At 33.8% G+C, this 72,089-nt stretch overlaps 1 protein-coding gene and 1 pseudogene across 1 annotated transcript; both read right to left on the bottom strand.

The window, feature by feature from the left end:
• Positions 1-27,291: 27,291 nt before the first annotated feature.
• On the bottom strand, positions 27,292-40,837 carry LOC120129759 (60S ribosomal protein L5-like). Its single transcript, XM_039147184.1, has 10 exons — positions 40,833-40,837; positions 30,182-30,200; positions 29,563-29,632; positions 29,386-29,477; positions 28,985-29,111; positions 28,822-28,901; positions 28,597-28,713; positions 28,105-28,239; positions 27,775-27,944; positions 27,292-27,607 (listed from the first exon to the last, which is right to left on the bottom strand). Exons 2-10 carry the CDS (start codon positions 30,182-30,184, stop codon positions 27,496-27,498), a joined length of 906 nt encoding a protein of 301 aa, XP_039003115.1. The 5' UTR covers positions 30,185-30,200; positions 40,833-40,837; the 3' UTR covers positions 27,292-27,495.
• A 13,514-nt stretch (positions 40,838-54,351) lies between these two features.
• On the bottom strand, positions 54,352-62,751 carry LOC120129696 (annotated as a pseudogene).
• Positions 62,752-72,089: the final 9,338 nt, after the last annotated feature.

The raw sequence follows: 72,089 nt of genomic DNA, 5'->3' as shown, positions 1-72,089 counted from the left end.
TCCAAAAAACCCCAATTTTCAAAATAAAAGGCATAACTATTTTTTAAAATAATATTTAATTATTTTACGCAAAAATGGTTATGACAGCTTGGCGACTCCACTAGGGACCTTTTTTTTAGAGAGTCAGGCTGTAGGTCGCTTACACATGGTCGTTTGGTGGAAATTATGAGTTCGAGTCTTTAGTTAACTTATGATTCATTTATTGAATTTTTTAATTACTTACTTTTTAATTGTCATACTAACATTTGAATTTTTGCTTTCAAATATATGTCCAAGTTTTTGTCAAGGTTTTTTCTTTTCCATTTTAAGTCAAAGGTAGGTACGTTTCTCCTCACACACATCACGTGCATTTGCATAATATTAGCTCTAGACACGAGCTTCGATCCAAATTTGTCGGGGTGAATGCTTTACTCTCGTAAGAATTTATTCTTCGTATGAGTTTTAGCAAATAACCCATGGGATACATACCTTATACCTTCGTAGGGATTTATTCCTCGTATGGGTATAAGGTAGTGAATCCCCTTGAATTGAACTCTTTCCGTTCAAAACCTGTAATTGGTGAGGATCGAGGGTTTGGAAACCCAAGGGAACACCGACATCAAAGACAATTCGAGTACCCTTTGCTGTTAGAGTTGAAACCATGCATATAGTGAATCGTAGAACAGTAACCCTAGGTATAGACATACCGAACACCTGTCTGTTAATAGGTACCTAAAATAGGCATACACAAAGGAGGAGCATATCTGAACCTTTCTTTTTTGCTTTAAATGTTGTTGAATAACAGCATGCGAACTAGATACCATACAGTTAGGGTTAATTTCGTGAAAAGTCATTTTAGGTAGATAGGATGTCCGGGTAGGAATGTTATTTAATTAAAGCAGGTTCGGGTAGATATCATGATGGGGGTAGGTGTTATATTCATCTTTGAATAGCATTTTATCTGTATCGATTGTCTTACCTGTACTAACTAATTTCTTTTCTTTTGTTTGTGTCATTTTTTCATCTTTTTTTACATTGCATTGTATCATCATGACACAATACAAAAGTGTTTATCCATAAGAGGATATTCGAGAGAAAGTTTTTACAAGAACAGATAAAAGTTTTCAACCGAGCAGTCACATACAGAGATATGCACCGAAGGTTCAAAGAAGTACAAAGTACCAGAATGAGACTTGCTCGAAGATCGTGCAGTATTCAAGACTGATATGATGATCCACTAATCTGAGGAGTAATCCAGCGATAGATTCTCATCTACAAACATTCCATCACTAATCATCAAGGTGCTACGCACTGACTTCAGCACCGCCGGGGCATTAACAGAGTCAGATTACAAAAAGCCTGAGGGGCATCATTTTCGAGGACGAAGATCCTAGACGAAGCAGCGATCCATTTTAGATTGAGCATCTAAGCTAAGGCATGTCTTTAAAGTGGATTGTCTTGTAATGTGAAGGCTTTTATCTCTGGTGGAAATTGTTCTACGATATTCATCGTTGGGATCAATATTTTTGTATCTGCATTTGCATCTTTGCATCTACATTTTATTTTTAAGCATTTTCACATAAACATTAAATTAATTCATGGAGGATTCGATGAAGTAGTCCTAAGCATGTTGAGAATAGAAGCAAGATTCGAATAAATCAATACAATGAAAGATTATTCTGTTGGTTATAGGGTTGAGCCTTCCAGGATGATCTAAGAAAGGAGTCCCCGATCCCTGAGGTTTTTGATGTTGAATCCGTGTGCAATTACCAAATAGGAAACTCTAGACATGCCGTTGAGAACTATAAGGAACTGAAGCGTAAAATCCAGAACTTGATGAATTCAGGCGCATGGACAATCGAAGAAGGATGAGGGTATTGCATCTACTATTTGCATCCATAGAGATTGTTTTGTTTGAACTCATATATGTTTTGTCTTTAATATGTGCTTAAATATTTTTGATCTTAATGATTGAATTTATGCTACCTTCTAAGGTTGAATAATTTAACGAGTTCTAATATTGAGTTCTTCGAATATCAAATGAATTACAGATTCTTTTAATTCTTCAAGAATTATGGATTTTTTTACATATGGCAAGATTAGACATTTCTTATCCTGTCTAAAACCCCAAAATAAAATCTCTCAATTCTTTATCTGAAATAATTCATGGTCATTACAAAAAAACCAAATTTTGACATTATCTCTTTGAGACCTTGAAACATTGCATTTATTTTTTTCGAGACACAAAGCCATACCTTTGTTTGAACCAATAAAGTCATACCATAGTCTTCTTAGACGTAAAACCGACATTTCTACCAATAAAACCTAAAGCATTGAATACAAGATGTTCACTTGAACATGAACTTCCTACAATAACAAAACTTGGGGCGTCTCATATCAACTTCCTGAAGATGATCTTGAATATAGAGACATGCTAAGAGCAAGAAGCAGAAAAAGGAGAGTTAATTCAAAATAATTCTATCATGCATTAATTATATTGTTTTCATGTGAAAAAAATTAATCCTGAAAATCTATCCCCCTAGGGATACCTCTTCTGTAATGACTTCTGTGTATGAATTGATGAACGAAATTCTTTCATTATCCCTTCACAAAAGGATCACCCTAACCAAGGATTACCCTCCACACTGGGGGTTAAGATGGAGGAAATCTACTCGCATGAGTGAAGACTATCAATCCTAATGAGATACTGAAAGGTGAACCAAACACAGAGTGCAAAGATCCAATCAAAACAAAAAAAAAAAGAAGAAAGGAAAAAAACAAAGAGCAAAAAGAAAAAAAGTAAAGAAAAAGAAACAAAGAGAAAAAAGCAAAGAATAAAAAGAAAAAGCAAAGAAGAAAAAGAAAACAAAGAAAAAACAAAGAAAAGAGCAAAGAGTCATTTACTCAAATGGCACATCAAGCTTCAAACTATGAGATTGATCAAGCATCAGTTCACTAGAAGTTCATAAAGCATCCAGAGAAAATAAAAGACAAATACGAGCATATCCAAATTTAGTAAGACAAGATTGAAAGGCATCAGAATGAATTGGTTCAATTACCCTTAAACACTTGTTTGGGCCTTTTATCCTTTCTTTCATAACCATGAACCATGGCTTACATTACATGCCTTAAAAGTTTCTTCTAATCATAAAAGGGTTTCTAAACAGAAGAGACTATCTTCAGATCTCATCCCGCCCATCAGGATTAATCTTTTATTTACAAAAAAGGTTTTCTAAAATCTTTAATGCATGATAGAGAAAAAAATAACAAAGGGGGTTTAAGACATAAATTCTAAATATCGTCTTGAAACCAAAGGAGGATTTGAGTTGAAAACCTAAAAAGGCGACTCAAATATGAAGATTGTACAACTATTGCATAAGAGGCGATCGCATAAATCTCTTGATAAGGCATCGCACAACATGGATGAGAACATGAAAGATGGGAGTCGAAGAATACTTCCAATAAATGAGTACAGAAGCTACTCTATCAGATCAATGAACAACAAATAAACGAGAATACCAAACCATTGACCAAAAATAACAACTTGAGACTTTTTTATCCTTTCCTTACTTAGCCATACCTCAATGATAGCATTAATCTTGACACTTTTCAAATAACTATAATTTATTGAAGGATTAAAAGTGTAATTAATTCTTTGATATCCAATGATCTCTTGTTTTATGATTTTTCTCAATTGTAAAACCTAAAAGGGGCAATATTTTCAAAATCTTTGATTAAACATTTTTCAGAACTGTTTTAACTGATATTTTTCAGACTCTTGAAAATAAAAGAAGAAGAAAAACAAACAAGACAATCTCTCTAGAGTGGATCTTGGTAGTTGACATGTGGCTCTCTTACACAAAGCTTATGCTTAGAATCAATGTTAAAGAAAGAAATAACGAATGTTGGGGCATCTTTGGAGATTCAACATCGAACGTTGAGGCATCATTGGGGATTCAACATCTTTATACGAACGATCAGATCTTCTGAAGGCCTTTCCTCCACCAGCATGAACAAGAAAATCTTTGAGTCTGTTTCTTTTGAAAAAAATCTTTGAGTATGTTTCTTTGGAAACAAAGTTTTGTCTCTCTTGAGATAATTTCTCTTAAAACGAACCTTTGAGATCGATTCAATTGAAACAAATTTTGTCTTCCTTGAGGCAGTTTCTCTGGAAACACAAAATCTTTAATCTGTTTCTCTAGAAACAAAACCATCTTTGAGTCGTTTCCTTGAAACAAATTTTGTCTCTCTTAAGACAGATTCTCTTAAAGCATCATCTGTGAGTTGTTTTCTCCTGAAACTATTATCCCTAAATAAGGCATGTCGTCCTCATCACGTAGGAACTGTGTCATCCCTTGACCATACCTCCTCATCACGTAAGAGATGTGTCACCCCTGATAACCAGTCGCCCTTATCGCGTAGGAATCATGTTATCACCCTCCCTAAAGATGGCCTGCCGTCCTCATCACATAGAAACCGTGTCATCCACCGACCAGACCTCCTCATCACGTAGGAGCAGTGTCACCCCTATATAATCAGCCGTCCATATCGCATAGGAACCGTGTTATCACCCTCCCTAAAGATGGCCAGAACTCTTCACCACGTACGAGCCGTGTCATCCATTGACCAGATCTCCTAATCACGTAGGAGTCGTGTCACCCTTAGACGACCAGACCTCTTCATCACGTATGAGCCATGACGTCCCCAATCCAAACACATCAAATTTAAAACCAAAAAAAGAGAACCGAACAAAAATTTGTTGTCGTTTTCGTCTTTGCCCTATTCTTGTTAACATAAGAATGTGCAAAGAGGGGCAGCTGTAGACACCCGTTTTCGTCTGGGTCTTCAAAAATATTAATTTTTTTTATTATTATGTTTATTATTTTTATTTAATTTACATTTTACATGTTTTTGCAGGCCTTCACCTAGAGCCCAATTCATCGAAGCCCATTACAGATCCAACCCAGTTACAAGCTTCCAAACCAGTTGACCCAATACAATGACCTGAAGCCCAAACAAATTGGCCCAATCCAACACCCAGATATAATAACCCACCCCAACAACCGATCCAACAGACTCGACTCAGATATGACCCGACCCCCTAGGGTTTCTAAAACCCTAACCCTAACAGTGACCCTAAATCATATCAAACAACCAAAATATATAAAAATGATGGAAATCAAGTACAAATATTATCCTGATGCAATTTCATCGGTAGCAGTCTCAAGATAAGTCAACAAAAGCTATCACACCGAAGCAAAGAGGGGGAAAAGATCTCCATAAAAAAATCCAGAGGAGAAGGGATATATTCGGGATTGGGGGGAGAGAAAAAAATATAGAGAGAAGGGGAAAACAATTCGAACAAAAAACAACAAAACGAAGAGAAAAATAAGAAAGAAAAAACAAAGAGAGAAAATAGAGAGAGCAACCCTTACCTTTGATTGGAAGAAGGGTGAAAGTTCAAAGGACGTCGTTTCCTCGGTGTTTCGAAAGGAAACAACCTAGATCTAGGGGTTTAGTTTTAGATTTAGGCTAAGTAGGTTTTGGTTTCAAGTTGAAGAGAACGGAAAGAACATTTCGGAGCCTTTTGGTCTCCTCCGACCATCATGAACACCGTCGCGGGCGCCTCTGGCAGCGGTCATCTCTGTCTTCCCCGGCGAAGGAAAGTTGAGAGAATTTCAAGTTCTCTCTCTCTCTATCTTCCTTGGAATAGAAACGAAGAAATGAGGGGAGTGGGGAAATTTCATATTGGGTTTGAGCTTAAATACCCAGGGGGAGACGACGTAGTTTTGTCATCCCTCATTCCCGTGTTTTTTTATTTTGTGAACTAATAGCAATCTTAGTCCTCCTAACTTTGTAATCTAGCATGTGTGTCTTAATGTTTAGGGGACAATAGCTTATTTAGTCCCTTACTTTTTTGTAAATCTCATCCATGCTTTTATTTTATGTGGATATATTTACAGTTTAAATCCCTCTATCTTTGTAATGGGATGTAATTAGGTCAGTTAATGAAGTTACATTCTTTCATTTTGAGCCTCTTATTGTTTTCTGTTTCATTTTAGTCCTGTATTATATCTGTTCAAATATTAAGATATCTATCTATTATTTTTTCTTAGTTTTCATTTTGGTCATCAGTTAATGATTTATGTTTATTTCATTTTGGACTTAATATTTGTTTATTTTTCATTTTGATCCCTATTTGTTCACTAGCGTGTTTTAGGTAAATACTTTGTTTTGAGCTCTGATATGTGATTTAGTTCATTTTAGTCATTGTTTGACATATTTTTTTAATTGTTGTTTGGTCCTTTATGTTTCTTTCATTTTATTTTGGTCCCTAATATTATTTTTGTGATATTTGCATTTAGCTTACATGTATTGTTTAATATTTTGTTCTTAGCTCTGGATTATTTTTATTTGTTGTATAGTCCTTTAACTTTCTGTTTTAGCTATTTTGGTCCCTTACTTTTTCTATTTACTATTCAGTCCTTTAAATTTTTGTTAATCATATTTTAGTCCCTTAAGTGCTTATTTTTTGGTATTTTATTTTGGTTTGTAATGTTTACTTTTTTTATTTTAGTCATTTATGTATGAATGTATTTTACATATTAGGTGGTTATTTGTATTATGTAAATTTTGTAGGGATTACTCCCCATTACAGACGCGCATATGAAGACTGCATAAGAAGACTGTTCAAATATGTATTTATATATTTATTTATACATGCATTGTATTGTATATTTATTTTAAATTTTTTGACTGCCGGAGGTCTTCCACGGAAGCTGCTCTCAACCTGGCGTTGGGGGCAACCTACTAAACTACCTCCCCTTACCCCATCACATACGGAATAATGTTTTTAGTTCCATTTAATGTAAATATTTTATTTTGTATTTTTAATTACATTTATTTCCATTGCATTATATACATGGATGAAATATTCAATTTTTATTTTAAAAAACACGTATTTGTAGAATGGGCGTGGAAAGCACCGCTTGATCAAAGTGGTGTAATCCGATACGACATTTGAACAAAATGTGAACTTCAAATAAATATATTTTATTTAAACTAATTAATTCATTTTATTTTACGTTGACAATGTAATGCATGTTCATAAATGGCAATTTATATTATTTTACGTAAACGTCAATTTTCAATTTTTATTCGATACGTGTTTTATCGAGGAGGGAATACTCTTTACGGATAAAAAATAGACGAGATAACTTTTCCAATAGATGATTGCTAATCTCGAGGTTTCTTTCCAAGTTAAAGAATTTTTCCTAATTAAATAATTCGAGGCAAATTACTTAAATCTCAATAAACGGATCATAGGTTAACTTTATATTCGATTAATCATTTTCACCATTTACGACGATGTGTAAGCGATACAGTACCAATTTCGGGTGCTGTGGGTGTGCTTACCCTTCCCCACGTGTAACCGACTCTCGAACCCGTTTTAATAGAATATTTGTAAACGCATATCAATTTTTTGTCTAAAAAACGATTTTTCTTAAAATTGTTTTTAAAAAACATTTTAGGTATTCGACATATCTAATCTAAAAGTTGATGAGACTCTATTCAATTTATTTCAAATTAATCCAAAAGCCTCAATTTTCAAAATAAAAATCATAATTGTTTTTTAAAAATAATATTGTTTTACGATACGACAGTCTAGATACACTCTATACAAGTAATATTGGTCCTACAATGATGGCACTTGATACCATATTAAATTTAAACTAAAAACACATTATAAGATACCGACGAAAGAATAAATTTGAATTAAAATATATGGTTAAATTTGTGATGTATCGACAGGAAGTATCATTTTTAATTATAATTAATATTCAACACATTTGAATCGAATAATTTTAGTGATTAAAGGGATAGTTTGATTTGGTTTAATATCAAAACAAGTGTCCAAATTATACCTTTTTCACGAATAGGTGCCTAAAATATTTTTTTAACTCATCCCAGTGCCTAACGTTATAAATGTTATCATTTTAGGTGTTTGGGCTGTCAACGACGTTAATTTCTTCTGTTAAGTGACATGTGTCACAATATGGTACTTTTGAAATTATTTTTTAAAAAATATTAAAAATTGTATTCATAAAAACACTAATTTCTCTTAAATTATAAAAAAAACCTCCAAAATCCCTAAAATATTCAAATCCTAACCTTAACCAGCTAACGCTACCCTTTTCGGCCACTATCACCGTCTACAATATAATCCCTTCTATCCTCCTAGTCAAACATCTTCGTAGTTGCCGCCCATTGGCCGTTAGAATCGTGTGGCACCATGATTTTTCATCATAGGGTTTGTGGGTATAAAACATCAATTCACCATCGATCAATCACGATTTCATTGGGGTTTTGGTCACTAGGGGAGTTGAGGTCGGGTGGAGCGTTGTCGATGGTAAAGGATGACGAACGATGTGGTTTAGAGGTTGAAATGAAGGTTTTCAAAGTTTTGGGATTATTTCAAAGTGTTTATGTTTTTTATAAATATATATAAATAATTTTAAATTTTAAATTTTTTTAACATGTGTTACTTAACGGGGGAAATTAACACCGTTGACGGTCCATATACGTAAAGTGATAACGTTTGTAATGTTAGGCACTGGAATGAGTCAAAAAAATATTTTAGGCACCTATTTGTGAAAAGCAGTATAATTTGGACACTTATTTTTATATTAAACCTTATTATTTCTAGTGTTAGAGATATTTAAGTGTTTATTATTAAATGGTTGAGTCTTTCAAATATATATTATCTTATAATTGTCCAGACTAATTAAAAAAAATAGATCAAATATAGACCAAAAAAAGAGAAAAATCCTTACCGGCAGACAAAGCCTGGAAAGAGTCACCCTGGGAATCCCTGAAATGAAGAACAACCCTAAGTTTGCAAGTTTTCTGCAAATAGAAATCAGAGAGGGCCGTTGCGACGCCGTTTTGGATTACTTTTCCCTGCCATGATTCCATATCAACAATCACCCCAACGTGAACCGCTGAACCGACGTCGTTTACTTCACCTTCACACCAGCATATATTTGCAAAGCTAATTAAGCAGGTCATCTTTATAAACAACACTAAGCTTCGGTTCTTCATCTAATTCAATGGATCAAAACAAATTCTCAAAATAATTTGAACAACTCGAATGGATTACTCCGTTATATATATATATATATATAACTGAAAGCAACATGTTAATGTACCTCACTATAAAAAAATTAAAATCAAACAGAAGGAATTCATGAAAGTTCAGAAAGTAATAAAGTTGGGAATTTATCTTAAATAAATTTTAGGTTTTAACAACTGCCTTATTTGTAAGGGGTGTTCGCCTTATAAATTATCTTATTATTAAAAAGGACAAACGACACTTTCAGTATCTCAACTATCACTTTTGTTCCATTTTGGTCACTTAACTATCCTTTGTTACCTAATGTTATGTTTTAGTTTTAGTTTTGTTTTGATCTCCGATCATTAAAAAATTAACAGAACTACTGATAATATTTTTTTTAAATTTCAATGGTGACATGGAGTTATCTTATGGTGACACGTTAGATTCACTATTAATTTTTTAACGGTGGGTGACCAAAGCATAACCTTAGGTCTAATTTTAAAATAAAAAATAAAACATAAATGGTAGTTAGAATACTAAATGTGTAGTTTACCGTTAACCAAATTGGCGTTGAAAAGGGAAACTTGATCACAATATTCTCTATTTATAAGTGTAAGAAGGCTTCGAAAGAATAAGCAAAAGGAAACTTCATCGTAATAATCTCTCTATATATAAAAGGCAGAAGTAAAATGTCAACCATTAATAATGTTAAATAAATACAAACTAATAAACTTTAAATTGATAAAAAAAAATGATGAAGAATTGCCAAGAATGTACCTGGAACCAGTGACGATGCATTTCAATTATATATACTTGTGTGTGTAGATTAAAGAAATCTGGAGATTAGTTCATTGCTTTCTTTTTCATTTTTTTATATTTTAGTTGAATTGTTCAGTTAATTTTAATTTAAATCGTATATATTTCTACTAAAAAGAAGATTAATGGAGTCTTGTTTTATTTAATAAGGTTAAGGTCTTAGAATTTAAGTGTTTATGTTTTATGCATAATTGTATAAATACTATGCAAGATAGTTTATATTTATTCTGATTTAAGTTATATTAGAGATGAATCAAAGAAGTATTGGAGTTTAACTAATATAATTTTGTATTCCCTAAATTTTTATAATTTTGTACTCTCTAAATGCCTAATATAACTTCTTAAAATTTGTATATGTAACATAAAATGTTACGTTTGTCCATGAGTCAGTATTTTCACTTTTATCTAAAGTTATTTTACTTTATATTCCGATTATGTTAATTATCAATACTTCTATCTAGAGCTATTAATTTATATTTGAATATATTTCCATTATCAAATTTTTATATTTATGCTTTACAATTTTTTATTTTAAATTTCGAATGTGCCAGTTTATCTAGTTTTAAAATTGAACATCTTATAATTATATTAAAATAGTACCCAAAAAACTTGCAAATTAAAAAAATTATTTAAAATAAAGAGATTAAATCCACAAATGTATATAGATAAATAGCATAATTCCAACTAGTTGTTAACTCCTTTGCATATAGGAAGCGGAGGGATAACGAGAGATCCCAAAGTTCATACGGAGATATGCACAATTTTGTTAAAACAAATATGTGTATATGTCGGAACCGTCTTTCGGTTGGGCCCCAAATTGAGCTTTGACTTGGAAAAATGGATTACGAGTTGCCACCGATAATTTATTTTAAGGCAAATGGGTTGATCGGATACCTTATTTCTTACCTGATTTGCGTCTTACCAAAGATATGTCGGACTCGGGAGTCGGTTACAGCCAAGGAAGGGTTAGTACCCTTGAACTGGCCTTTCGGTACTACATAATTTCCAGTTGTCTTTAATTAAGAAAGTTGTAATTTTAAATTGAAAGGTAAAATTTCATCCTAATTGCTTACCTTAGATCGGTTTGAAATCATCCTTAAAGAAACCAAGAATGGGTTAGATAGAAAGGTAATAAAAACAATAAAAAAACCCAGAAGGTAAAATAAATGAATGAATAAAGCTAAAAAGGAATGATAATAATAAAATGAAGATAAGAAAGTAAATAAAATAAGCAAAATGAAAATAATGAAACATAAATAAATAAATAAATAAATAAATAAATAAATAAATAAAGTGTTGGAAAATGTAGAAAAATAATATTCATGATAAAAATAAATAAAAGTAAGGAAAATAAAATAAATAAATAGTATAGGTATAAAAGGGGAAGAAAATACAGTATATAAGTAAGAGAAAACAAAAAAAATGAAAATACTATAATATAATAATAACAAATAAATAAAAAAATAAAATATATATATATATATATATATATATATATGTATAAAATTATAAGATGTAGTAGTTAAATAAAGAAATAACCAAAAAATAAATAAAAAATATGTATTAATAATAGGTATATAAATAAAATATATAGAAAATACGTATATATATAACAAATTAAATAATATGAAATAAATAAAAATAATAGTATAAGTATTAAATTGAATAAAAAATAAGTTGGGTGGCTAAATTGAAAGAAAATCAGAGTTAAAGATCGATTTAAAGCAAAATTGGGGTCAAAATAGGAGTTGTTTAAAAATAGGGGGTCAAAACGCAGTTACCCCATTTTAGAAGCAAAACACGCGGGTCCAGATGCAGGTATGGGTCGGGTTAGGTTGTCTGATGGGCCAATATAAAAGCCAAAAAAACATTTTAACTCTCATTTCTCTCATTCCACGCCCGAGAGCCCCCCTATTTCTCTGATTTCACTCGTCTGTTCATCCAAGGATGAACAAGGGATGGATTTTTCAGAAATCGACCACTGTGCCGTCTCGCCGGTCACCGTTCATCAGCAGCAAAAGTTTTAAAAAAAATTCCTTTTCCCGAAAGCTCTCTTCCTCCACTTCTCAAAAATCAAAGTTTTTTTTTTAAAAAAAAACCAAGCTTTAGGGAATAGTAGATCTGACAAAATATTTTTCAAAAATAAGAGCCTCACTCTGTTCATCAGTCAATTTTTTTTGTTTTTTTCTAGCAAATATAACAAGGCAACCACGCATGCAAGGAAGAATCAGTCGAACTAAAGGTAAAAAGGTATTACCTTTCTTTATTTCTTTCTTTTCGAACGTTTACAAGCCTTGGATCCTGCGTATTTTGAGTATTTCACGTGCAATCTCTAGGTATTTCATGTGTAATCCGTGGTGTGTGAGTGTTCTAGTTACATGTAATTTATAGCCTCAGATTTGGCTATTTTTAGATTACATTTTGAGTCATAGATAGACTAAAACACTGCCTTATTTGTTAGTGATGGTACTTGCACCGGAGGATTCGGGAGTTGGTGCCGAGAGAACCGGGGATGAGCGCCGGTGAGACGTGGGACATGAGGACTCTCGTATGGGGACAGTTGCGGCGCTGGCTTAGGGAAGTTGTTATAGTTTCATACAAACCCTAATCTAGTTGGGTTGCGTTTGGGCCACTGCTTGGCCATGTCATTTTGTAACTTGTTCATTGGGCCTGTATTATAAATAAATAAATGAATGAATATGTATATTATATAATATAATAATAATAAGAAACATATTATATAAAATAATACCCACGGTCGAAATTTGATGTCTTCAGTTGCCCCTATTTGCTCATTATCGTGTAACGATAATAAAACAAAGATTAAAGACAAAAATTTCGTCAAATGTAATGGTTGATATGTTAATTCGAATTTAATCAAAAAATGACTCCCTTGTCATGAGGTTGAGTTGGACTGGAAGTTTCTGAGCACGATATCCCTCGTTGTGAAGTTGAAATCGAACTCAAAGCTCTTAGTGAGTGGCCTCTGAATCGTCTTCTGGCTCAAGATACTTCGTCGTGAAGGTGAAACTTGGCCTGAAGACTTTGATGTTGATGTGTTACAGATGACTCCTTCGTCGCGAAGTTAGGTCAATCTGTTTGTGAAGTTAGAATCGTATAGAGCCCCTTCTTCGTGAAGTTGAGCCTTGAAATTGGATATCCTTCGTTGTGAAGTTGAAATCCAATGATGGTTGCGTTGTTTCGAGGCCAATATCCTTCGCTGTGAAGTTGAAATTGACTCTGAAACTGGAAAGTTTATTAACAGACACTCCTTTTAGTTGGATATCCTTTGTCGTGAAGTTGAAATCCAATCTAGAGACGGATGCTGCTTGTGTGCAAGATTCCCTTCGTCGTGAAGTTGAAACCGCGGATGGCCCATTCGTCGTGAAGTTGACCCTGGTAATTAGATATCCTTCATCGTGAAGTTGATATCCAAGTAAGGTGTATTGTTCCGAGTCCAATATCTTCCGTCGTGAAGTTGAAATTGGCTCTGGAACTGGGGAATTGTTTGTTGACAGCCGCCCCTTCTCTGTGAAGTTGAGCTTGTACTGTCTTGAGTCCAATATCCTTCGTTGTGAAGTTGAAATTGGCTCTGAAATTGGGAAGCCCCTTCGTCGTGAAGTTGAGCCCCGAATGACACGATATCCTCTGTCGTGGAGTTGAAATCATGGATGTGTGCGTACGATATCCTCCGTTGTGGAGTTGAAATCGCGGATGGCCCCTTCATCGTGAAGTTGAAACTTGACTTGAATATCCTTCGTCGTGAAGTTGAAATCCAAGTATTGTATGTTGCGGGTGGACACGATTCCCTTCGTCGTGAAGTTGAAACCGTGGATGACTCATTTATTGTGAAGTTTGGCTTCGAGCTAGATATTCTTCATCGTGAATTTGAAATCTACTCTCGAGCAAATTGTGTAGTTTTTTAGTCCAATATCCTTCGTTGCGAAGTTGAAATTGACTCTAGATAAAACCTGCAAAGATATGCATATATTTGATGTTATGGATGCAATGCTCTTAGGTATGCCTAAAATGCATATGCAACATATGTTATTCTGGGCTCTGGAGAGAAATCTCGATCTCCGGTGGCCTATCGTTGTTGACTCTTGATTTTGGAATCTTGAAGTTCTGATCCCTTATCTTTAATTCTTCAAATCTGATGTGCACATTATATTTGTTTCTTGATTTGGGAAAGGCTTTTCGACCATCTCAAGTATGTGCATGAGCCTTGATCGGCTTTCAGGTACCTGTACTTTTCAATGAATCTTTGTACAGTAATATGCGATTATCTTTTGCATAAGTAAACAAATCATTAGGTTTATGTTCAATTTAAGATGCTCAAAAGGAGCTGATTTAGAGAAAATATTGTCTTTATTTATAAGGGAAAAAAGAACAAATAATACATGACAAACATTTTGGAAAATGAATACATGATGAAGTGTGAATAAATGTCTCAGATCTCGATAATGTGGGCACTTTTGAGCTGAAAAGCTGTTAGGTGACCTTGAATGCAGCCTTTGCCATGGGATCTTCGAAAATGTGACAACGTTCTGGAGAGTGCAACCTTTCTCCGCCTCGTTGAGTTTGTAAAAGATTCAGATGCCAGGATGTTTCCACTGTCTGGATTTTCTTGATCGATGTCCAAATTGCCCTTTCAGGTTTTCAACTTGGACCCATCATCGGTTGCAAGACGCCCTTTGCGGATTTTCATCTTGAACCCACCTTATTTTTCTTTTTGTTTTTTCTTTTGTTCTTTTGTTCTTTTTCTTTTTTTTTTAAATTTAGGGTGTCCTTTTGGGTTTTCACCCTAAACGTTTTTTCTCTTTTTTGTTATTTTCTTTTTCTTTCTTTGACTTAAGACGCCCTTTTGGGTTTTTATCCTAAGCAAATTACTTTTTGACTGCATCCGAGTTGATGGGATGTGGCAGTTCAGGTCCGTCCATTTCAGCCAGGACAAGGGCTTCTCCGGAGAATGCCTTTTTCATAACATAAGGTCCTTCCCAATTTGGTGTCCATTTTCCTCGAAAATCTTTCTGGACTGGCCAAATTCTTTTCAGCACCAGATCTCCTTCGCGAAATATTCTCAGGCGCACCTTTTTGTCATGTGCTCGGATAATTCGTTTCTGCTAGATTTGACCATGATGAATGGCTTTCAGTCTCTTTTCATCTATCAGATTAAGTTGATCATATCTGGATTGTACCCATTCTGCATCATCCAGTTTGACTTCTGTCAAGACCCGGAGTGACGGAATCTCTACTTCAATGGGTAGCACTGCTTCCATTCCATAAGCTAGTGAAAATGGAGTTGCCCCAGTCGAGGTTCGTACCGAGGTTCGATAAGCGAACAATGCAAAAGGCAACTTCTCATGCCAGTCTTTGTAAGTTTCAGTCATTTTCTCCACTATCTTCTTAATGTTTTTGTTTGCTGCTTCTATTGCTCCGTTCATCTTTGGTCTATAAGCAGTGGAATTGTGATATTTTATGTTGAACTGTTCACAAGAAGCATTCATCATCTTGTTGTTCAAGTTTGTAGCATTATCAGTAATGATCCTTTCAGGTAGATCATACCGACATATGATCTCTTTCTTCAGAAACTTGTAAATAGTGGATTGAGTGACACTGGCATATGATGCAGTCTCTACCCATTTGGTGAAGTAATTAATTGCCACAAGGATGAACCGGTGACCATTTGAAGCCTTCGGATGGATTTTCCCGATAACATCCATGCCCCACACAAAGAAAGGCGATGGTGACGTCATTACATGAAGTGGATGAGGTGGAACATTGATTTTGTCTTCGTAAAGTTGACATTTATGACATCTTCTAGCATAGTTGATGCAATCACTTTCCAGTGTGGACCAAAAATAATCGCATCTCATTATTTGTCTCGACATCATATGTCCATTTGTATGTGTTCTGCAAACCCCATCATGTACTTCTTCCACTATCATCTTTTCTTCCTCAGCATCGACGCACCTTAATAGGACTTGATTATGGCTTTTCTTGTACAAGACCTCCCAGTCAAGGACATATCCAGTTACCATCCTTCTAATGGTTCTTTTATCGGTCTCGGTGGCTTTCTCTGGATAACTTCGATGTTTGATATATTGCAGAATGTCGTAGTACCAAGGCTTAGTGTATTTCACTTCTTCAATTTGGTAGTAATGAGCCGGGTACTCATAAGACTGCATGTCAATTGGCATCATCTCAGATTCCCCGCCAGCCTTGAATGCGGCTGCCAAGGTAGCTAAAGCATCAACCATTTGATTGTCTTCTCTTACCACATAGTGGAAGGTGACTTCATTAAACTCTTCGAGCAGATCCAGTATTAGCTTCCGGTATTCCATCAGCTTTGCATCCTTGGTTTCCCATTCTCCAGTATTAGCTTCCGGTATTCCATCCGTAAGGTCTTTATGTTTTTCCCAGTGCAGCTCTAATTCCCAAGACACAGGCTTTATACTCTACCATGTTATTGGTGCAATCGAAGTTTTGTCTACTGGTAAATGGATAGTGATTCCCTTCTAGAGAGATTAGGATTGCCCCGATACCATATCCTAATGCATTTGATGCACCATCGAAATGCATTCTCCAATAACTGTCTGTCGAAGTACTTGCTTCTTCTAAGGATATAGCCATCAAGTCTTCGTCTAGAAAATCAAAGTCCAATGGCTCATAATTCTCATCGGTTCTACTCACCAACAACTCCAATATGGCACTTCCTTTGATTGCCTTCTGGCTCACGTACTCGATGTCAAATTCAGACAAGAGCATCTGCCATCGGGTTAACCTTCCAGATAGAGCAGGTACACTCATCATGTACTTCAAGGGATCTAACTTGGAAATCAACCAAGTGGTGTGATACAACATATATTGAGTCTTTTTTTAGCCCAGACTAAAGCACAACAGACCTTCTCGATAGGAGGATATCTGACCTCGCCATCGGTGAACTTCTTGCTTAAATAGTAGATAGCTCTTTCCTTTTTCCCGGATTCATCATGTTGACCCAAGAAACTCCCCATGGAGTTCTCAAATATGGAGAGATACAAGAAAAAAGGTTTACCCGGGATAGGGGACATCAGGACAAGAGTGTGAGACAAATACTCCTTTACTTTCTCGAATGCAATCTGGCAGTTTTTGTCCCAGCCTCCAGGGTTGTTCTTTCAGACAAGATGGAAGATTGGGTCATATTTGTCGGTTAACTGAGATATAAATCGTGCTATGTAGTTCAATCTGCCCAGAAAACCTCGGACCTCTTTTTGCGTTCGTGGTGGAGATAGACTCTGGATAGCCTTAACCTTATTGGGTCGACCTCGATGCCTTATCTACTAACCATAAAGCCCAATAGTTTCCCAGATATTACCCTGAAGGTGCACTTGCTAGGGTTCAATCTCAGTTGGAATTTCCTCAATCTCTGGAAGAGCTTCCTCAGATTCTCGACATGTTCATTCTCGGTTTGCGCCTTGACAATCATATCATCGATATAAACTTTGATTTCTTTGTGCATCATGTCGTGGAACAAGGTCACCATAGCTCTCTGATATGTTACCCCGGCATTCTTCAATCTGAAGGGCATGACCTTGTAGCAGAATGTTCCCCACATTGTGATGAACGTGGTCTTCTCTATGTCTTCAGAATGCATCTTGATCTGGTTATATCCCGAAAATCCATCCATGAATGAAAAGAAAGCATTCCCAGCTGTATTATCTACCAACGTATCAATGTGAGGCAGAGGAAAGTTGTATTTAGGGCTCGCCTTGTTAAGGTCATGATAATCGACGCACATGCGAACCTTCCCGTCTTTCTTCGGAACTGGCACTATATTGGCCACCCACTCTGGATACTTCGCCACTTGAATTAAACCGGCATCGAATTGCTTCTTGACTTATTCTTTGATTTTAAGGAGCATTTCAGGTCGCATCCTTCTCAGTTTCTGTTGCACAGGTTTGCACTCTGGCTTAATTGGCAGTTTATGAAATACCATATCTATGTCTAGTCCTGGCATGTCTTGATACGACCAGGCGAACACATCTCTGTACTCCTGAAGTAAAACTATCAGGTTTTGTCTTGCTTCAGCCGAGAGAGTTGTACCGATTTTAACCTCTTTTTTGTCATCTTCAGTGCCCAGATTCAAGATTTCGATCGCCTCCTCATGTGGTAGTATTTTCTTTTCTTCTCTTTATACCATTCTCAACAATTCGGTAGGCATGTTGCACTCATCTTCATTGTCGTATTCTTCAAATTCCCCTAGATAAATGGTTGATTCAAAATCCATCTTCGGATCAGGATCATCAGTGCCTGCATTATTGTTATATGGGGTCCTGAAGAAACAAAGAAGATATGTATGTGAGAGAGGAAATATCCCACACAAAACAGTCAAAGAATTAAATTTGAAAGAAAATGGAAACGAAGTGCTGGAATGAAGAAAATAGACAATGAATTCAAAAAGAAATGAAAGAAAATTTGTTTGCCATGGACATAGAAAAATGCATCCTTTATTGAAATTAAAGCAAATGTTTATTCACCCTTAAAAAGATCAGTTATTGCCCCGGGTATATGCAAATAGGGATAGTTCAAATATTACTCTAAAAGATTCTTGTAAACCACAGGTAGTTCTTCCACCGACCAACTGCTAGGCACGAACCTAGGTGGAAGAGGGCATATCCCAGATCTATCTTCATTTTCAACATCTTCTGTGGTCACGTCATTAATGTTCAGATCTTCCAGAGCCGTTTCTATATCGGATGATGTGGTATCGAACACATAACCACCTGACTTGAATGTATGGTAAAGAGGCAGGGATGTCATAGGCTTCCATTGAAGTTCATTTCCAGTCAACTTGGCTATCCTTCTATCCCGGTTCTTCTGGACTTCCTTCCTATTTTCATGATAATTGGGCTGAAAACTGAGTCTAAACTGGTTTAGTTTTGAAATAGGAAGGACTGGACTAATCATTCCTTGCAAATATTTCCCAAAACCTCTCCCGGTCCTGGCGCCTCTTCCCAAAGTCTGCATGATCTCCATTCTGGTGTATTTGGAAAGTCGGGGTTTAGGGATTCTTCTTTCTTCTACCATGAATGTGGCATTCACAAACTCTAGGGAGCAGAAGGAGCACTCCACCGCTTCCTCATCTAGTTTGATATACGGGGCCTCTATGGTCACACTTGCCACGATGTCTTCCTCAGTATTGATGATTACTAAGGCCTCGTCAATAAAAAATTTAACTTTTTGGTGCAGCGTGGACGGTATTGCACCTTCTTGATAAATCCATGGTCTTTCTAAAAGACAGTTGTAAGAAGGCATGATATCCATCACTAGGAACTCGACATCATAGGTGGCAGGTCTGATTGTCAACGGCACCTCGATCTTGTCAATTACCTCTTTTTTGGTCCCATCAAATGCTTGGACCACGTTCTAGCAGGTTCTCATATGTGAGGTATCTATTGGAAGCCTTTTCAATATAACCAAAGGTATCACGTTTAGGGCCAAGCCATTATCGATTAAGACACTTGGTAAAGCATGCCCCTTATAGTAGGTAGTAATGTGTAACGCCTTTGTTTGGCCTCTTCCTCCAGATGGAATCCCATTATCTGAAAATGAGATGAGATTATCAGCTTGAATACTATTTACCAGTCGATCCATCTTGTTGACTGGTATGTTCTGCGGCATGAACGTTTGATTCAGGACTTTCAGCAATGCCTACCGATGTGCCTCTATGTTTAACAAAAGTTCCAATATTGAAGTGTACGTTGGAAAACTGTGGAGCTGTTCTACAATGTTGTACTCACTATGCTTCAATATCTTGAGGAACTCTTTAGCTTCTTTATCTTTTATAGGTTCGTTGACGGCTAGCACATCTTCTTTGAAGGGCTCAAGTAGTCTTTGCCCCACTTTGTTATCACATTCTTTGGAAGTACTCACCTGGCATTCATACTTCCACGGCACTTGCCGATTGTCCTTGTATTGAAATGATCGAGCTACTGTGATCACCACCTTGGCTGGTGTTATCGATGTCATCTTTTCTTTAGGAGTAATTATTAAAGGACTACCCCGTCCAAATCCTCTTTCAGATGATTCTCCAATAGCGCAAATGTTTGCTTCCGGGGAATCCTAAATCTCTTCGTAAAAATCCAGCTCTTTCATGTCTATCATGAGTTGGACTAATGATCTGAATTTGGGGTACTCTTGGACTCAATGCCCCTCTTCGTTGTGGTAACAACAATGGTTACCATCTTCAATCCTTGTTGTATATGACTGGGGTGCAAGAATCCTTGCCTTTACCATTTGGCTCCACACCCAAGTCAATGAAGCCTTAACTTCCGAAACACTAGTTTCGATTCCCTTGCCATTCTCGGTGGTGATCGTGTTGATTCATGTCTCCTGATGCTTAGGCAAGGGATTCTGGGCGACGTTCGGTGTTCCAGAGTTGAAATGGATCCAGTTCTTGTTCTGCATTCATTTTACAAGGCTCTTGAATGCGAGACAATTTTCGATTGAATGCCCCTGCACACTGCCATGATATTCACAGTGGGTGTTCTCGTCAAACCATTTTGGATATGGGGGCTTTATCGGATCCATAGGGTAGGGTGACACCGCGTGAGTGTCAAAGAGCTACTGGTACAACTCCTTGTACGTCATGGGAATGTGATCGAACTGCTCCATTTCCTTCCTTAGTTCTCTCTGAGTTTGGTTAGAAGTACCGGATGGTACAACTGCAGTGGTTTTTAAACTTGAGATCGTAACACCTTTGTTAGCGTTGTAGGTGTTGACATTGTTGATCTCTCAGAATTTTTCTTCATGGGAGACTTCTTACTGGAGTATCCTCCCTCAATTTTTCCTTGTTTTATAGCTAGCTCGACCATCTCACCATCTATAACTAGGTCTGAGAAAGTTCCCGATGTAATTGCCACCAAGTGCCCAAAGTAAGGCGACTTCAAGGTCTGAACAAACAATTTTCTAGTTTCCTTTTCATCCAAAGGTGGATGAACTTGCACAGACAAATCCCTCCATCGCTGTGCATATTGTCAGAAACATTTATTGTGCTTCTTTTCCAGGCTCTGCAGCATAACTCGGTCCGGTCTCATATCATTGATATGCTTGTACTACTCTAGAAAAGATTTGGCTAAGTCTTTCCACGTCTTGATATGAGTTCAGCTGAGCTAGTTGTACCACCGAATAGCTGAACCGAACAGGCTCTCTTGAAAGCAATGGATCAATAGTTGGTTGTTTCCTCCATATCTCGTCATCTTCCGACAGAACATAGTGATGTAGGCTGAGGGGAAGCTATTCCCATTGAACTTCTCGAACTCAGGGACCTTAAACTTTGGTGGAAGCACCAAATCTAGAACTAGGCTCAGCTCCATTGCGTTCACTCCATAATAATCATGGTCTCCTTGGACCATCTTCATCTGATCTTCCAACATCTTAATCTTTTCTTTCATCTTTTTTGATTTGTCATCTTCATCGAAATCCGGGATATTGTAATCATCCGGATGGTTGTCAGAATAGGTTGTGGAAGTTTGCACCTTCGTAACAGATGATGCTTTCCCTTTCATCGCAGATGAGTTCTTTTGTAGTCCGGGTAAGATCCCGGGTGAAATAACCACCTGTGGGGTCGGTGATATGGTTATCCCCTCAGGCGCACCTACTCCGGGTGCACTTGCTTGTTGTTGTAAACCAGACAACTTAGCCACGATTTGGTCGACTAAGGATTCTTGTCTTTTCTTGATGGACTCCAGGTACTTTGACTATTCTGAGCCATTTTGTCCTTCAATTCTTTCTGCAGCTTTGCCATGTTCTCCTCAGTCTTCTCCATTCTGGCTTCCATTTGTCTCTTCTTTGCTCGAGTATTGTGAGGGTGATGTGTGTCTTGAGCTTGTGGAGGTAAGCTTGGTGTCTGAGACATGTTCTGTTAGTTAATACGAATGTAAAAACATGGAAAATATAAAAATAAACATGAAATATAAAATGTAAAGTATGCAATGTATGATGTATGCAATTTGGAGGTATTGATCCAGAAAAGTGTCCATTATTATAAATAATCCTTATTCAGACAAAAATGTTTTATCTTTTAAGAGACATAAAAACAAATTAAAGGTACATCCAGACTAAATCCTCTAGACCCCGAACAGCTTCTAGTAGGTTGACAAGTCTTCTGCCTTTATATGTCACTGGTTGAATGCCTTGTCAAACCACTCCAGCTTCCCTTGCCAGGCCGTGAAGATGACGGGCTACTTTCTGCACTTGATCCAGGAAATCTCGGATGGTTGTGTCTTTGGCTTTCACCCTTTGTTGTGCCTGCTCCAAACGGAAACGCCACTGTAAACCTCCATCGAAGGGCACTATCTGAAGCTCGTTCGCTTGCTTATTGAACCCATCTACAATAACTTCTAACTCAGCTATTGTCTTGCTATTCTTTTCATGTTGCTCCTCTAGATCAGCCACCCGGATTCTCAAGCGTTGGTTCTGATGTTGATTGTCTGCTAAGCGCCTTTGAGCAATCTTCAGTTATTCCTTCCAAGCTCTTTCATCAGGCCCCTCGAACTTCCTTTTCAGACTATGAGCTTCGTCTTTCAAGTATTCAGAGGTTACTTAAAACTTGGAGTTAACCTTTACTTTATCTTGATACCCCTTTCTCAAATCTTCAAGCTCAAAACGGACTCTTTTATGTTCTCTTTCCAGTTTGTCTGATTTATCTTTCTGAGAGTCAGCATCTAGCTTCTACTGATAACATTCAGCTTCAAGTTCCTTAACTCTCTGCCTCATTTCGTTATTCACAGCTTCAAACTCTGCCTTGGCTATCTCAAGTTCAGAAGGGACAGGCATGAGATGTTCCTCTATAATTCGGGTGTCTTCACAGTCTGGCACTAGAACGTTATCATTCTTTCTCAATCTTCGCCACTCCACATAATCCGTAATAAACATGTCTTTGGCAGCTATAACATCCATCCGGAATACTTTCTTCCATGAATCATCCGCTTCCTTGATCATCTTCTTGTAGTTGTCACCATGATACACAAACTCTGATCTAGCTAGTCCACTTGTCGCTAGGACAAACTGACGTGCCCCATACTGTCTAAGTGTTAACAACGGAGCATACCCAACTGTACCCCAAAGTCCAAGTAAGGTCATAGTGTAAGAATCCCCACATCGAAAAAAAACGTCACCGATGAACAACCATGGCGCTCTCCAGGTAATATCCCGATCCTGAAGATGTGTAAAGACTTTCATCCACTTTTCCTTTGAAATACCTTCATGCCATTTTCTAGTTATGAATTCTCCTAAAGGTTAATAGGTAGTGCTGAATCGGCGGTAGGCAACCCCATTAGTCTTCCAAAAGTGGTTATGAATCCAGACTTGAAAGAGCTAAACACACCCGATAAACCTTCCTCAGTCAGTTCTTCGATAATGGTTGAGAGATCGAAAGGTCTCAACTAAGATGGTCGATGTTGGGTTGACTCGTTTTGGAAGCTATTCAAACAGCTCCACCACGAGTGCGTCAATGCACCCCAAAGCCTTCGGAAAGATAATTAAACTGTACAGACCCAATGCAAACAAATCTATAGTCTTCCAGTCATCAGGGTGGTTCTTCATTAATTGCTTTATGTGGATCCATTCAATTCCTTCCCCGTTGCCTCTGCGCTAAGTCCGGTCAATTACTCATTTCTCGTCTACGCCTGTAACTTTAGCCAATGCATTCTTGAAAGGCTGACTTTTAATGTGTTTAATGTAGGCTCACTCTAGTTTGATATTTTCATAATGCAGTAGTGTAGTGTACTCCTCGATAGTGGGCACCATGTCCTCCTGGTTAAAAGTGAAGCAATTGTTTCCCGAGTTCCATAATTGAACCAAGGCTCTGATTAAGGGCTCATCAGTCTTAACATAAAGTAAAAGTGCAATGTCACCGTATCGTTGGCTGAACTTCTGTTTCCGATCATTCTTCCAACTGTCCCAGATGTCTCGAAGCTCTTACACATTGTTCTGTTTTAGGCTGATAGAGGCGTAGTTAACTAGCTCTGACACATAACTTCCTTGAAGACTGTCTCCCTTTTCCTTTTGAGTCTCCTCAGACCATAGTTGTACCTCGGGGTTTTTAATCTCTTGTATTACAACACCTTTGTCCATTAATTCAGATTATTTTGTGTGTAACAAACATTTTTTAAGGATCAATAGTCTCTTGTAATGATGCAAATGCTGAAAAAACAAACACAAAGGCAAACAAGTTAGTAAAATAAAAAAATAAATAAATAATGACGAAAGAAAAATAAGAAGAGTAAGAAGGAAAAAAACATGGTTAGGGTAAAAATGTCCTAGGGTTTGAAATGGGGTTTCGGGGTAGGCTCTATTTCTCCATAGTCTCCCAGTTTAGGTTCTAAAAAATGGTACCCGAGTTCTCCTTACCGGTGCCCCCTTGGGCTTGCCAGACCCTTAGTCCTAAACCCGTCACAGGCTTGTGTGGACTAAGTTAAACTCGAGAGGACATATTCCCTTATGCCCATACGGAGAATAAATTCACACGAAGGCATAAGGTATATGAATCTCGAAGGCTACTTGTTAGGCCCATACGGTGAATAAATTCACACGAAGGCGTCACTTTCACCCCCACTTAAAACGGGTTCGGAGCTTGGTTTAGAGCCTTAAGTGAAAAAATCTTTGAAGGCTGAAATCATTAGAAAATGATTAGTACAACTATTTACTCGAAAATAATCAAAAGTAAGTAAAAAGGATCGAAATGTTACCTTAAAATTTAAACTTACCCTTTTCGTTAAAAAGATAACTGGAAATTACCTTAGCCTGACTCACTTACCTGTGTCCCCAGCGGAGTCGCCAAACTGTCGAAATCGTCTTTCGGTTGGGCCCCGAATTGGGTTTTGACTTGGAAAATGGATTAGGAGTTGCCACCGATCATTTATTTTAATGCGAATGGGTTGATCAGATACATTATTTCTTACATGATCTGCGTCTTACCAAAGATATGTCGGACTCGGGAGTCGGTTACAGCCAAGGAAGGGTTAGCACCCTTGAACTGCCCTTTCGGTACTACATAATTTCCAGTTTTCTTTAATTAAGAAAGTTTTAATTTTAAATTGAAAAGTAAAATTTGATCCTAATTGCTTACCTTAGATCGGTTTGAAATCATCCTTAAAGAAACCAAGAATGGGTTAGATAGAAAGGTTAAAAAAACAATAAAAAAAACCCAGAAGGTAAAATAAATGAATGAATAAAGCTAAAAAGGAATGATAATAATAAAATGAAGATAAGAAAGTAAATAAAATAAGCAAAATGAAAATAATGAAACATAAATAAATAAATAAATAAATAAATAAATAAAGTGTTGGAAAATGTAGAAAAAATAATATTCATGATAAAAATAAATAAAAGTAAGGAAAAGAAAATAAATAAATAGTATAGGTATAAAAGGGGAAGAAAATACAGTATATAAGAGAAAACAAAAAAATAAATGAATGAAAATACTATAATATAATAATAAAAATAAATAAAAAGCAAAAATAAAAAAAATATATATATGTATAAAATTATAAGATGTAGTAGTTAAATAAAGAAATAACCAAAAAATTAAAAAATATGTATTAATAATAGGTATATAAATAAAATATATAGAAAATACGTATATATATAACAAATTAAATAATATGAAATAAATAAAAATAATAGTATAAGTATTAAATTGAATAAAAAACAAGCTGGGTGGCTAAATTGAAAGAAAATCAGAGTTAAAGATCGATTTAAAGCAAAATTGGGGTCAAAATAGGAGTTGTTTAAAAATAGGGGGTCAAAACGCAGTTACCCCATTTTAGAAGCAAAACACGCGAGTCCAGATGCAGGTATGGGTCGGATTAGGCGGTCTGATGGGCCAATATAAAAGCCAAAAAAACATTTTTAACTCTCATTTCTCTTCTTCCACGCCCGAGAACCCCCTTCCCCATTTCTCTGATTTCTCTCATCTGTCATCCAAGGATGAACAAGGGTTGGGTTTTTCAGAAACCGGCCACCGTGCCGCCTCGCCGGTCGCCGTTCATTGGCGGAAAAAGTTTAAAAAATTTCTTTTTCCGAAAGCTCTCTTCCTCTACTTCTCAAAAATCAAAGTTTTTTTAAAAAACCAAGCTTTAGGGAAGAGTAGATCTAAGAAATATTTTTTGAAAATAAGGGCCTCACTCTCTAATTTTTTTTGCTTTTTTCGAGCAAACAAGGCAACCACGCATGCAAGGAAGAATCGGTCGAACTAAAGGTAAAAAGGTATTACCTTTCTTTATTTCTTTCTTTTCGAACGTTTACAAGCCTTGGATCCTGCGTATTTTGAGTATTTCACGTGCAATCTCTAGGTATTTTCGTGTGTAATCCGTGGTGTGTGAGTGTTCTAGTTACATGTAATTTATAGCCTCAGATTTGGCTATTTTTAGATTACATTTTGAGTCCTAGATAGACTAAAACACTGCTTTATTTGTTGGTGATGGTACTTGCACCGGAGGATTCGGGAGCTGGTGCCGAGAGAACTGGGGATGAGCGCCGATGAGACGTGGTACACAAGGACTCTCGCATGGGGACAGTTGCGGCGCTGGCTTGGGGAAGCTGCTAGAGTTTAATAAAAACCCTAATCTAGTTGGGTTGCATTTGGGCCACTGCTGGGCCATGTCATTTTGTAACTTGTTCATTGGGCCTGTATTATAAATAAATAAATGAATGGATATGTATATTATATAATATAATAATAATAAGAAATATATTATATAAAATAATATCCACGGTCGAAATTTGATGTCTTCAGTATATATATATGTGTGTTATTTTTAGTATAAAATTTGTAAATTTTTATAGAATTGATATTTTAACTATTCAATTATTAAATTTATTAATATTATTGTATTTTATATAAAAATAAATTAATCACTGATATTTAATCTATTGATCAACTAATTTAAATCAAATACTATAGAGGAAGGAGCAACCCTCCCAAACCAATTTATTTCATTCAAGAGTTCTTTTCTTGTGGGGTAAAAGCTTCTCTCATGTATACCAAGGGTTGTTATGAAGTGATATCTCCCGGTCACAAGAACTTCCAAACAAAAAATCTTTGAGCAGGAGACATGCAGAAAAGAGAGTAAGTTATTGTATTATTTAATACTGATATACATAATTTTCTATGACCATATAGAATATGTGCATATTTTTTTTATATTTTCTATAACCTTATACGATATGTATATATTTCTTCAAATGTAACATCAAATTTATATTTATTTTCTCAAAACATTAGAACTTGTTAAGAAAAACTATCATTCAATTTGATTTAATGTTTCTTTCATATGAATAAGTTTGAAGTTCCAATTCGGCTATTCATTCCTTTATCCATTAGAAAACAGTGCCTTTCATAATTAAACTATTAAATAACACCGATGAAGAAAATCCAAAACAACATGATCCGCAGGCAAAAAAGACAACTTCTCACAACCCTAAAAGTCTTTTTTCCCCTTAATTCTAGAAGGAAAACAAAAGAAAAATAAACAGAAAAGATGTGCCCAAAATTCCAATGCTGAATTCACTCGGCATATTCCTCCTTTCCCTTGGCATAATCAATCCTCCTCATCAGAATCATTATCTGCTCCGGCAGCCGAATTCAGAGCTTTCAGCCTGTCAATCAGCTTCGCCTTCCTTTCCTCGTATGACAGCTTCTTGGGGTTGTACCTATAGTGCAGAACAATGTTGAAATGGATTCTCTTGAAAACCATTTTTATGATGTAAAGTTCTCTTTTGATCTATAACTAGCTAGTTTGTTCAGCCATGCCTGGTTTAATTGGCTGCCTGAACTATGTTAATAAATAAATTGCTGAAAGTGATAAATAAGCTAATACCTCTTGTGTTCCTTGGGAGGAGCCTTATCCAATTTCTTTGCTTCCGGATTTGCACGAATAGCTGCGTGAACCTTCTGGTACATTCCCTCAACGTTGTCAGGCTCAATGCCTCTCTTAATGAACTCACTGAAGTGAGACTGGTACTTCTCAGGCTCATCTTCCATCAAAGTCTGTAAACTTGACAAAGTGAGACTTACAAAAAAAACTAAAAAGACTTATAACCAAGCTCCGACCCCTTTATCACCCCACCCCACAAAAAACCCCAGAGATAGGGCTTCAACACCATCATCACTCCCCTGTAACTATCATATCTTTAAGTCTAGATCATACCCTCATGTATGCAGCAACATGACCACCGTATATGTATTTGCGGTGAACTTCGGGATCAAGTTGTTTACTGTCCTTGTTAAATCCAGCAAATCTCTTCTCGCTGTGAGGAATGTCAATTCCACCATCCAAAGCACCCTAAAATGAAGCAGAAAGACAAACCTTTTTAAAACCATAAGAATAGAAAATATAAGTGGAAGATTGACAAGCTAGAATATGATATATTCAAGAATAGTTTTCTTCATAACAAATAGGCAGGAAAGCATGAGCTAGCTGCTAATTTAACAGAAAAACTTAACTACTCATTGCAGAATTTTTTATCATATAAAATAATTGCCCCATTATGCACCATACGTTTTCTTTCATTTCCGGAAATTAGAACACTGACTTCAACAAAAGACCATTCTCATATATAGAAGCATGTGGATGAATGAATGATGACAAGTATGTTAATGCAGCGAAAACTCAAATATATAGGAATGGGTTCCACTGTACCTTGAGAACACCAAAAACACGGTTTCCAGTAGTTGTTTTGACAAGACCAACATCAAGGAGAGCACGGAAAGGCCTCCTGGTCTCTGCAGGTTCAACAGTGAAGTCCTCCCCAGTTGCCTGTGAGAAAATGACATGCATGATTTACAAATAAATATCATACAATAATACAAAAATACAAATCAACCAATATTTCTTCCAACCTTTAAAAACATGGCACATACATACCTCAACATTTCCCTCATAATCAGCATCCATCTCCAGTTGCTTCAGTGTTCGGCGAACCAAGAGGAGTCCAACACAATAGGCTGTGTTCAAAAGGGTTGTTAGAATACCATCCTCAACCATGGAGCAAAAAGAACTTTAATTTATACAAAAGAAAATCACACACCTGCAGCATAATTTGTAAGGCCAACTTCAAGTCCGTAGCGAGGCAGTTCATGAGCATATGCTGCTGCAAGAACTATATCACCAGAAATACTAGCATGTACAATTTGTGCAACTATATCCTTGTTGGTCTAATAAATGGTTAAGATTAGAACATTCACCAACAGCACACAAATGTTTACAGGGAAAATATGTAGGGAAGAAAGAATAATTAACATATTCAGCACATGTAATTGCCTATAAAAAATCTCACGTTATGTCTTAACTTTTAGAAGCCTAAACAATCAGACCATGCAACCAAAATTTTCACTGGAGAAGATAAATAATTGTTGAATACTACCCACATCATACCCCAAACAACAATGACGGAAAACAGGGCAGGCAGTCAGTCAGTTATAAGGATACAAATCGTGCAACAAACCGATATTTTGGGGTATTGTACTTGTTCTTATCCTGATTGATAAGACGGTTCCTGGCCCGGTAGTCAGTCTTGCCCTCTACAATGTCAAGATATAATTATAAACACAACAAAAGTAATAGAAATTCATAACACTATTCAAAGCATAGGTATTTGTATCATACCTCGCCTTCTCTTGAACTTAACTTGAAATCGCTTGAAGTATGCCTTAGACTTTTGAGCTTTCACGTAAGGCTAAGCCATAAAATTAACCGACTTAGAAAAAATAGGGAGCACTATGATAGACATTTCAACACAAATAAACCTATAAAATTGTTAAGTACTATGATACTTAAACCCCCGTTTCTAAGTCGAAATATAGATCAAACAAGAGTTATCCAATACTTACTACCATAAAATTTTAACGTTAAAGCAATAAAAATAATAATCAGTAGGCGAAGTTTTATTCCATTAAAACATTCATTTCCATTTCCTTTCTGGAAGCAAAAGATGAAATTGCAAACCTATGAACCAAACATTGCCTAAATCTTCTCAATAAAAAATAATAAACAACTTCAATTTATTGATTCTTTTTCTCAACAAGATCCTAACAACGTTAGGAACATGAATCCAATATTTCATGTTTTCATTAACAAAACATGGATCTGATTTTAAAATCTGTTTCAAAACATTATACAAAAGCAGATTTGTAATTGAAATGAGAGATGCTAGAATACCAAAAGGAAATGAGAAAATTTGAGAAATATGTAAAGATAAAAGATTATTGTGAGGAGATAGATTTACCATGGCTTTGAGCACAAGGCTTGCAGCTCCGAGAGAGTGAAGAGAAACGAGAGCTTTTGGCAAACCCTAAACGTGCGTTTTATAAGAGAAAGTCAACGGTGAAGATTGTTTCCATTTAGATGAGTTGCATGACAAATTATTTGGCCCGCTTAATTTTGGGCTGCTGAAGGAATCCAAATCATTAGTCCATCAAACCTTCCAAAAAGAAGGATAAACTACGAATTTAATACCTAAACCATCAGTTTTGACCAATTTTAATATTTAAACTTTCAAATTTTCAAACTCATTACTAACGTTTAATTTTTATTTCATTTTAGTACCTACCATTAAAATCTTAACGCGTTTAGTACCTAAAGTATAAGTTTTGATTTGTTTTAGTACCTAAACTTTCAATTTTTTTAAAAAATTTAACGTTAAATTTTGAACAGAGATATTAAAATGAAACAAAAACTAAACTTTAAGTATGATTTTAAAAAAGTTTAAAGTTTAGTACTAAAACGGACCAAAACTGATACTTTAGGTACTAAATGTATAATTTACCCAAAGAAACAACACAACCCTAAAATTATTTTTATATTCAATGGGATCTTTAAATTCAAAAAAAAAATTAATATGATCTTTTGATCAACAATTATCATCAACAAATTATTTTTAGGTATAATTCATAACGTTGATGTAACATTCAATAATGTTGATGTGATTGTTCACAATATTAATATGGTATTCAATAATATTGTCGTAGCAGTCTATAGTAATTAAAGATATAACATATGTGTTGAATTATATTTTTGTTGAGTTGACAGTCAAGTTAATCTTTTAAAATTAGAGGGTTTATTTAACTTTTAGAAAAAAATAAATCTAAAATATAAAAATATTTGAATATTTAAAAATATAAATATAAATATTTGAATATTTAAAAATCAATAAATAAATATAAAAAAACTTAAATTACTAAAATATTAAAAAATATATATTAAAAAATAAAAAAACAATATTTGTATCAACTAATCATATGTGAAACATTAATAATGCATCGGATAAAAAAAAGATGCTATAAATTTGGGGTGAGCACAACTCGAGTTGAAAAATTCATCTTTCTGATTGAAATCAATTTAAAAAATTTGACTCAATTTGACTCAACTCAAAAATAAATTGACTCAAATTGTAATTTTATAAACTCGACTTAACTCAAAAAATTTTTAAATTTGAGTCGAGCTATAAAATAAAACTCAATTTTTTTAGTAATTAGTGGCTTTATTTTTTAAATTTGAGTCAAAATCCTCAACTCTGTATATATATTGTATATGGTTATAGAAATCCATAAAAATTTGAAACAAATAGTACCACAATATTATAAATATTTATAATTAAATTTAAACAGAAATTCAAATAACTCGATTCGACTTGAAATTTTTTCAAATAAAATTTAAATTATAGAAATAAGACTTATAAACTCAAATATCTACTCGACTTGATCTCACCCCACCTATAAAAAAAATCATGTGGTGCTTGTTCTCAAAAAAGAAAATAAAAAAAAATTGAGTCTTGTGACTCAACAATTTCGATCTAAACATAAAAAATATTGGACAAAAAGGGGGGGAAATACCAAATATCACATGTTAATGATTAAATATAAAGTATAATAAAATAATGAAAACATGATATGACATGCACTTGTACACAAATATCTAAATAAGATATATATAGTTTTTAATAAATTGTAATTCATCATTTTATAATTTGTGATATATATTCTTAATTTTTTTTTATATTTTTAATTGTATTTTTAGTGTTTTTAATATATATTTAATATTTTATAATTTTTAATATTTATATTTCATTTTGTAATATTTTTATTTTAAAATTTAAACTTAAAATATTGTTTGAATAATTAAATAAACTTGAACTTTTAAAAAATAATTTGACCTTCAAACTCGAGTAAAAAATCAATTTTTCACATCTGGTGACACTCTAATTTAGGGGTTAAATTTTTTCTTAAATTTATTTCGGGGATTAAATTGAAATTTTAGTTAAATTTGATGACCAAACTGAATTTTTAATCAAATTCGGGGCAAATTTAGAAAACAACAAAAAATTGCCAGACCTATGGTATAATTTTTCCATTTTTTCAAATATGTAGGGTTTAAAACTCCAAACGAGAAACTTTTCATTTCTAGAAATGCAAATAGGGGTCAACGATTAATCAGTGGGTTAATTTTGGGTTCAGTCGGTTAACGGTTAATAATTTTGTTCACACTTCGATTTTGATTAATCCGATTCGAAATCAGTTAATTAACTAAACTAACTAAAATTATTAAATATTTAATATTATATATATATTACTTAGCTTTAGGAGTGTTTAAACTTTAGTTTGAACATAATTAACTAAATAAATTAAAAATATTAACTATTTAACATATAATATATATTATTTATAAATTTCGATTAACTGACCAATTAACTGAACTTAGTTTGATTTGGTTAAATTGTTTTGAGAAAATTCGGTTCGGTTAACGGCTAATGTGAAAAAAAAAAACAGTTAATAAAATTTGGGTAATTCGGTTTAGTCGGTTAATTGAATTAACCGTTTGAACACCTCTAAATGCAAATCTTTCTCTCACTTCCATTTTTGGAAACTTTTAGCCAAGAAACCTTAAACAACGCTTCGTCGTCGACCGTAGCTCCGTTTACGACACTGCTCGTACCATTGGACTCCTTGTGTCTCAAGTCCATCGATGTCCGCTTTGTAGCCGTTATCGTCGGCGTGTGGAGGGGTGAGATAATGCAAGCTTCTAACAATTCGAAATCAAGCTCTTTGTCATTCTCCGTCGTGAACCAAGATTGGTATGTGTCACAAAACCTCTTAAAATGATTTTTAAACTTTTTTCTAATTTTTCCGACCAAGACCACCACTGCACGCACCTCCAGTTGTCGTTGTTGTGCGTGGGGCTTGTCCATTGCATGGTGGACCTTATTAAAATGGGTCAACTCGACCCACTAACTCGTTCGACCTGACTCACCTATTGATCCGACCCAACCGAACTAAACTGAACCCGTCCAATCGAACCAAGCTGTTGAGAACTGATTGTTGACTGTTGGTTGTTGACCGATCGTTGACTTTTTCAATATCACATATATTGATGTTTTTCTATGTTTTGAGTTTGTTTTTAGGGTCCATTTTGCCAAATTTGAACTCAATAAGTTGTTTTTCAGTGTTTTATCTTTTCATTCGATCTGATTTATACGTTTAAGCTCTGTTTATGATGCAATTCTTTTTTCCCATGTATCCGAGATATTATGGGACATCAAACTCAAAGTTTAAGAATAATCAAGTGGTGTTAAATGACTTACCGATGTAGCACAAGAATCGAGGTAATACTTTACTATTCTACGCATGCTTTATGTACATGTTGGTAATTGGTTAGTGCATGAATGAATATGATTTGGCATGAGTTATGATTGATTATTTTAAACTTACTTCGATTTTGGTATAATGTTAATAAATTGATTTATACTCAAATGACTCATATAAGGAACCAGAGGATCGGTATATATTTTTAAGTTGAGTGAAGTTAACCTATGAACCATAAATTTTGATTTTTCCTATTAAGAGTTTTATTACCGTAAATATTTGGATGAGAAATAATAAAAGTACCCTTAAAGTTTAAAAAGGATATAGATTGCCTCTAATGGTGGGATTAACCTAAGAATTTAAATTTTGGTCCTATAAGGCTATCGATTTACTTATTAAATTCTTGATATGTTTGGAACATTTGTGACAGTCAATTTCTAACCTCTCTGAAGGCTAATGATCTAAAATTTATGATTTTTGAGCAACACCCGAAGACTAATTTACCGAAAGTACTCTATATGACTGAATTGATTAAAATGACTGAAATACTTAAGTTTTAAAATGGCCAAACTACCTCGAGCTATAAAATAACCTAAATACCCTCGTGACTTGGATTAAATGAATACCTTTGGATAAGTTCTAAAATCACCAGTGATGTTTTAAACAGTGTAACGACCATATAGATTATGGAGTACAACCTGAGTACGTCGACCCTTTTTAATGATATTACAATATAAGAATAAGGATGGATGTCATATGTGTTGAACTATATTTTGATATAACAATTTAAGGCAAAATGTTACAAGGACATGAATTGAATTTGTTCAAAGTTTTCAAAAATAATTAAAAGTTCATTTAACTTGGAATTGAGCACAAAATGTTTTCTGGACAAGCAGTACCGATACTATTCTTACAGTATAGATACCTCATGAATAATATCAATATTGTTCATATGGTACCGATACCAAAGGTAAGGGAAGTATCGATACTCACTAGGTAGTATCGATACTACCATCATTGCTCAAATTCTAGAATGCAAAAATGGCACCGATACCCAAAGGGGTACCGATACTACTTTACATAGTAGTATTGATACTATAGGCATAGTATTGATACCATCATACCCCAACGGCTAATAACGACTAGTTGATTTCAAAATAAAAAAGGTAGCACCGATACTCCCTTTAGGAGTATCGATACCCTCTGTAATGGGCCATTTTATTTTGCAGAGAAAACATCCCCCAAACAGCTCCAAATCATCCCCAACGGATATAAATGACCACAACTTCATTCCAACATATAAATATAAGTTGATGACATTTGAAGAAGGGTTAGAACACCTATCCAAGCAATCAAACACAAGAGAAGAGTTTTTCAATCTTATTTTATCTCTCTTGTAAATATTTGTGTTTTTAATGAGCTAAAATTGTAAACACCCTACATTTGAGAGATTTTATTGTTTACTTCTTTTTACCTTTTGTAAAAGGGGATTGGTTCTATCTTAGCCAAGTGAAAAGATAGGGAATGTAAATGTTATCTCTTGATCCTTGAAAAAAAAACAAATTAGTGAATTTGTTAGAAAATTCTAAGTGAGGAGCTTAAGTAGTGAAGGTGGACTTAATTGAGAAGTCAAACCACTATAAATCCTTGTGCAAAATTTCTCTATCTTTTTCTCTCATTGCTCCCTAAATAAATTTTGCCAATTCACTCCTCTTACAACTTCTTCGATTGTTCAATTGAGCCTCTTTGATCTTAAAAATTGGTATCAGAGCTTGACTTATTAGAAGGTTTAACCACCTTGAGACGATCCTAGAAGAAGCTCTACCGATTCCCGATGCAACCGACAAAGAGATGGCTTCAACATCCAGTGCTTATTACGTGGAAGATTTACAACCAATCAACTAGCCACCCTACTTCAATGGATAAAACTACGCCTATTGGAAGAATATGATGATGATATTCATTCAAGCAAATGATCTAGGAACTTGGAACTTAATCATAAAGGGTTACTCCACTCCACCCGGTGAGATGGATGATTGGAGTGATTGAGAGAATAAGAAGTTTCAACTTAATGCTAAGGCTATGCACATCCTCTTTTGTGCATTAGACCCGTATAAATATGAAAGAGTCTCCTCTTGAGCCAATGCCAAAGAGATATGGGATAAGCTCCAAGTCACTCATGAAGGAACCGATGAAGTGAGGGAAACCAAGATAAGTCTTCTCAACCATAGCTACGAGAACTTCAAGATGAAAAATGATGAAGACATCAAAGCTATGATATATAGATTTTTCGTGATTGTCAACAGCCTCAAGGGATTTGGAGAAGTAATCCCTAATGAGTAGCTTGTGAAGAAGATGATCTACTCTCTTTCAAAGTCTTGGAAATCGAAGAAGATGTCGATTATCGAAGCTAAAAACCTAAAGTCTCTCACTCTCGACGAGCTTATTGGTTATCTTCTCACTCATGAGTTGATGGTGAAGGAAAAGGAAGATGGTGAAGAAAAGAATGATAAGAAGAAAGAAATAAAAAAGAAGAAGGTATACATTGCCTTTAAATCAACCAATGAGAGCAATCAAGATTCAAATGAAAAGGTGAATAAAGATGATGAAGAAGAAGAAGAGATGGCCAAGCTCTTCAAAAGATTCAAGAGATTCATGACTTCCAAGGAAGTGAATCATGAATCAAGTAAGAAGAAGAGTCTCCTAGTGTACTTCGAATGTCAAAGAATGGGGCATGTCAAGTATGAATGTCCCCTCATAAGAAAGAAGGGATCAAGTAAGAAAAAGTCATTTGTGGTTGCTTGGAGTGATGAAGATGAAGTAGTCAACCTATGCCTCATGGCCATCGAAGAAGATTCAATTGTAACTTCTAACTCAAATGAATTTGGAATTTGAGACCATCAATTCCAAATATAAGAAATTAATTTCAAAATTTAAAGTTGAAAATGATTTGATTTTGAAAGCAAAAGTTGATTTTGAAAGTTAAAATGAAAATTTGAAAAATGATTTAGAGCTTTCAAAAGTCAAAATCAATGATTTAGAAAAAAAATTAATTTGAAAGTTAAGTTTGAGAGCTTAACAAAAGAAAAAGAATTAATTTCTAAAAAACAACTCATTATGTTTAAAAATGACAAAATGCTCACATTTCCATTTTCATGGTCATATAGAACATGCTTGTCCTATAAAGAAAATAAAATATTTAAAATTAGACAAATATGGGTTCCTAAGGGGCCAAGGGGCATTGAGACTAATGTTCAAGGATCTAAAGCAATTTGGATACCAAAATCTACTTAAATGTCTCTTGTAGGTGTGTGGGAGAAATGGTGACAAAGTGAAGAAATCAAGATGCTTCAGCCACACTTGAAAAGGAATGTGTAGCCTCTAAGCTTAATATTTTTGTTTTTTAATTATTTGGTTGCTCATTTTGATTTAAGCATGCATGAGTTTTGATTTTAAATAGATTTTATGTTTTCTATCTCATGTATATTAAAAAAGGTGTAATGATTAACACTTTAAAGATTTAATGATTTTTCATAATTTTTGTTCTTCGAAATGAATTTTGGTCAAAATTAGTTTTAAATAAAAATGATATCACTCTAACAATTGATATCAATTTTCAAAATGTTTTGATTTTAAATTTTTGACCTAAATTTAAATGTTTATGCATGTAATTTAAAAATGCAAATGATATCTCTCTAACAATTGATATCAAAATTTTCAAATGCATAACATTTTTGGAAAGCTTTATGCATATACACTTAATTTCAACATTTGGTATTGCATAAAGAATTTTAGACTTTGATATATTGAATTTCATGTGCTATTAACATGTTTGTTATTATTTGTTGAAATTCAATTTTGCTTAAGTGTCAAGCCTTTAAAGTCAAATTATGTTTGGAATGTAATTTTTGAGGGGTAGCTTTGATTTTTCAAATTATTTTACTTTAAAATTTACCACTTACTCTCGAATGTTATTTTAAACTTTAAAGGTGAATTATTTTTTATATAATAAAAGGGGAGAGAAGTATGAGTTTGAAAAATTCAATTTCTCAATGAAAAAGGAGAGCTAATCATTTTCCAACAATTGATATATTTTTCATTAAAAGTTTTATTAAGGGAGAATTTTGCAAAAAACATTTTTTTCAAATGTTTTGTTATATCAAAAAGGGGGAGATTGTTGTACTATATTTTGATATAACAATTTAAGGCAAAATGTTACAAGGACTTGAATTGAATTTATTCATAGTTTTCAAAAACAATTCAAAGTTCATTTAACTTGGAGCACAAAATGTTTTTATGAATAAGCAGTACTGATATTGTTCTTACAGTATTGATATCTCATGAACAATATCGATATTGTTTATATGGTACCGATACCAAAGGAAATAGAAATATCGATACTCACTAGGTAGTATCGATACTACCAACATTGCTCAAATTCCAGAATGCAAAAATGGTACCGATACTACTTTACATAGTAGTATCGTAGTATCGATACCATTAGGCCCTAACTGCTAGTAACGTCTAGTTGATTTAAAAATAACAAAGGTAGTACTGATTCTCCCTTTAGGAGTACTGATACCCTCTGTACTGGACAATTTTATTTTGCAGAGAAAACATCCCAAAACGGCTCCAAATCATCCCCAACGACTATAAACGAGCACAACTTCATTCCAACATATAAATATAAGTTGAGGTCACTTGAAGAAGGTTTAGAACACCTATCTAAGCAATCAAACACAAGAGAAGAGTTTTTCAATCTTATTTTATCTCTCTTGTAAATATTTGTGTTTTTAGTGAGATAAATTTGTAAACACCCTACCTTTGATAGGTTTTATTGTTTACTTCTTTTTACCTTTTGTAAAATGGGATTGGTTCTATCTTAGCCAAGTGAAAAGATAGAGAGTGTAAAGGTTATCTCTTGATCCTTGAAAAAGAAAGAACAAATTAGTGAATTTGTTAGAAAATCCTAAGTGAGAAGCTTAGGTAGTCGAGGTAGACTTAGTTGAGAAGTCGAACCACTATAAATCCTTGTGCAAAAGTTCTCTATCTTTTTCTCTCCTTACTCCCTAAACATTTTTTTGCCAATTCACCCCTCTTGCAACTTCTTCGGTTCTTCAATTAAGCCTATTCGATCCTAACAATATGAATACATTTGCATCTCTTTAGAATTCATTTAAGAAAGATTTGTGAAGGTGAACTATTTAACTTCAGAAAGCAGTCAATAATAAGGAATTGACATCCATGAAGCCATCCTATCAGAATTTTTGATAAGTACCATATTGATGGATATGTTAGTTCGATTTGACTTGGGAGCTGAATAAGTTGTTAGAAATCTCGAATATCGATGATCCTTATTAACTCATCTGACCAACATTTCTTCGAAAATTAAAGTGACTAAAATGCCCTACTAGCCTAAATATTGAAATCTAGAATAACACTAGGGTCACAGTTCCTGAGTACCCTTATTATTTATTTGAATCCTAAATGGTCCTAATATATCATATTTCAAATTTCTAATTTGATATGTTAGTTATCGACCCCTTTTAAATAGGGGACTCATTTATGAAATTAGTTCGAAATTTATTTGAAGTTATGCCTCCCTTTCTCTTATTTTTATCAAGTACTTCCAAGAAATAAATTGAGCCCTTTAGTGTGTTCGATGCACATTTGGTTATTTTCTTAGATTATGAGACTGTTTTCTCTGATTTTAAAAGTACAACTCTATTATCTGAAACAAAAACACAATCTCTAATTTCTATTTTCTGATACAAAATATGTATGTATCATGATTTTATGATATTATTGTTTTACTATTCTAAGGTTGATATTATTGGAGGAGGTATTTCAGGCTTAATCTATGACTTGTAAGACTTTATTGCATGCTCCTCATTTTTTGTGCATAGGGTAAGTCCTTACCGCAGGTCATTGTGTTGTATGCAAGAGGTCTTTACCGTATTTCTTTATGCTATAAGTATAAGATCCTTACCGGGTGTACAGATTAGTGTATGATTCAGGGGAACCTACATATTCTGGTGTTCGGATAGAGGGCAATCAGATGATTTTTTTAAAATTAAAATTTACCTTCTCTTTAAAAATCTTTTTTACTGAATTAAATTATTTCAATATGAAACTATATGTATATTTTTCTCCGCACTAATGTGTTACACTAAACTTTTCAACTCAAAATCCAATATCTATCTCTGTTAATTCTTATGATCTATATACTTTCCGACTGTTACTTTAAGGATCATTAATGAAATTTCAATTCTTTTCTGGAGCCCGTAGATACCTGCATCACTAAGGAATTTCATATCTTATCATATATTTATTTGACCTTTAGCATCATCCGATAGTTCAGTATTACTGAGCTTCCCAAAGCTCACTATATTATATATTACTTACCATTTTAGGTCAAAGGAATTGATCATGTGCTTTTTATCGACATCAACAATGGGAGTTCCATCGGTGTTGCTTGTGGAGTACGGTACATGTGTACTTAGAGGGCATGTAGGTTAAAGATTGCTTTTATATTAGAGTATGAAACTTATTTTAATATTGTGTATTATCAAATTCTGTTTTAATAACTGAATTTATTATATGTTAAAATTATTTTACGAATTTAAAATTTTAGTGGTTAAAGTTGTGTTTTCTCAAATTTTCAGAGATGGTAACTCCGGTGGTCCTAATGTGACACCTTGAATCGGATCAGGTCACTCATATCAATCTGAGAGTGTTACATCTATCATGTTATTAGTCATCGTGGACTATCAAGTCAATATTGTTGATTGCTAATTATGGACTGTTACATCAACATCGATATCGAGTATAAAAATAATTTAAAAGCTATATATATATATATATATATTAAATTGAAAACCTGATCTACTATTAAACCTTAAAATTATAACAACTGATTTTATTAAATCAACAAGAAACTAGTAAGAAAAACATTTTAAGCAAGTTAAAAACAAGAACAATCCGTGGCTTCCTCATAAAAAATAAGTGAAAAAGACAAATATCAAATTAAAAAAATATTCGCGTTTTTTAGGTTGGCAATAGGAATCAGCTTTTTCCATTTTTATCCCTTTTCCATAATCCATTCCTTTTATATATTTAATAAAAGTATTTGATTCATCATGACTATTAAAAAAGCCGTTAAAAAGTATCGAACATTTTTATCGGTTTACAGCTAGCCTGGACTGGAGGGTTCGGAAACTTAAAATCCAATTAGACTCTTCCATTAAATCAATTAGTGATGGTGAAAAGGCAACCAGTCCCCTGTCGCTTGTTCGAGACATTTGCAGGATGCTCTCTGACGACTGGGATTTACTCTTTATATGGGTTATAAGAGAAGTAAATGCAGCTGCTGATGCTATGGCAAAGTTGGCTGACAAAACTACCTTTTCAACGACAACTTATGAAGATCCTCCCCCGCATTATGTCCGTTTCTCTCTCGGGATAGGCATGGTCCACCTTATGTGAGACTAGTTTTGTAATCTTTTTTTTCCTCTCTTTCAATCCAAAAAAAATTTAAAATAGAATAAATTAATCTATCAATCAATATTTGAGACGTGATTTAATTTTTATTTTTAATTTAAATAAAAATAAGATTCATAAATTTAATAAACCCTTATATTTTTAATATTTTTTCCAGAAAATACCTTAAATTTTGTATAATTCTAAAATATATTTAAAATCATTAATCCCAAAATCAATTTCACTGTTGATCATTATATTTGTCGATGATCAGTCATTCACCTACCGACAACCATGCAATTCGATTGGAATTTAAGAATATGAGTATTGAGATTTAGGGATTAGATTTAAGGGATGGAAACTATAACAAAGAGATGATCAACCAATGATAGGTAGTAGGCAGTCGACGAAGACTGGTAGACAACAACAACGAGAGATAATCAAAGATAAAATTGATACATTCGGATTAAAGATTTTTTTTTTTTTGAGATTTTAATTTTTTGTGTTTTTTGAAAAATAATAATAATTTTAATTTTTTTAAAGTTAAATTTATAAAAAAATTATAAAAGTACCACATATCATATTTTAAGAGGTTGATGATTCTTTTTAACGGTTATTACATATTATTTACGTAAAACAATAATGTCGAAAACGTTAAATAAATTTTGAAGAAAAAAAAGTTAGGCACCTAAACGATAAAATAGACATAATTTAGGCATTGTTTTATAATTAAGCCTTAGTTAAATCTGTTCCCCATACGTTTAATATCATAATTACTCTAAATAATAAATAAATTTCCAAATCCTAAACCCCAACGTTAGAATTTCATAGAAACATAAAGGATTTTAGACTCATTTTTTTATGATTAATGGCTGCGAGTGCGAATCCGACGGGGAATAATCAGGAAGGTTCGTCTAACCAGAACGTAACGCGGTCTCCTCCACCACCAGCCAATGGCGTTTCCGTCAATACGAACAACAGCGGGGTAATACATCCTCCGCGGCCGCTGCCGTATCGTCTGATACGCAGTCCGCGTTAAGGCATAACCCTAGCATCTCCCTCGATTGGATTCCTGAAGAACAAATGATGCTAGAAGATTTTGCTAGTCAAGTAAGCTCCGTCTCCGTTTCATAGTATCAAATTGTGGTTGCAGATTTTGTTGCGGATGCAATGTCGCGGTTGAGGATGCTGCGGACGTTACGTAACGTGTTGCGGTTGTCGCGGGTGTGATCTCTTCCTCAAAAATCACAATACGTCTAAAATATTATATTTATACATTTTACAGTTATCTTTTAATATACTAATATTAATATACTCTTTTAATATTTTATTTTGAAAATAAAAATTTAATTTCATAGATACAAATTTATTAAAAGCAAATATAAATCATAGAAGTATTATCATACTGAATAATGGATAATAATAATTATAATGTTAATGAATAACGTATAAACATTATCACTAAAATAATATCAAATTTTTTATATTGTAACATAAAAATATTCATTTTGCATACCTTAGAAAGAAAAAAAAATACATAACTACAAATATAAAATTCTATATCTTACAGTTCACCACCAAAATGAATGGCGTGGCGAATCTAAATCATTTTCATCTTCGTCATTATCTTGGTTTTGATTCCTTCCTATTCCATGTGAAGAAGACATCACATTATGTGCATCATAAGATGCATCATTGGTAGAAAACATGTTGTATGATAAATGATGACAAAAAAAAATCTATAACTTGGATTTTGTTCAAGCTAAGGTGGATAACATGAATTTGGTTGGTAAGAATGAGAACCATGAGATGATTCACTAATTTCATTATCATCTGTAGCTGAACTATATGATGATAAACCTGTAAAGTGTTCTCACATCCTTCTATGACTTCTATCATCATCATCTCTTCTATTTTGTGATGCATTTGATCTATACAATCCTGAATTATCATCGTAAGGATTTCTGGACGTACCTTGATCTCCATGAAAAGCAGTAGAATAAATGTGTCTATATTTTGGTTGGTATGTACCTTCATTATCACAAACATAATCATCACACAACCACCACCATCATCGTCGTCGTCGTTGTCACCATCATCATCAACATAACTTGACTATGATAACTGAACATTTTCCTCATTAGATGGAGTAGGTGAACTGTTTATATCTTCACCTTGAGTTTCTTCATCAGTTTCATTAAGTAACTCCTCAGGCAACCATGAGAAATTTTGTTCACTATCAAGTGTAACATTCTCTCTTTCTTCAATCCATGCATTTAATAGTTCACTCTCTTCAAAAATATTTTCAAGATTAATCAGATTAAAACCCAATTATAATTCTTATGCACTTTTTCTTTGCATGTGTCTCAGCTTCAACCTCTTATTATAATGGACATAAACCTATTATAATGGATATATATAAACCAAATTTTGTAGCTTTTTATGCTTGAGTCTATTTCTCTTCTTTGTATAGATCAAACTAAAAGTACTACAATTACACTCACAATTTGAAGATGAAGTTGTTTGACTTAAAATTTTGACAGCGATGCGTTGAAGTTGCGGTGCACAATTTTCATAATTAAGCCACCATTCAGCTACAAAAAACATAAATATTAAGATATAATTCATAAAGTATTTATACAAATATCTTTATTATCTACAAAATTAAAGAGGATAAATTCTTTTTCTTTACCAGGGTTAGTCTTCAAAATTGCAGCTTGAACTAATGGTGTTCCAAAAGAATCCATTTTGTCTCGATATAACAACAACTAAAAATAAATGAATTAGTAGTTTAAACATGATAATTTATGAATTTTTTTCAAACAAATTAAGTATATAAAATGTAACACCCCAATCCGTACCCGACCCTGATACAAATCTGAGGTGTCACATTGACTTTTCAAAAACTTTGACTTGTTGAAAATTTTAAACTTTTATTTGTATTCAAGTGGTGAAACCCTTAAATCAAAGTTACTATTGAAAATTCAAACTCACATTGAAATTAAATACTTAAAAATTTACATAAATATAAAATAATATGATTACAAAACAAATCAGAGCATTACAATTTAAAACTTTGTGATACATGTCAACAAAATTAAAAAATTATAAGAAACCTACGATTCAAATTGTTCTGATCTGATCTTCTTCAGAAGTATGATGTCCTCTCCTAGCTTTAACCCTCAGATTTCTTTGAACCTACATGTGAAACAATCACACGCTAAGTCGATGACTTAGTGAGGCAATAATGAGTATAATAAAGCATTTAAAAAATAATTGCTTAATCAATCCATATTAAAACACTTCATACTGAAATCAAACTACCTTTCATAAAATACATATATATTGTTACTCATTATTCAATTTATATCACTTTATTATTTTAGACCAATGCATATTACTGAGAACTCAAGGTATTTGAGTACATTGAGGTTGTGCACTAATGCAGTCACCACTGCTCATATAATTTGCACCAAACTGCCACGTAGAATTTGTCCCGAAGGACTACGTAGAATTTTTTCGAAGGAGCACGTAGAATTGTCCCGAAGGACTGCGTAGAACCCTCGACTCTTGGCATGCCAACTATACCTCTAATTTTCATACATATACCTTGGGCTTTAACTATATAATTATTTTTCATTTCATTATTCAAAGCGTGTCTTATCCACGTAGAGCACATTCACATAGGGTATTTTCACGTAAAAACATTCTCACTTTACACATTTTCACATGGAACATTTCCATATAAAACATATTCACATATAACATTTCCACATACCAATAAAATCAAAACAATAATTTGAAAATACACTTTAAATAAAGCATCATAAATAAATTTTGCATAAAGTAAATAAATTGTTTTCGATCAAAAATTTTGAGGTTGTCTTATCCAAGCCGTACTTATATTTAATATAAATAAATTAGTTGCATTCACCTTTGCCTCACGTAAGTTCTGTAACACCCCCAACTCGTATCCGACCTGAATATGAGTCTGAGGTGTCACATTGACCTTTCAAATCATTTAATTATATAAAATAGAAGAGAATTTCAGACTTAATTTGAATAAACTGAATAATTTTCATACATTAAATCAAAAAGTTTACAAAAAATGATCAGAGCGTATACAATTTAACTTTAACGTACATGTCAACACTATTTTCATATGATTCACATTCACATGTCACATGGCTTATATCTTATTCTTATATCTTCTCACAAACATATATTCACATAGTCAACCAATTCATCACATATACGAGTACTCATATGACTCATATCATTTCACACGTAGTCTCATAATTTATCCTTGCGTAGATCATATAATATTCTCATATATTCTCATATATTATGGTCACATATAGCATATCACATAGGATCATATTATATAACATGTATTCATGTAAATCCTATATAGAAATGCACTTAACATATAGACATATGCCTATACTCATGTACACATAAACATCATCTCAATATCATACTTGTATTAATGTACTCTTGTAATCTAATATAGGAATTAGACTCATCACAAGTCCGGACTTGTCCATATAGATATCAAAATTCGAATTACTCTGAAAGGTTCTTACTAATACAACTAAACAAAGTACTAAATTCTAACTTTCAACTTGAGTAGTATCAGTACTACAAGTACAGTATCAATACCTCTAGGCTTGTAGTATCGATATCATCCTTTCGTTATCGGTACCTATTCTTGATTCTGAAATTTCATTGTAAAAATGGTATCGATACTATTACTTCAGTATCGATACCCCATGAAGATTTTACCAATTTTTTCCTTATGGTATCGATACTGTTTATACATTATCGATACCCACTCATACTTATCACATATTTTGCCTTGTAGTATCAGTACTTACTCATCCAATACCGATACTACTAACCTAGATTATACTTCTTTAACCCGAAAATTACCAACACTTCACCTAAACTCCATTTATTTAACTCCCTTCATGGCATTAAACTTAAATATACATACTTAAACCATCTTTTAACACTATAACACATCATCATCTTCAATATCTCACCATAACTCTTGAAATTAAGAATTTTACTAAACTTTCAACATGTTCTAAACTCATTTCTAATACCTTAGACTTCTTATTCCTACTTATGACAAGTCAAATTTATCCATAAAACTCCAAAAACTACTCTATATCAAAATTCATTACCAAACCCATTTTACCAATTCATTTCTAATTCTTTTCTCTTGTTGTTTTAATTCTATACAAGCTTTCCTTAAGCTTGTATAACACCCATGCTTTAAAACCAATCCCAAAATTGAAGAAACCAACCAAATTTCAGAACTTACATTTGGAAATGAAGCTCACGGCAGAGGAAGAATATAAGGAAAAGAGATTTCCAGATTCTACATAATATCCACGTGCCTACTCCTTAATAAAGGAGATAAATATCCTTAAAAATGAAAAGAACATAACACCCTTCATTCCTTACTTCTTTGCTATTTAATCCAATACCAAGATATTCCAATCTAAGTCCTTGAACTTTTCTAATTTTTCAAAACTAGACACAAAGTTTCAAAATCTTATAATTTAGTCACTAACTTAGTTTTTAGGATGTTACAAGTTCTAAACAAAGTCCTTTTCCTTTCGTTCAATCTCGTACTATATTGCTTCATTAAATAAGCTTTCGATCCAAATCTACATATTAACGTATTCAAGATAAATATCGAATCTCAATTAACGATTAACCAATACGTATTTACATAAACAAAATAAACCATCCAATTTAAAATCTCAGACTGAATAGTATCAGTATCCCTCTTACAGTACCGATACTTCTCCTCTATGTTACTGATACCTACTTCAATATCGGTAACATTTTGGCATTCTAGAATTTCATTTAAATTACAATATCGATACCTTCCTCTTGGTATCGATACCTTCACATCAGTATCGATAGTACTTCAATCAGTATCGATACTGTTCATCCAATTCATACATTTTTCCTTCAATTTACCCTTATAATATCGGTATTGTTCTTCCAGTACCGATACCCGAACCCATATTTTACCTCTTTCCCTTCGAAATTTTCCCACACTTTACCTAAATCTTCAGCTTTTAGCTCCATTTATACCCTCAAACTTATTATCACTTATCCTAGCTAACTTACCTCCATAAATCCCCTTGTAACATCTAAATTTTTCCTAGAACACTTAGAACTAAAATCATACCCATAAATCAAACATGTTCTTAATTCTTTCTAATGGTTCAAATACCTTAATTAAACCTTTGACAAGTCAAATATGCATTTAAAATCCAAAAATTAACCAGATTTCATAATTTTCCTAAAAAAACCCTTTTTTAATACATTATATTTTCTTAATTTATTAACTTCTAATCATCTTTAAGCTTTCCTCAAGCTTCTATATCACTTAAGGTTTCAAAACCAACAAAAAAATAACATGAAATAACCACTTGAAACATATCTCACCTTAGAAATGGAGTCATGGGGAAGAGAAAGAGAAGAAAAGAGAACCAAGCTTCCATATTTTTCTTTCTTTCTCCCATACCTCATATGCTAAACATATTTAAAAATAAATATTGAATTCATTTTCTGCTAAAAGACCATAATGCCCTTTCTATTCTACCATCTTTGATAATAAGTCCTAAACACAATTTTCAAAATCAGTCCTTGAACTTTTTGATTTATTCAAATTAAACCAAATTTTTTTAAATCCTTACATTTTAGTCACTGACCCGATGTTTGGGGTATTACAATTCTCCACTTAAGAAAATGAGTCCTTAAATTTTCACTGTACAAAGATATGAGGAAACTGTCTTTTCATATTTTCTTCATGTTCCCATGTCTCATCTTCCACTTTATAATTTCTCCAGAGAACTTTAATTAACAGAGATCCAAGATGTGCGAAGAGTCTGATCGATATCTCCTGAGCATCGACACATGAAAAAAATTGTGAATCTTCTCCATTTCTGGTGGCAATGCTAACTTATATGCCACTGGTCCAACTCTTGTTAAGATCTCATAAGGTCCAATGAATCTTGGACTGAGCTTTCCTTTGCATCCAAAACGGAGAATCTTCTTCCAGGGCTATACTTTGAGAAACAATTTGTCACCTACTTGGAATTTAATTTCCTTTCTCTTCAAATCCACATAGGACTTCTGTCGATCAACAACTATTTTAAGATTATCTTGAATAATCTTCACTTTTTCTTCGACTTCTTTGATCAGATCTGGCTTCACTAAGTCTCTATCTTTTAATTCAAACCAATTTAATGGTGTTCGATATTTTATTCCGAAAGCTTCATAGGGCACCATCTTGATACTCGATTGATAACTATTATTATAAGCAAACTCTACGAGCGACATATATTATCTTGAATAGTCGTGCTAAAGTTCAATCGGGTACCCAATGATCCATGTAAAGATTTCCAAAATCTCGAAGCGAATCTTGGATCTCTGTCAGAAACTATGGAAACTGGTACTCCATGTAGTTGAACTATCTCCTTGATATATAGTTCTGCATACTCTTATCCATTGAAAAATCAGTTCAAATAGGAATAAAATGTGCGGTCTTTGTCAATCGATCCACAATTACCCAAACTGAATATTTTTTGTTTGGTGTCAAAGGTAAACATGTTACGAAATCCATTGTAACTCTTTCCCATTTTCATTGAGGAATGGAGATCGGTTATAATAGTCCTAAAGGCACTTGATGTTCAACTTTCACTTATTGGAACGTTAGACACTTTGCAACAAACTCTGTAATAGCTCTTTTCATTTCTAGCCACCAGTATTGCCCTTTTAGATCTCGATACATCTTGTTCCCTCCTGGATGCATGGTCAACGGACTACAATGAGCTTCTAATAGTATATATTTCTTCAACTCTTCATCATTTGGAACACAAACTTTTAATGAGATAGGTTTTCAAAGCATTCTTATTTTTCTCTTGCTCTTTTCTAAGTTGTGTCTGAAAAAAATTATATATTTCGTTGGACAAAAGTTCTATATCTAGTTTGACTACTAGCATCTCTCTCTTAAAACAATTGTAGCTCCATTGTGTATTGTGTATAGCATAATGTCTGCATAATGTGTCATAATCATTTTTCTTGTATTTGTAGTAAATGTCCATATAAATTTATATTCTATTTGTGCCAAAAAATCATCTAGTTGGATATGCTTGCAGAAAAAGGAAAATGGAAAACGAAGGAAAGAGGATCATAATTCAGCAAGGAAAAGTAAAGATAGAAGGGTATTTTTTTGGTTGAATCTTCATGCTAGTACAATTCATATGTGCAATGTACTTCTGCAATGCTTTATATTTCATGATTGTTCCTTGAAGTATGTCTTAGAAGAAAGTTCTTTCCCTATGATCGTTTCTTGGACAAAATTGCCTAGATTGTTTGGTAACTTTAGTGGTTTATTAGTCACTCTATGAATTCCAAATCAGTTTTCTGTGGTCACTGAGCTATTACATGTGATTGAATATAGCATGTTTTTTTTCATTCTTGACACGACAATTGCTTCAAATGTCTACATATTTCGCACACCACTCTTGCGGTTATTACATGGCTTATCATCCTCCATTTCACATGCATATTGAAATTCCTAAAATAAGGGTGTGCCTTGAAAGATTCAAGCAGGAGGCAACCATATAATAAATCAAGGTTACATAACTAGGTGTTCTATATAACACAATTATGTAATTGTTCACTGTGCCTCAGGTATTAACTATCAGATAAATAAAGCATGAAGTTTGGGGCATAACTAGATATGGTTAAAAATTGAAACTTCTACGGAGAAGGGCTACTCCATAGTACGTTCAACCTAGATAGATCTTTTTCACGAGATTCCACACCAATTCTTTTGAGGTTTTTAAAGAAATTTCTTGATTGTTTTGTGAGTTTTTCTCCATGCTTTAACCTATTGTTCTTAATTTCAGCTGGTAATGGGAGTGGGAGTGCTCCACCTTCCCATTAAAAGTTTTCTCAGCCCTCTTGTTTATTCATTTCATCTGTTTGTGTCATAGTTTCTTTCTTAGGTAGGTTACTGAAGTTTTTGAAACCTCAAGTGTGTAAGGAAATTATTTCACAGAAAAAGGGTATGACTCTTCGGCAAAGTCTACGCCTCATTTAACAGATCGACCTAATGGTCCTGCATATGTTGTACCAATGATCTCTGTGGACAATGATGATGGCATCCCATATGAAGGTGGTTTGGTTGACATTTGGGTTGGATTTACTTTTTAACCAATATAAAAAAGGTGAAGTACACAAATGGTCCCCTGACTATAGAGTACTACTTTAATGAGTATATGGACTATTAAAAGTTACAAAATGGTCATCCGACTATAGGGCATCGCTTTCTTGAGTCCCTCGACAATTATAAGTTACAAAATGGACACCGACTATTCATATGTTACAGACTCGTCATTTTTCGTTTAAAAATGGACGGTCGTCTGAGCTGGACCTCAACATACTGACTAAGATATGATAGTCGTTTAAGATTATAGGATCAAATTTTATCATATTTCAATCAGTAGGTTAGGTTAATGTCCAGCTCAAACTACTATCAATTTTTTAACGGAAAAGACGAGTTTGAAACATATGAATAGCCGGTGACCATTTTGTAACTTTTAATAGTCAATGGACTAAACAAAGCAATGTCCTATAGTCGGAGGACCATTTTATAACTTTTAATAGTCAGGAGACTCACAAAGCACGCCCTTTAGTCGGGGGCCATTTGTGTACTTTACCCTATAAAAAATTCAGCTGGGCAAAAACTTTGATCTAAACTTTTTACGCTGAAAAGCCTTGTTTTTCTATTAAAAAATTATTAATTTCGATCGAGCTCAAACTGGTTTAGCAATAGCATGGATATTAATTCTTTGCAGCTGACAAGGGTTGGTGACCAAGTTTAGGCTAAACCTTAAGGGTTTAAGAATTACTAATTGATTTTGTTTTAGAAAAAAAGGAAGATAGGAGTTATGAGTAAACCATATTTGAGATGCCAATATAGTAAATTTGCTTTCTCTACACTTTTTTCCTTAAAAGAATTTGAACTTTCTTTTTTCAACCATTGGAGCATAGTTCTAAATTGTGTCCGCAACGCAGCGTAACGCCCGCATCATAACGTTTTTGAAGGTTACCGTGACGTAATATCGGCGCAATGCGATAAGGGAACCACATCACGATTGTTGCGGTCAAAAACTGTTACGTAACACCGCAACACGCTATAAATTGTGCCGCAATACCACAACAAACTTTAAATTATCTAAAATATAAAATTTCATAGATGAAATGTTCTAATTTAATTCTTAAAACTGGATTATAAATATATATATCATTAATAATATCGTAATAGTTATGTTTAAAATTTGTTACTTAAATTTGAATTAATTACATTATTTATTAACATTATTTTAAAATTAAATTAATTTAAATTAAAATTGAATTTTTTAATATATAAAATTGATGTGATTAATTTTAAATTAAATTTTTATATTAATATTAAGTATCATAATTATATGTTTATTTATTATTATATTGGGAAATAATTGATAGACGATGGAGTAAACAACTTCATAATGATTTAAATTCTGCTTGTACGTTATAAAACTTTTAAATTTAAATTGTGGTATCTTATTTAGATATTTATTATACTACTTTTTTATGTAGGATATTTTCTAAATCCACAATTTCTATACGGAGGAAACTCCACAAGTGAAGTGATTCGTGAAACTATGAATGGAGTTAGAAATATCATACAGAGGATAGAACCCAACTTGAATGATCAAATTCTTGCAATGAAACATGTATGTATTTTATATACTTAAATTGTTTGAAAAAAAAGCATAAATTATCATGTTTAAACTACTAATTCATTTATTTTTTGTTGTTGCTATATCGAGACAAAATGGATTCTTTTGGAATTCCATTAGCTCAAGCTGCAATTTTGAAGACTAACCCTAGTAAACAAAAAGAATTTATCCTCTATAATTTTGTAGATAATAAAGATATTTATATAAATACTTTATGAATTATATCTTAATATTTATGTTTTTGTAGCTGAATGGTGGATTAATTATGGAAATTGTGCACCGCAGCTTCAACGCATCGCTGTCAAAGTTTTGAGTCAAACAGTTTCATCTTCAAATTGTGAGTGTAATTGGAGTACTTTTAGTTTGATTCATACAAAGAAGAGAAATAGACTCAAGTATAAAAAAGCTTCAAAAATTAGTTTATGTCCATTATAATATGAGGTTGAATCTGACACATGCAAAGAAAAAGTGCATAAGAATTAGAAATGAGTTTTAACCCGATTAATCTTGAAAATATTTTTGAAGAAGATGGTATACTAAATGCATGAATTGAAGAAAGAAAGAATGCTACACTTGATAGTGAACAAAATTTCTCATGGTTGCCTGAGGAGTTACTTAATGAAACTGATGAAAAAACTCAAAGTGAAGATATGAACAATTCATCTACTTTATCTAATGAGGAAAATGTTCAACTATCGACGTCAAGTTATGATGACGACGATGATGGTGGTGGTTGTGATGATCAAGGTGGTGATAATGAAAGTATGTACCAACAAGAATATGAACACATTTATTCTACTGCTTTTCATGGAGATAAAGGTACGTCCAAATATCCTTACGATGATAATTTAGGTTTGTATAGAACAAATGCATCACAAAATAGAAGAGATGATAATGATAGAACTCATAGGAGGATTGAAGAACACTTTTATGATTCATTTCCAGGTTCAACATCATATAGTTCAGTTACAAATGATAATGAAATTGGTGAATCATCTCATTGTTTTCTTTCTTACCAACTAAATTCATGTTATCCACCTTACCTTGAACAAAATTCAAGTTATGGATTTTTTTGTCATCATTTATCATACAACACCTTACCTCGTGTGGCAGGAAAGTTCACCACTGGTTCTAACGGTTGAGTTCATATCATGGAAATGATTAAGGCTATTACCAAAAATGCAATATGCTTTCCACTAGATTAGACTTAAGTCCAAGGATTAAGTTATGGTTCGGTCAACTCGGGTCGGGTTTTAAACAGGTACTCCATAAACAGAGATGAGTCTAACCTGAATTTTATTGACATGATATCGATGGTTATGAAAGTCACAAAATTAACATGATATGAATTATTAAGGTCTCAAAATTTATATAAAAATATGATTTTGGTACAAGATGACATGGTTTCATAGTTATGTGGTTAGCACTTAGGTATGCTTGTTTCATGAAATTTATTTTATGAAAAATGTTCTTCTCATTTTTTGATGTTTGGTTGATGCAGTCTAGGATGATTAATGTACTTTATTTTTCCAGTTAACATATTTTTTTTTTTACATTTTTATAATTTTTTATAAAACATTTTTTCATGTCAAAGTAAATACCCAAAATACTCTTGTGCCCTTTCTAGTTTGTATAGACACATCTCTTGGGGACGAAGATAACACTTAAAATCTTTATCTTTAATTTTTATTTCAGATTTTTCCTAATTTGTTTAAGATCTACATATATTTTACAAATAAATAATGTATTTTTCATGTTTTTATTTCTTAAAATATTTATGATATTTTAATTTGACATTTGATATTTTTTATTAAAATTTCAAATACAAACAATTTGATATATTCTTTATTATTTACGTTGTAATATTATTTATTATTATAAATTAAATTTATGTTGAGTAAAATATAAATGAATTATTATATATTATACATTTAAAAATAAACTAAATCGAATTAAATTAACAAATGGAATAAAAACTTAATGTTAGTGATGATTTTGAAAAAAAATGGTTGGACGATTAAAATGGAATCACAAGAATATTTAAGTGATTAAATATGTAGTTGTGTATTTTGTAACAGAATTAATAACTTAGACGTAATAATTAAAACTTCAATAAAGTATTTTTCAGTACTTTATGGAAGAATATGCATAAGACAATGGTGCATTTAAGTGGAACCAAAAGGAATCGAACTTATTTAACTAGTAAAGAGATGAACTGTGATTTGCGTGTTCAATTCCAAATTCATTTGTGCTTAAGCTTAAATTCAAATTATAATTACAATAATAATCTTACTCTTCATCTGAAAATTACATAACTTATTATTGACCCCCGCAAATTCAGTTATTTTTAAATGACTTCAAATAATATTGAATTCCATTCAACTTGCTTAATAGCTAGAGTACAACTACCGTTGTTTAAAAGTATAATAAATAAAAACTCGTTTATTTTGGGAGTTGAAGTTGTTAATTTAGTAAAACAAGAACAAAAAATACATCTTTAAGTAGCAGAATACGAAATTTTTTTTCATGAAGCTGGTTTTTTAAGAGTAATGTATGTTTTACCCAACACATCTAAGTTGAATCCGGGAGCAGTTCAAGTCCCTTTCCCTTGTTGAATTTGTTGAAGAAGAGCTGCTGCCAGCTGTAACGTTGTTTGCAAGCGTTTCTGTGGATCGCCTTCGCCTTCCTCCGATATGCTTGTACCTTGCGGTTGCTGACTTCTTTGAGTTGCTTGGTACATTGCAGTGGCTGAATTCGATGTCTGCTGCTGCGGAAACTGTTGCAGTTGAGAAAACTGAGATGTTGAGAGATCCGGAACAGCATGGTTATTTTGTAAACCGAATCCATGTGGTTGTCTTGTCAAGTCGGAGTGGTCCATTGTGCTTGTGTGCCGAAAATTCTCCCCCATCGATGCATCTGCAGCACTCCCAACCTGTCCTTTCTGCCCGATAAGAGAGGACGCTAGTTGTGCTAGTTGTTCTGGTTGAAGGGCATTAACCGGCATAGACAAAGATTTGAATTCAGGCAGAGGGGTAGCTGTTTCCAGATAATGGAATCGCGGAACTTCCACCGATACTAGAGTATGTTTCTTGCTCTGCTCTCGGCATAACCGACTGATGCCCCTGAATTGCTGGATCAAAGCAAGAAACTTGAGGAGCATTTCTGTTGATGGAAACCGGATGCTGCTGATCGTGAGAAGACCAGCCTGTTCCATACATTGTGTTTTGCTGGGATGCGTAATCATGCCTGTGGTCATTATACAAGTCTGATACATTTCCGACCGAATGAACAGACCGGAAAGTGAAACAGGTGGAGCTGGTGTTGTCCCGTTCCCTGGATAGGAGATGTCTTTAATTCCTTGCCTACAGAATTCTGGATAAGTCATAGACGGAAAGTTGTCGATGGCTTTGCAAATGATGTGTCGCCATGAAATGGAAATGGGTTTGAATCGCTTCTTTCATTTGGATGAGCAGAACCGAACAAACCGGAGTGATCTAATCTCAAAATAACACCTGAAATGCTCAGTTTCCCAGGTACTTTCAGTATTTTCTCGGAAAAATCCGATGGTGGTACAAGAAATAAAGTGGTTATATCATCTAATTTAGCAACAGCCGCTCGCTGCTTCTCTCCCAGGTAATTCATGAATTCGTTATAGAATCCCATCTCAGCATCACTTCCCGGAACGAAGAAAACAACCCAAGCACCGGATGCTTGATAATAATGCTTTGCAAGCATGTCTAAACCAGTCCTAGTGGGGTAATCTAAGAATTCAGGCCTGCAGCATCAAGGTAGGGCTAATAAGTTATCTGTACAAGTCCGAAGGATGGGTGGTAAATGGAAATGACGCTATTGGAAAAACTATGCGATGCTTCAAACAAGGTTGAAAATATCCATTCAATTTTCATTAGAAACAAACTTCCGTTTAGAAATCTAAAAATATTAAACAAATATGTAAATAAATACTTTATAGAAATACTTCCACTTCATTTTGTATCGAATTGTTAAATAAATAAATAAAAATTTAATCTATTAAGTAAAAATAAGATATATATTCAGTCAATTTGTGACTTGAAACCATGAACTGAATATAAACAAAACAGAACATAAGAACAAATGCTATGTCAGAGAAAGGACATTTTTCTACTTACAGTGCCATGTCGAGGACTTTTCCGACAGGAAAGCAGCGAGCACGACATACTGGTGTTCCACCCTTGGCTATTGTCCCCTCCCATTTCCACTCTTTAATTGATGGCTGATCCAGCTCCTGCGTGAATCTTTTCCTCTCAACTATATTTGATTGTATAGAACCAGAACCTTCTGGAAAACCATCATAAGATGGCTTCCAGTGACCATTCCTTTCTCCACGAGTTGGAGTAAAACTTGTTGGTCTATCAGGAATTTGTTTATACCATAAAGCTGCAGGCTCAAAGTTCTTACCAAAGGCTTCAGGTTGAGGAATATCAGGAAGCATCCTTGGAAAAACACGTTTTTCTTGTTCAAGATCAGATAAAGAGTACTCAGGCAAATCTTTCTCGGGAGGAAATGTAACGGTTCTCATTTTCTTGGTTCTATGCACCGGATAGTTGTCTTCAGGCATATCCCAAGGTTCTTCATGGAATGCATTTTTCTGAGGTAATTTTGGAGGAAAATTATGGTACCTCATTGGACTTTTACTATGCTCATACATATCTTGGGGGTACTCGAGGATCAGGTTCCCCTTCTCCATACCTCCAGGGTTCATATGTATTTTCACCAGTCCATGAACTACCTTTCCTCTTGAAACTATAGACATCACTATCACCAGAATCATAATTTGACATATAAGGAGATCTGATGCTTGCATCTTCTGGTAAGTCCACAAAACTCCTGTTGAGCAGAAAGTTCTCAGAAGACCCCAAGCGACTATTTGACCTGAAGCGGGGAGAGTTGGGGGCATTCGCTGAGCCCCTTCCACTAGTGGATGACCCACCATCACTTTTTGCAAAACAAATATGCACACGGGGATTACCAAATAACTTCCCCTGAAGAGTTTCTTTTGCCCTGCAAGCGAACGATAAACGCCTAAAGTGAACAAAAGCGTAACTACGTCCTGGAAACACAGTAATCTTCTCTATCTCACCGAATGGGGAGAAAGCCTTTCTCAAAATCACTTCATCAACTTTCAATGAAGCTGGAAATCCTATCCATAGGACCTCACTGGGGTCTCCACTTCTATAATTCCCCATTGATTTGTCAAGGGTAAAATGTTCAGGACTAGCACGACATGCTCTACTGTCCCTTGGAGCGAAAGGTGACCCACTTACTTTAGAACGTTGATCATCTCGACATTGCCAGTAGTCCTCATCACGTGACGTTGTTGGTGACTTATCCTGTAATTAAGAATATCACCAGCTAAGGGGAAAACCAACCCTCACAAAAGCAATCTTATATAATTTTTAATCCAGATAGGTAAATTTTAAAATTAAAAAAAAGGGTAGAGAATTCGAGTGGATGGGTATGGAGGAAGAAATTAAATTGTTCATCTGTACCAGTACAGGAACACCTAACCATTCCCAGTAGTAGCCACCCTATAGGCATGAACTATGATATTGCAAGCTTCCGAAGCTAATGAAAAACAGCCAGCCACCATGCTAATTCTCCTCAAGATCCTACTGCCTCAGTAGTCAAGGTGGAAATGAAAACACCTAAAGAGGCATTGTATTGGAGATTTTGACTAAATTTATTGAATAAGGCGTCCATTTCTGAACATGAGTGAAATGCTCTATAGAATAATCCCCAAGGATTTGTAAACATCATATTAATTTTTTTCCACCCTCATGAACTAATAGTGTTTCATTGTCGAAGGATCAACTACGTAAGACCTCTAAAACCAATAATAACCAAGCCTCTATGAACTTTCACAAAACTTGATGGGAGGAAATTTATTTTCATGATCAGCACTTGCTTCTATTAACTCACATGCATACTCCAAATCTCCTAATAAATAATACAGAAGCAACTAAACTTTTATCATGCAGGCCCCAGTACAGAACTGTGATGCCCACAGTGCTCAGCGTATGGGTTAAAAACATATGTAAGCTAACAACACTTTCCTTTATACAGAAAGTACACCTCCCTGATCTAACAAACAAAATATTCGCACACCCATACACACATCTCATCATAAGTGAAAAATTATGCCATGCATTCACAGCAGAGTAACACATGTAATTGTATTGCAAACTGCAGGTCGTTGCAAACACAACTACACCTTAATGTTTACCGAGAAGACTAACAAAAAAATATAAACCATGTTGTGCAACCGAGGGATGCATCATCATAAGTAGAAAACATCAACCTTGTGAAAATAGATAGGTTTTCATGACTTCTTAGTAAATGTGATCACCGAGATTTGCATAAAAGCAAGTCAATAATAGTTCCCATATCTAATCCTGTAAGCCTTGCTCAAAGAACTCTTATCACAAGATATTTTAATATTGGAGTTTTGAGTTCTGAGAATATTAAATATGGAAAGCAATGGCTTCCATCTCATTGTATAAATCTTGACTGAATATGCACATTGATTTTGTCTATACTTGGAATCGTTTGATCATAATCTTGAAGACATCATATATACATTCAGGACTACCTAGAACTTCTACAACCAGAAACAAAGAGATACAGTTTTAAAGCAATCGGACACTAAAGCTTGCTTGATTTATTTATGCCATCCTGGTTTTGTTGTCCTTTTTCGCGGAATTGAATCTTGAAAAATGAGGCAGGCCAGTAAGAAAATGATTTTGACATTAGAGACCATTTCAGCACTGAAAGCTACTTTTCAGTCATTCTTCGCAATCAACAATTTGAACTTAGACTATGCGATTAGCAATGTGTCCCGAGGCATATCAACCGCACAAGGAAGACAGAGTACATGTCTATCATGTTCCATGATGCACTGGGTAGAGAGTAATTCTGGATTTAGGCTGTTCCGGCTCATATGGAAACAATTCAGAGAAAATACAAAGCTAGCTATCACATCTGATAGAATTTGAGAAACATGTTGCTTTCCAAATTTGGCTACCTTAAGTTACTTATATTGTGAAAATTTAGATTTTTGGAGACTTCGTAGATTATAATGGAAATTTTATGGCTCTTTTTGCTACAGATTGTGCAATCTGCTCCAAAGTTACTGCTATAAATTTATGATAAATCAATGTCAGTGATCTTCCTTCTACAACTTTCCACTTTCTGCTACAGTTCATGATTAAGTTTTTGAAATTTCAACTTAGAATGGTGCTTCTATTCAAAATCTAGTAATCATCAATTCCAGTGTTTTCCTCCATTTCTCTTGGTTCCATGTTTCCTATGGCCCTTGAATCTTGTTAAGGTTACATTATCATCAGTTATTCATTCATGCTTGAATGCAAACCATGGTAAGCTTCAAGATATCATCAGACATGGGAGTAAGATCGTGTAGCACAGAAAGGGCCTAGAATACTTATGATTCACCCAAAAACCTATGTTTATTTTCAAGTGTCTGGCTGTCTGCAGGCGTGAGCATATCCATGGAACATGGAGGTTGAGGAATATTTCATTATGCAATAAAAATGGTGTCTTGGGTAAGTTCTCTATCTTTTCATGAAGAAAATTTGTCAGATAGCTGCACAGGATACAATTCCAGTATCAATAGCATTTATGATGACACTGGTATGTACGCTGTTCTAGGTCAATAAACTTTAACCATCATATTCAAAAGTTTAAATATCAAAAGCTGTTTTTCCCAGGATGATTAACTGCAACAAATTGATCTAAATAGTATTGCAGCAAACATCTATTCATAGTACCTGTTTTGCTTGGCAATAAGCATGAATGAAATGCACAAGATGGCATCAGACTAAGCAACATTGAACGCACGACTAGGTTCCAGAAAGATAGGAGCCAGTGCGCCACAGATTCACTTACGAACTCATTTCCATTCAAGTTACAATTGCATGAATAAAACACCAATTAACTGGTCTGAAATTGATGAAGTTAACAGCTAATCAACTTTTTTAAGTTGCTAAAAGCTATAACCTGACATCATATGGATTGAAACTGTGCAATTTATGCCGAGTGCTTGGAGTGAACAGAGAAAATAACAAAGCAAGGAAGAGAGCTTATTGACAAAAGAACGCATCCCTAGTCATGGAGAACCCTCTTTGAGTTTTATGGTTAAGCAAATATCTTTAGAAATCTGAGTGGTGCAGTGGGAGTGAATAGCACGATTCCACAAACAGCATCATGGATGAAAATGCATTCTACAAGTTGAAATTAAACTAGTGGTCAGAATGAAATATTTACTCTTCTTTTTCGTTTTATGTGATTATTCTTGACATAGCTGAGATTCATGAATCAACCAAGTGAGTGGGCAGAAGGAACTAATTGCCAGGCAAGAAAAGGTTTGTAGGTTGTTTATGTAATTGGGAAGACCACCCTAAGCCTTATCAGACATCTTAACACTAGGTTCTTTGGTTTTTATAAGATGCTATTTAAGGCAAACTTTTCAGATGAAATGGTGCTGTGGTGGAGGATATTAGATCCTTAAAGTTGCTGGTATTGGGAGAAATAAACAAATTGAAATGAGCTTACTCACAAAGAACTGTAAAATTCAAGTGAAATAGAATCTTGATTATGATGTCCCCCTCATATTCCTGATACGATATTTGTTGTTATGGAATGAATCCCCAAGAATATAAGCACTTGAGGTCATTTGGGTTGTGGACCTATAATTTTTCCATTATTACTAAAACAAGTTGAACTTTTGGCATTAAGAACAGAGGCTTTATGATTTACATTTTTTGTTTCCAGAAGCAGTAATGCAAGCAGCTAAAATAATAACAATCAAACAGGGCCTTAAAGCAAAGCCAAGATGATATTCATTTTTCCCATTTCTATCTTAATTTTCAGCTTCTCTTTTGTTTTACATATGGTTGAATTATGTTTATTTTTTAAGATGTTGATTCTTGAACTTATTTTGACTTCCCTGCCAAACATCGGTTACTAAACATGCATATTTTTGGAGATTCAATCAAATTTAAATTAATTCCATAAACAAAAGGTAATATCAGTAAAGGTTCAAGACTAACCGCCTTGGCAAACTCAATCCTAAGCGGATTCCCATCAACAGGAAAACCTTGGAGCTCCCTCATGGCGGAAATAGCTTCTCCATCGTTCATGAAATTAATAAAAGCGTAGCTTCGACCAGGCTGGAATGCCAAGCTCTCTAGCTCCCCAAACTGCAAGAAGTGGTCTGTGAGGTCCGGCTCTAGTATACTGTGTGATAGATTCCCCACCCAAAGGTGCCTCGACGGAGGCGCGTTACTCCGACTCGAGCTTCCAGACGGCGGATGGTCATGCCGCGATCTGTCCCTGCCTCCGCGGCCAGACTGAAAGCAATTCACGGAAACAACAAAACGATGAGAGAGTATCTACGCGAAATATATGAGAAAGGAGATTAGATTGCAGTTGAAAGATAACTGACTATGGCGGGTTTTCGAAGAATTTAGGGTTTATTCCTTCTCGGATCGATTTAGGGTTTGAAAATCAAAGGTGGGTCTGTCAAAGCATGGAATGAATTGTCTTATTTTCTAATTATTAATTGCATAAATTTGATATTTATTTTATGCTGACCTCAAATTTTTGAATATTTTAATTTTATTTGTAAATTATGAATTTAGTTTTAAATTTTTAAATATTTTAATTCTATTCTCAAATTATGAATTTTATTTTAAATTAGTCCCATATTTTTTAACATTATAGTTTCATTCCAAATTATCAGTGTATGTTATTAACATCTTTTGTTAATAAAATCTGATAAATGTAATTAAATGGTTTTCATATAACATATTACTAAATTGAAAATTTTGTAAAATTAATTTTTTATTCGATTCAAGAATTTTCAAGTTTATATAAAAATATTTTTTAATGATAAAAATGTCAAAAATAAATTTAAAAATGTTTTTAAAATTTATATAGTTTTAAAATATTTTTTGAATATGAAACAAGGCTAATTTAAGAGTTTTAAGCCTAGTTTCGAACCCCCTTAGGTGGTTCAAAACCCTTGTGTGTTTGGTTGGGGGAATGTGAGATTCCCATGGGAATGAAATCCACATTCTCCCGTTTGGTTGACCGGGAATATCATTCCCGGTAATCTTATATTATCAATAGTAGATTTTTTGGGTATATTACTTGGAATGTCATTACTTCCCTTTCTTTAGGTATTATTGGATTACCGGTGTTTTGAACTAAAATGTCCTTAAAAAATTTCTTTAAAAAATATCCTTATTCTGTCATTAAATAATAAAAATTCTACAAACGTTAAATTACAAATTTATCCTTAAACTATTTTAGATTTACAAAAAAAAGTTTATAATTAAAATTTTATATGAAGTTCAGGGGTTAAAATAAAATTTTACCCTTTCATTAAACCTTTTTATATTTTCAATTTTGTAAAAAAAATTATATAAATTTTATGAATTTAATTTTTTTAAAGAAAATATATAAATATTTTCCAACTTGTTAAAAAACAAATATATAATAAGGACAATTTGGTCAAATATACATTCCAATAATCTTTTATTCCTTTAACCAAACACGATAATCTTACATTCCTGCTAAACCAACCAAACACAAAATACAACATTCCCAATAGGGAGTAATAATATATTTCAAATAGTAAAAAAATTTCTCTTTTTTACCGGGAATGTTAATCCCTTGCTTTTCTTAGATATTCTTTTATTCCCGTGTGCTAAGGGCTAAAATACATTTTTTTCCCGTTTGCCTCTGTTTCTTCTCCCAAGTGTTCTTTGTTATTGAACTCCACGGCACATATTGGAGGATTCTCGATCAAAAGTTTACCCTTTGCTCTTCTTACTCACTTCATCTGCTTTCAGGTTGCTCATTTTCCTTCAACCTTTGCTCATCTTTATTCCTTTTTGGTTTGGGTGTTTATGCTTTTTTGGATTCCTGTTGAATCCATGTTTTTTTTAAAATTTTTGTTTTGATTTGATTTTTGGACTTTAAATAAAAGTTATAGAATTGAAATTTCCAAGTAATCTGTTTTCCAGTTAACATGTAATTGTGGCCCTTATAAAGAAGAGGACTTCAGACATGACACTTGCCATTGGGGATGGTAATCATCAATCTATTGATTTTTCTTTCTGGTGGTTTGGAGTTTGGACCAATTAAATCCATACTATTGGATGCTTGACAGGTGCCAATGATGTTTCAATGATCCAAATGTCGGATGTCGGGGTTGGAATCAGTGGCCAGGAAGGTAGGCAAGCTGTAATGGCATCAGATTTTGCAATGGGGCAGTTCAGATTCTTAGTCCCTCTTTTGTTGGTCCATGGCCATTGGAATTACAAGAGGATGGGTTACATGATCCTTTACAATTTTTACAGGAATGATGTGTTTGTCCTTGTTTTATTTTGGTGAGTTACTTTTAGATACTTCATTTTTGCATGCATATATTCAATCTAGATTTGGTGTTCGAGCATGTTGGTGGTTTAAGTGAACCTCGATTTTCACCTTAGATTCATCGCATCGTCTGCTACGTATCAGGACAAACAAGGTTCAAGGCAATAATGTCATCTTTGCCTGATTTATATGTGTGTTTTGAAAATTATTATTTACACTTGGTTCAAAATATAAGCTGAAATTTATTTGTGGCCGAGTACTTTTTTATTTTTCTTTGCAGGTATGTGCTATTTACTTGTTTCACTTTGACCACTTCAATCACTGAGTGGAGCAGTGTGTTGTGTTCCTTAATCTATGCATCGTTGCCTACGATTGTGGTCGGTATTCTTGATAAGGACCTGATCCGAAGAACTCTTTTAAAATACCCTCAGCTGTATGGTGTCGGGCAAAGACATGAATGTTACAACAAAAAGCTTTTCTGGTAAGCTCCTTTTATCGTAACTTTCATGCAGCCATTGGGGGATCATAATCGTAACTTTCATTTGTGTTATCGTTATTGATTCTTTACCATTTTTAGTTGGTTACTGGTAAGCTCCTTTTATCGTATATATATTCCAAGGTTTTATTTACTTTAATTGAGAATGTTTTATTTACTTTAATTGATCATGTTGAGAAATATTTCCCCATAAAATTCCTTAAAACATTAAGATTTTTACTTGCCTGCTAAAACAACATACTGTTCTACAAGTATAAATTGATATGTACAGATAGAGGTGGAAAATATAGGATGAACTTTGAATTCGGATAATTTTTTGTTCAAATTTCTTTGGGTTTGAATCATATGGTTTTGGCCTTAGACTTTTAGTCAATTCGGGTCAAATTAGGTTCAGGCAGATTTCATGTTCAAGTTTTTTTTATCCAGATATGTCATACGGATTAACAAGTATGTGTGTGCTCATATGAACATGCATATAAATACATGTACGCATGTATGATGTTTTTATGTAAGCATGATCTTCCCCAGTTGTATATTTATGTACTTAGCAGTCATCTCGAGGCTAGAACATCTCAATTATGACCTTTTGGTTGATTAATTATTCATATAGAGTAAATGGGTCATTGATATATATAATTTCCATTGTATATGATGTTGTGACCCTCGGCACTGCTATGCTTTGATAGGGCCATCTTTGAAATTGCAAAGACATGATTATTCTGGTTGTGTTTGCTTGCCATCATTGTGGCTGCACTAATTCCCCGTTTTATAGTGAAATTTCTTTATCAGTTGTATGTACCTTCCGATTCTCAGATAGCAAGAGAAATGAATTCATTCTTGGACGCTCCTAGGAGATGATATAGGGTGATTTTGTTCTTATTCAATATTTGACTCTTCATTTCGTGTAAACTTATTTCATGTAAACTTATTTAATGAAAATTAAATGAATTGTCATACATCTTATTCAATCTGGAGTTATCATACAACTTATAAACTTATTTCATGTAAAACTTATTTAATGAAAATTAAATGAATACAATTTTATTGCCAATTTTTTTGTAATCCATTTTCTTACTTATTTGAATTATGTTCTTGTAATATAAATTCATGAGATAAATAATAATGATAAAGTATGCAGAATTAAGTAAAAATATAAAAGATAAATAAATAAATAAATTATTGTATATAGAAGATATAATAAATATTATATCTTAGATAACAAAAATAATTTACATCTTTTTATTATTATGAATATATATGAAGAATTTTCACAATGTAAACATTTAGTTAAATGTTGATGTAAAATTTTAATATATTTTTAAATAAATTATGTAAAATTTAATATTAATTAAAATAAAAATAATATATGATATATTTAAATACTCAAGTAATAATATATTATCAACAAATAAAATTTTTATATAAATAATTTTATTTAAATATTTAGAATTGCACTTGTTAAAAAATATAGAACAATGACAATTTGGTAAAATATACATTCTAGTAAGTTTTTATTTCTTCAACCAAACACTGTAATCTTACATTCCTGGCAAACCAACCAAACACAGTAATGTAATATTCCCAATAATCCTATTCCCTGGTAATCTTTTATTCCCACTGGTAATCTTACATTCCATAAACCAAATGCACCCTTAAGGCAATAGCTAAATTTGGCCTTAAGGTTTTGAAACCCTCCTCACTGGTTTCGAAACCCCCTTTTCAACAGTCAAATTTTTTGAAGGAGAGTTTTGAAACCTTTGTGCATGTTTGCATTCAATGTGCAAATTTAATGCTTCAAACGACTCCAAACTCCCTTCAACAACCACAAATGGTTAGAAATCAATGATGGCATATAAAAAGGGACTTCAAATAGCAAATAAGAGACAAGAAAGCTATTCCAACAATCAATTGTCTTTCTTTCTTTGAAAATTATTCTATTCATTGCCAATTTTATTATAGTGTTCTTGGGTATGTGTGAGAGCTTCATTTTGCAAATAATCAACCTTTGTGAGGATATTCAACGTTTTCTCATTTGTAATTACTAATTGGGAAGGGTTGAACACTCAAGATTTAGGGGTATAAGTCTCGGTGTTGTGTAAGGTTACACCTTGTCCTAAAAGGTTAGAACAAATTAGTGAATTTTTTAAATCCTTAGTTAGGAAGCTAAGGTAGTGGATGTAGACTTCATTAAGTAAGTTGAACCACTCTAAATCCCTTGTGTCAATTTCTTATTTCTTTCTTAAGCTTCCAACAAATATTTATAGCCAATTTACCCCATCTTGGCCATTTTCCTTGATCGATTGACTCAACAATTGGTATCTGAGCGAGACTCATTGGAAGGTTTTACCACCTCTTGAGAATATCCTAGAAGAGTCAAGTCATCATTCTTGTTATCCATTGTCTCTACATAAAGTTTCATCATTGTTAATGATTATCAAACCATCAACAAGCCTCTATACTTCAATGGAGCTAACTGTGCCTATTGGAAAAATAGAATGACGCTCTTCATTCAAGCAAGTGGGTTGGGAGCATGGAGCATCAAGATGAGTGGACACTCTACTCCAAATAGAGCAATGGTGGAATGGAGTGAAGAAGAAAATAGATTGTTCCAACTCAATGCAAAGGTAATGAACATTATATTTTGTGCAATTTGCCTCAATGAATATGGGAGAGATTCATGTTGTTCCAATGCCAAGGAGATTTGGGACAAACTTGAAGTCACTCATGAAAAAACGAATGAGGTAAGAGAAACTAAGATTAGTCTTCTCAATCATAATTATGAAAACTTCAAGATGAGACCGTATGAGGATATTAAAGCTATGATTGATAGATTTTCAGTTATTGTCAATTGTCTCAAAGGTTTTGATAATGTCATCCCAAATATCCCAAATAAGAGAGGAAGATGATCTATAGTCTTCCTAAATCATGGTAATCTAAGAATACTGTTATAGTTGAAGCAAAAAATCTCAAGACTCTCACTTTTGACGAACTCATTAGGTCTTTGCTTACTCATGAGATGATGATGAAAGAAGAAGATAAACAAGAGAAGAAATATGAATAAAAGAAGTAAATGGAAAAAAGAAAAAGGTTGGTATTGCTCTCAAACCTATAAAAGAAGATAGTGACTCAAATGAAGATGATGAAGATGAAGAAATGACAATATTTACCAAAAGATTCAAGAGATTCATGAGGTTCAAAAATAGAAAAAGATTCCAAAGAAAATAGGGCTTCAAGAATGAATCTAAGGAGAAGGATCCTATTATTTGCTATGAGTGCAAAAAGCTCGGGCATGTCAAATTTGATTGTCTTCAATTGAAGAACAAGGGATCCTTCAAGAAGAAACAGAAGGAACATGTAGTTTCATGGAGAGATTATGAGTCCTCTAATGAAGAGGATGAATAATTAGCCAACTTGTGTCTCATGGCCATAGAGGATGATTCTAAGGTGGAGCTTTACTACAAGGCACAAAGCAAAAGTTTAAATTCATGGTACCTGTTGGAATCGTCGATGCACCCCATGGCGCAACAAAAACAAACTCGACATTCTCACAAGCAAGATTGCAATAATGATAATATTGATCACAAACGACTTGAATCACAAGCCTCCATGAAAACGTCTCGGCCTTTACTTTGTTCACCCGGTTGAGTGCACATATTTTTTATTTGTTCCCAAAATAGTTCTGAGAAAAAATGGCTAAAAAGATCAAGAAAACGACTGCTAGACCCTTGTTTTTCTTGATATACACGAGTTACCCTAACCTTTAGGGTTTTAAAATTATGAATTAATTAAAATATTATTTTAATTATTCAAAAATCAAATCTTCTTTAATTATTCTGAATTAATTATTCATTAAAAGAGTTGTAATCAGAATTACATTCTTTTAATGTCCATTTATTTTATTCAGAACAATTAAATTATATGTATATCAAATATACATATATTAACTATAATTATATTGTACAATTTAACATTTGCTCATTTCAACCATAGGGTGTGACCCTGTAGGTTCTTGTAACATTAGTAGTAATTATTAGAACCATTCTAATATTACAAACAATACGTGACATCTAGCAATACATCATTTTCACCTAAGTTACAAGAAATCATAATTCGACATATCATCTTTATGACTAACTCTTTTATGTATTACATCATTTTGTCCTTTATATTCAGAATAGGCACAAATCTTGGAATAATCACATTTGTATGACCCTCTATATTTCTTGATATCTAGAGTAGACTATAATTAACAAATAATTTGTGATATCTCATATCAACTTATTCGAGCATGACCATGCATTTCTAGTTTAACTCAATCAAGTGGCCTGTGATATATTTAATATTATTTAGGAAGGACAAATCCCATCTTAATCATTCATATCCCACTACATATATCGAGATATGTTCAATATCATTCTTTATAATCCAACCAATTACGGAGCATGTTTAACTGTATCAAAATATATAAGAATATATGTTGAGAGAGTAATGATCTCAAGTCTGAGGATCATACATATAGTTATCGCCATGAGCAATGTTGTGACCATCACATAATAATCCAAGACATATGCTCATCATGGGTCAATCCAATATGTCATTCTCTAACAATATATTCATGCATCGATTTTGACATCTCTATGTCAATGACAATTCATTGTCATCAATCAATAACATGTTAGTCTTAAACATATTATTATTGTCTATACCCATAATAATATTCGACTAAGGAAATTTAATAATAATCATTTTATTATATGGACTTTAATATCTTTCAGTTTATGTTAGACACATATATATAACTAAAAACAATAGTGGCAATGCCTTTATTCAATAAAATCAATAAATAAAATGTGTTCATACAATCATCATATGATTGGTCTTTGGGTATACTCTAGCAGTACTGATAGGGAAGCGGTGGTGGGTTAATGAACGTTGCTCTTGATGAAGAATCAAACCAAGAAAGCTCTAGACTCTATGAAGACCAATGAGAAATGAATAAGGGAAGGTGGCGGCAGCAAGTAGGGTTTTAGAGTTTCTTTTAGGTGCTGGAAACAAAGTAAGAAACAAGATTAAAACAAGATAAAGAAAAGATAAAGGAATTGCAAATAAAATAAAATAACCAAGAAATCAAAAGATCTCCCTTATGAAGGTGAACGGTAAAGATGATTGATGGCGTGGATGGATATATGGAAAATCAATGGATAATGTCCTATCGAGCCCTCCTAGTCATAATGAAAAGGAAAACACGATAATATGGCTCTAACCAACCCTCCTAGTCACGATGAAAAGGCAAATTGGAGTGTGAAGATTAATCTCCCTCACAAGAACTTGAAAGAACTCAAGGAGAAGAAGCTTCGAAGGCACAAGGCAATCAGTACTTGCAAAAATGAACTCTCGTTGTATTATTAATCAAAGAAATCTTGATTTACAAAGTTGAATGAAGCCTCCTTTATATAGGGGCTGAATTCTAAAGGTTCTAAATAACTAGAGAATAAAATAATAATAACTAAAAATATTATTTTAACCCAACCTTAATTCCTAATAAAATAATAAATATGATCCTAAAAGATAATTAATCATCATATATTAAATTATATTACAAATAATCAATATAAATATTGAAAATTCGTAATATTTACAAAATCACATATTAATCTCGTATAGGATTTCCTGCATGCACCATTTTCAGTAAAATGGCCATATCTTGAGTTGCTGATATCGGATTGATGCGATTCAAGAACCATTGGAAATATAAGAGATATACGGTCGTATCTATAGAGGACATATTAACCAAATAAGATCAAGATCCCATTCAAAAAGTCGTCACAAGTTTGCTTCTGTTCTGATCTTCTTTTCCAATGCTTGGACGAGTGGATCATTTGGAAGAGTTATTACTTCTTCCTTTGATGTGAGCCTTGTGATGCACGTATCATCCTCTCTTTCTTTAAAAAGATTCGACCTCAAATCTGAAACATTAAAGGGAGAAACATTAGAATCATTTAATGATTCATTCACATTATACTTACCGAATAGATATGCTTTGAATCTTCGAGACTTTGTTCTTCTAATAGGTTCGAGTAGAATCATTAGTCCAAAGAAGCATGTATTATGGACTCTGGTGCATGTATCATTCCCCCACTCCTTAAAAGGATTCATCCTCGAATCTGAAAATCCAAGAGAAAGAGACTTAGATGTGTTGAAAGGAAAACTTGTGAAACATTTACCAGGATCAGTGTGATGTGTCTTTATGCGTTTCAGTCGAGGTTTCTTCTTTGTAGGAACTAATTTATTGTAGTCTTGAAATCCTCTTTTGCATACAAGTCTTGTAATCTGATGTTTAGGTTAAAATTCAACATGGCGCCGACCACTGTTTGCTTTCTGTATGATTGCTTCAGATAATTTCTCCATGGTTTTATTCGTGTGTGGTGAGAATGAGTGTTTAAAAACCATGTCAACTGGTCTGTTAAAGTAATAACTTAAGTCTCCTAAGTGTGGTTCATGAATTAAGAATTCTCGACAGGAGATTTGTGGATTGTAGAACCTGTTTAGTTGGCAAGGAAACTCATATACAAGATAAAACTCATTAAAAGCACTTTTAAAAGTATGAGTAGAAATATCAGAAATATCCGAGTTATCGTGATATACATCTTTTATATGTTTAATTCTTGGAATAGTAGCATGCTTAAGAGTATACCTTCGTGGTAGTGCATCGTCTAATGTGTTTTGCTTACCTCGGTCTGTTACGCACTTAAAGGAGTTGTGTTTAGTATGGATGACAATTTCACGAGCCTTGCCTTGTAAGAAGGAGAAGAAGTATGTTACAATGTCATTAAAATGAGTAATAAAATACTTACCTTTGGACTCCTGTAAATCGTGACTCTTCATTGATATGGCATAGTGATTAGGGCTTTCAGGTGGTAACCCGTCAAAAGGGTCACCTAATATTATTCGACAACTCTTGGATATGGAAGATGGTGTGGGCCAGTCTCGTGTTGCTTTTACTATTTCATCATTTACATGGATTTCCTGTGCACGAACTATAAAGCCTGTAGAGTTGTTCAAATCATGTTTCGTCATTAAGATGGCGTCACGACTAAGGCTTTCCTGGATGTAGCCTTTTTGTAACAAATCCAACTCTTTGGTTTCTTCGAGATTGTATGTTTGACGAGGTATGATGGAACCTTGAATTAGATTGGTTTGGCATTGTTTTCCTCTTTTCAGTGGTAGTTCATTAGGTAGATCACCTAACACTTCTCAAAAATCCTGTAAAAGAGATGAAAACACACTAGGCAAATCCTTGTTAATGTTAGAAATTGAAACAATTGATTCCCTAAAGCGAACAAGGATGCAAGGTTGTTTGTAAAGAAGGTTCTCTCTCAATTCTTTTGTGCTCACACATAGATTTTGAGTCACTCTTTTCTTCTCACATTTAGGTTCACTCACCTCCCATGGGTCATTATTCTTTTGGCTTTTATAACTAGTGACCACTTTTGCTTTTGCCTCTTTCTCAACTTTTTCTTTTTTTGCTTTCCCTACCTCCTCACAAATTATCATTTGATCTTTAGGGACTGAAAGTGTGTCATTCTTTGCTGGTCGTTCTTTCTCATTGTCAGGTTTGTCATCTCTTGGATTTTTCAGAGAAGATGGAGTAGAAGATGAGGAAGGATTTGAAGGATTACCTTGGTAAGAGGATGAAGTACCTTGGTAATGTTCACTGAATCGAGATCTCCTTTGTATTTGTGCTTCGATTGTCATTGCTTTCTTTAGTGTATCTTCAAGGTTTTCATACCCTTGTAGATCAAGAGATCAGTGATGCTTGAGTTTAAGCCGACGACGAATCTTGACACGGTGACTTCTTCTTTTTCGGTTATGTTAGCCCTATTGAGTAAGGACTGCATCTCCTTGTAGTAATCTTCAATTGAACTTTTACCTTGTCGAATTCGGTGTAGTCGTTGTTTAACTTATCGTGTATAATGTGTCGGTAGGAATCGATTCCTCATGGTTTGTTTGAGGTCAGTCCAAGAAGTGATTGTTGGAATTGGAACTTTTGGATCTTTTTCCTTGTTTGCATCCACCAAGTTCGATCATATCCTTCAAATTGTATGGTGATGAGGTGAACTTGTTTAGCTTGGGGGCAGTCGTGGTATGCGAACATGAGATCAACTTTTCCTTCCCATTTAATGTACCTGTTTGGATCGTTGTCTCCTTTGAAAGACGGGATCGTGAACTTTGGTTTTGCAAAGAGTTCGGGTGCTTGGAAATGTGGTTGTTCTTGCCCGGGTACCAAAAGTTCAACATTGTTTGGTCTTGGATTCTGGTTTGGTA

Source organism: Hibiscus syriacus, unplaced genomic scaffold (genome assembly GCF_006381635.1).
Source record: "Hibiscus syriacus cultivar Baekdansim isolate YM2019G1 unplaced genomic scaffold, ASM638163v2 tig00110503_pilon, whole genome shotgun sequence".
Taxonomy (NCBI): domain Eukaryota; kingdom Viridiplantae; phylum Streptophyta; class Magnoliopsida; order Malvales; family Malvaceae; genus Hibiscus; species Hibiscus syriacus.
This window is presented reverse-complemented; position numbering and strand designations above follow the sequence as displayed.

Bases quoted from the DNA above. Each gene is read 5' to 3' on its own strand.
- LOC120129759 (XM_039147184.1), bottom strand. The intron at 28,902-28,984 runs GTGTGTGATTTT...TTTTGAACACAG, and splicing joins CCTTACAAATTATGCTGCAG to CCTATTGTGTTGGACTCCTC. The intron at 28,714-28,821 runs GTATGTATGTGC...ATTTTCTCACAG, and splicing joins ATTATGAGGGAAATGTTGAG to GCAACTGGGGAGGACTTCAC.